The following is a 61,586-nucleotide window of genomic DNA, read 5'->3' on the forward strand; positions in this document are numbered from 1 at the left end:
TAATGAACACTTTACCTAAACTAAGGTGTAATAATTACAACCCTCATTGACACAAGTTTTTGAACTTTTGTCAAAAGAATTCACCCAACACAAAACTAAATCCTAGCACTTTAATATAGACCTACCTGATTTTAATTTTTAACAAAAATGCACTTTAAACCCTCTAAGTTTATGGTTGCTTCTAAATTGGTCTATCAAATTTTAAAATTTGCTATTTACACACTTTGACTAGTACAATAATATTAATGTGCTCATCAAATTTTCGTTGCTAACCTACCTAAAAAACATCATTTATCTATTTTTTTCTATCCAAAACTACATTTTTTTTTTTCATGTTGATGATAAAATTCTAAGTTTCTAACTGATGTTGATGAAAGGAGTACAATGATATTGTTGTAAATACTTGATAGTGTAAACATTATTGGGTTGTGTTAACGGGCACCCGAATACTTGAGAGTGTAAACATTATTGGGTTGTGTTAACGGGCACCGGGTGCCCGTTAACCACAAAATTCTTTTACTTTTTCTGACACAAATTTTGTCCTTTCTTACTATTCATATCATTTTTTTCAGTTTTGTAGTATTATTTAGAATTTTTTTTTTATAACTTTTTCTGACATATTTTTTTTGTTTTTTCTGCCCTTAACCAGCACGGCGGTGCTGGTTAACATTCTCCAACATTAATTTATTCTAACTTTAATTTTTTTACACATTTGGCCTTCATTCTCCTCCCTAGCTAGTTCTTTCTTTTCCAAATCATTTTTACAGCTGGATGCTGGAAATTCTTCATTACTTTAGTCACTAGAGCATCTCTTCACAGTTCTTTTTTCAAATTACCGTACCACCTGTATGGTCTGAAAACTTTTTGTCAGTCTAGTGTTACAGTAACTCAATAGACCATCCTTTTAATTTTCGCTACATGTATGGTGTACCATACTATGAGAGACAAATAACATGAATAGTAGAGGAACCAGGACTAAAGAATTGGGAGGGCTAGCTAATTTACAAAAATTAGAGAACAAAATTTTTAATAATTAAAGATTATTGGGCTATATGAGTAATAGATAAATTTATGAGGAGAGGCCATCCATATATATGTTTTCTAAAATTGTCCTTAAACTTACCAATTTATGAGGGGAATCTATGGCACGTTCACCCTTGAAAATGAATAATAATATAATTACCAAGTTGTATATATATTCTGCATTTTTACTGAATTTAGCTAGCGAGCTCCTTGGTTCTTGCGATAACTAGAGTGATCTGGCTAGGCCATGATAGTCATCCCAAGGTTTTAAAGCCAGTGAGACATACACTATTGAAAGAACAAGAGAGCACAACAATCTGTATAGTGGAAAACACAAAAAGCTTGAGCACAAACAAAATTTCATTTTATTTATTTCACCAAAACTATTTTGATTCCCACAATCGACTAAAAGCAACACTCAAGAATATATAAGATTATATTACAGTATTAAGAAACAGTAAAAGTAGACACATCTCTTGATATATCTCAACTTCTCAAGCCTTTGGAGCTGCAGGATAAAGAGTGAAAATTTGGCATTGGATCATGATGCCCTGATATTTCTTTCGCGGAACTGGTTAATGTAATCTGTAGCTTTAGTGTCAACTTTGCGGTCTGCTACAAGACCATGGCTCCTGTCATAATCACTTGGATATATCCTTTTTGGGTGCACTGTATCATCAAATGAATCGTCCCCTCCTAGAGGCCTCTTAGATTTGAAGATGTTAAAGCAGGAGAAAAATGAAGATCTTCTCTGCCTGTTGTTGCCCATGACTCTAGGTTAGGCTAATGGCACAGCTAAGCTAAGCTTAGCTTTGATTCAAGTGAGAAGAAACTGTATTGAATGCGTACACTTGGGTTTCTATGCAGGGAGGCTTGGTGTTTTTATAAGCTAGGAGAAGGTACACTTCATTTTGTTATGTTGATCCAATGGTAGGTACATTGGGGAATCTTGAAAATTCAATAATGCAAACCTAATTTTGTATGGCTAAGATGAGATGGAGTTTGGTATTGTATGAAAAGGAAACCTTAGGCAGTAGAATTCAAACTCAAGAAGAGCATATTTTTTCAGTGGTCCATATTATTTCAAAGTTAACAGCCTTTGTTGGGGGGGTTTTTCGTTGTCCCACTATAAGTCTTTTCTTCACCTTTGAATGCAAAAACTTTGCTTCACTGCCACTTTATCTTTTCGAACCCTTTTGGTTGGACCTACCTGATTATAATTTTTCATTACTTCATGTTTTTAACTTTTTAAACACATCATAATTCTTTCTTTTCCAAATTATTATATCAAAGTGATTCTTTCTGGGAATCATTTTCACTACATTATAGAGTGTGGCATACCACGAGAGACAAATAATATTAATTAACGATAGAAGTGCAAGAAGTTGTTATATGATTTTTACAAATTTACATTAAATTATGGATAATATCTAAGAGTTTTAGCGTTTATTTTACGAAGTGTTTTTAATAAACTAGCAAGATACTGCCTATGATATTGACACTACGAAAACATGTTAAGTCTTTTATAAAACAACCTAGCTACAAGTTGTATTATATATATGATTGGATTCTAACTATATCGTATCTCTATTTAATTATATAATTCACTAAGCAATATACTTATGTTTGTGAGATGAAACATGTTTTTATTGATGATTAACCCTCTCCCTAATAACAATTAAGCTAAACATGTGCTTTTCCCCACCCACAATAATTTTAAAGGAACATAGTTTTTTATACATGGCTGAAAAGAAACAGATAAAGTATTCGTATCTAAACTAAAGGATTGAGAATGTATACAATCATAAAAGAGGCTTATGTTCGGTTGTGGATATTTTTTCGTTCATGCACTGCACTGCACTGGTTGATAAGGTTTAGGGTTTTTTAATAACAAAAGTTGGCTTCCCTTTTCTTCTTGAGAAGCTTCTCTTCAATCACAATAGTTTTAAATAGTTGCCACCATTGAAATATTGCCACTAGAACTTTAGACTTTCAAAAAATTGACTGTCATGCACCCATATCATCAAAGTTTTCAAAATTCTTTATTGGTGTCAAGCACTGATTGTAGCATTTAAAGGTGTTAGAAAATTGTATACAATCCTAGTTTCCATCAATTCAGGCATTGCAAGCAAGTTGTCTACCATTAAGTTATCTTTGAAATCTTATTATTTAAGGGCTAGAATATGCATGCCAAACTTGCAATCTTACGCACGGAACCTTAATCCTATTCCTTCTTGCCCTTAACTAGTTTTATAAGTAACTAAGATAATGTATTTCTTGCTGTTTTCACAATAATCAATTGAAAAGTTTATAATGTTAATATTCTATGAAACGAATATGGTGTGTGACAATTAGAATTGCATAGTCGATTATATGATTGAAGTGTGGGCCTGCAAATTATGTAGTGATTAGTTCTATACACGCATTGGTTAATTCTTTAATTATGCAATCTCCTCCAATCTCCATAACTTGGTATATATCAAAGTGATGAGTCTGATCCGTTAGCGGTATAAAGTTAGGTCGCATATTTATTGTTTAATAAAAGCGTTCTAGAACATTAATTGGTGCTTTAGGCTTCATTGAATATTGTATTTGTGATTTTGTGATATCTAGAATTTGAGTAGTAGATAGATAAGCGACTCGATCTCACCATGGAATAATGATATGCAACAATCAAGCAGATAGTGATTTGCGATCCTATCATAAATAATATGTCTCATATGAGAGATAGACTTGGTGACTACTTGTCCGTTAACATTAAAATTTTCATAAATGAAAAGGAAGAGAAAAGGGTAATGCTCTTTTTAAATAGAATTTTGTTAAAAATAAAAAATAAAAAAAAAAATCTCTTTTTAATTTATATGGAGAGTATTTTTTTCCTATATAAAAGTAGAAAAAGAAAAAGGTAAGATAATGTGATTTTGATCTACTCTAGTCAAACAAATGCAGCCTATTTTTTCAAGTTATTGTTCCATATATTGTTGAATTTTTACAAGTTCTGTCTTTTATTTCTCTGTTTTGTTCACGTGACCAAAACCTCATGCTTAATAAATTAGCCCACCCACATGGAAAACATTCACTTTAGATTTGCAAATCTCTCCACTAACGTTGCATTTAATTAGAATGATGCTAAAAATATCATAAATTCATTAAATTTGTATTAATTATCTACTCCCTTGTAGAGATGGACCTAAGGCAAGACTACGGGAGCCATGGCCCTCCTGATTTTTTTTTTAACAATATAAATATATTATATATTCATTATATTTTCAACTTTAAATCTAAAGCTTGTGATAACTTGCTACATAAGTTATCACAAGCTTTACATTGGACTACCTTTGTATTAGAAACTCTTTCCTTCTTTCTCTCTCATGTGTGTGTTGCTTAATGCTCCTTATTCTACCACTTACGTCTCCTTAGTTAGCCACACACATCCTTTAGATTCTCCAAATAGTTTTTAGCATGATCATGACATATAACACTTATTTAGAGAGAAAAAAAAAAAAAAAACCCTACTGTCATTAACATAACAGAGAATAAGGGGATGGGGGTGAGTTGGCAACAACCATGAGTTTGATTAACAAGTATCAAAGTGCATTTTTAAAAGATAAAATAAAAGTATAAAACATAAACTACTTGGTTAAGGTTATATTTTTCTTTTTAAAAAAATTATTTATTGAAATCAATCATTTTAATTTTTTTGAGTCACACAGCATTTAATTAAAATGGTATTTATTTATTTACTTTTATTACTTCGCAATACAAGTGAGAGTTTTTCTATTCATCGTTAAGAGTGTATTGAATAAAACCATTTAGCAAGACATTATGAATGTCCTATTTCTCTGTAAAGAAGAAGAAAAAATTTCCAAGCCCAACACTGATCAAGTCGTATCAGCCCAAAACATCTTCTCAGAAAAGAAAAAGTTTAGCCCAAAATATTTCAAAATGGACCCATTAAATAATTGGGCCAGTCTGTCCAGCCCAAAGTCTCCATCATTCTCTATATGAAGACGAAGTAGATCTTCTCACACCCGAAAAAAACAGAGCAAGGTTGAGATCGGAAAGCAGAGTCGTTTTGATTTCTGAAAACACTTTTAGGTGAGTTTCTTAATCTATGATTTTTTTCCTGTATGCTTAATTTAATCTCTAATTAAGTAAAAAATCTCAATTTACTCTCACTTTACTAGTTAATCATACCCTTTTTAGACCTTAATCTAGGGTTTACTTTTTGGTCTACGATTAACTTTGTCATTCTTATGAATTAGGTGTAGATGTATTATTATTATTGTATTGGGTTTTGGCTTAATTTCATTGAAATTATATTAGTTTTTGGATTGGTTTTTTGTTTCAGATAGTTTTTAGGTTGTTTATGTTGGTAAAGGTGAAGAATTTGTATCATGTTTATGTATAGAAGCTCTTTCCCAGTTGGAAATCTGATTTTTGTTGAGACCCATTTCTCAATTTGGCCAAAAACATTGGAAATTTAGTGACTTTGAATTGAATAAATTTGTTTAGTATTCTTTGTGTGTGTGTGTGTGTGTGTGTGTAAGCTCTAAGCTGGGTTTACATGTAGCAGTAAGGGTCTTTGGTTAGGCGTTTTTAGGAGCTTAAAAGAGCGTTTTTAAAACCCTGAACTCTGTTTTACAACCACAACTCGTCATAGCTTTTTTTACATACGCTCATTTGAAACTCAAAACATTGTTTTCTAACAGTTTATACAAACGCACCCTAAATCATCTCCTAGATGAGAAATTTGGTTTTCTTGAAAACACCCATTTTCTGAATAGATTAGAAACTGTTGAAAGTGATTGTAAAGGTCCCACCTTGTTGATATTTTTGGGTGCACTCTGGGAAGATGGTGACTTAGTGAATATATTTTAAGATTTAAGAAATGTAGTTTTGTTATCCTGAGTCTTGAGTGTGAAAAAGAATGTGCATGTAGTGAGCCTAGTAATTCTATATTTTTTTTTTCCCTTCACATTGATGATTTTTCTTTCTGAACTTTGTCATAAAAATCTCTTTTGGAATATTGAACCTTGTTTTTTGCACTTATCATATTGGCGATTTAAAATTGACTTTAATGCCTGACAGGAAATGAGTGCTCGAGATAAACAGCACCATGAAAAGGAGCAGGTATGCAATCTGTAAAACTGTCAGATTTGTTGCCCAAGCGAAATATTTATTTTTTAAGGAAATTATTTCAAAATATGTACTTTGTGACGTCAGAATCATTTGTTAAACTATTTTCAAGATTTGTCTCAATTTATGCTAAATCTTGTTTATGCTAAATCTTGTTTGCAATAAATATTTAATTACTTCTTTGACAAGACTATGAAAATATAAGAAACTTGTGATCACCAATTTTGTTGAGGTTTGTTATCTGCATTTTGTGCTATAGGCTTATCGGGACTCCCTTATTGAAGATTTGGCAGATGATTTTCGTTTGCCAATCAATCACAGGCTTACAGAAAATGTAGATCTGGATAATGTGGAACAAGCTTCATTGGACACGCAGTTGACATCATCTAATATTGGTTTTAGGCTTCTTCAAAAAATGGGATGGAAGGGGAAAGGTCTTGGGAAGGATGAGCAAGGTGTGGTTCCAGTGAAATGCTCTTAATCATACTATAGTTAATTCTTGTAGTATGTAATTTTATTTTATTCCTTGATCATTGACTCTCGAATCTTTTATCCTTTTTCTGCAACTAACATCTCTTTAAAGTTCCTGCAATGCTAAAATTGAGCCATAAACTCACTCATATTATTATTTTAATCTATGTTGCACATGCTTTTAAGTTTGAATTTTCGACTACTTCCCATCATTGCTAATATTTTTTTTTCATTGCCTGATGACTGGTTTACAATTTTACATAATATTTGCTGCCTATAAGCTTAGGAATCAGTGTTTTTTGTTTTATTTTTCTCCATTTTTTGCAAATATCTAACTCATCCATTCATTAATTAGTATGATTGATAAAATTTGTACATTCCTTCGTTGCAGGAATAATTGAGCCAATAAGATCTGGGATCAGAGATCCAAAATTAGGTGTTGGAAAACAAGAGCAAGATGATTTTTTTACTGCAGAAGAAAATATCCAGCGGAGAAAGCTCGATGTTGAGGTGGAGGAGACTGAAGAACATGCAAAGAAGAGGGAGGTATGCCTTTTAAATTGTAGTTGCCCATAAAAAAAAAAACTCGTAGTTGCTCCAAAATGTTCAATTATTAGTTAGTATTGTGGTTGATACTTTACTTCTTCTGAAACCCAAATCAAATAGCAGAAGGCTGCATATAGCATATATGTATGTCTTTTGACGGGAATGGTATATCATAGGGGACCATCAACTTTGGAAGGTCTTGAGAATTTCCTGCAGTTTTTATTACCTGGTGGCTTCTACTGCCTGCTTCGTGCACATTATGAAAATCCAGGTGTTAGCAGAGCGTGAGCAGAAAATTCAAATTGAGGTGAAAGAAATACGCAAGGTGTTCTATTGTGATCTATGCAACAAGCAATACAAATTGGCTATGGAATTCGAGGCTCACCTTAGCTCATATGATCACAATCACAGAAAGGTAAGTGTTTTACTTTGACCTTTACATTGACTTTTGACACTTAATTTTGATGTTTATGATAACTTTGTCTAAATTGCTACACCCTTGGATGAGATTTTCAGCGTTTTAAAGAAATGAGAGAAATGCATGGTACAAGCAGTCGGGATGATAGGCAAAAACGAGAACAGCAACGTCAGGAGAGAGAAATGGCTAAGTTTGCTCAGATGTATTTATTCCTTCACCCAAGCTATGCCTTGCCTTTTTTCTTTTTTTGTGGGGGGGGGGGGGGGGGGTTTAGGTGTTGTATAGGGGGAGTTGGGGGTTCACATGTCATTCTAGAGCCTAATCCTCTCTGTTTTTTTTTGGCCAATTAGAGAGAATGCTCGTAAGCAGCAGCAGCTGCAACAGCAACAGGAAGATTCTGGGTCTGCTCCAGTTCCCACTGAAGTGAAAGTTGCTACTGCACTTACAGATCAGGAACCGCGGAAGGTGTTGAAGTTTGGTTTTTCTTCTAAAGGTGGTACCTCCAAGGTGTGCCCAATCTCTCTCTCTCTCTCTCCTCTCTGATATCCAATCTAATTTTAGGACCTTGAATTTGCAATGCTGTATCCTTTTAGTTTTGGAGTCCTTGATGCCATGGAGTATGGTTAAAAAGGATGACGTCCCATGCAACTGTACATACATAATATTCATGCATGAAGTTATACATACAACTGTAATCAGGTGCCAGATTATTTAATTCTTCAATGTCTGGTTAATGCTGCAATGTCTGGGACACATCTTGTCAGTTGTGTCTCACAGCCTTCCTTTTAGACCAATATCAACTTACTTTAGAGTGTATAATATGGGGAGGATATCCACTTGTCAATTGTCACAATCATGACTTCTGCCCAACTTTTATCTGTACTTTTTTTGAGAGTTTCAACTTTTGATATCTGCTCCTGATGATAACTTATTATCATCAGACCAAGACACCAATAAGTTTTTGGTGTAGGCGGAGATTGAACCTCAAATCTCTTATACAATCATCAAAGATTTTTCCAGTTGAGCTAATTGGAACCCACCAACTTTTATTTATACTATATATAAAAGGATTCTCCTCTTTCAACTAGACTTTTATGTGGTTCAAAAGTACTCTTAAATATTATGTTTAACAGGGAAAAACTTGGGAACAACCTGGTAAAAATACATCTTCAACTCTACTTAAAATGCTTACAAAATAGAACAATCTCCTACTAATCCATGTCTTCAAAACAAACTTATCCAAAATTAAAAAAAGAAAATTATGACACTAGACCAAAAAAAAAAAGCCTCATTGCTCATTCCAAGTGCGTGTGATGAGGAGGCTAGTTATATGTAATGTGATTTAATGTATGTATGGTGCGGTGAAGGCTCTTTTATTATACATGTGGCATAAGGGAACTGTTTCCACTTGTCACAACCATTGTTTTTAATACCCAACCTTTATTATGTAGCTTGTGAGTTGTGACATACCTCCTGCACCTCTTTGGTTCATTCTAGTTCAATGGAAATTGGAGACTTTGTGTTTGTTAACAATGCAAAAATATTTGAAATTTGGTATAGGGAGTAGTAGCAACTCTGGTTAACAAATATTGTCTTCCTACTAATTCATTGGTTTTTATTTTTAACAGAGCTCATTTGGTAGCGCTGCAAAGAAAAAACCAAAAGTAGCTGTTGCATCAGTTTTTGGCAATGATAGTGACGAAGAAAAGTGAAATGTTATCCTTGCAGCTCAGCATCAGCATTGTACTTTATGTATTGCTAGCACTGCCTTCTGTTTAATGTTTATGTAGTTTATGATGTGACTCATGCCCACAGTTTTTTGCACTTGTATGGTTAGGGGTCAAATAAAACACATTTTTTATGATGAAATTTTAAGAGCATTGATAAGTGCAAATGATTTATTCAGAAAATTTCTATGTTGAATGTAGGACTTTTTACATTTTTTGAAGAGGGGTATATTCTATTATGCACAACTTACACATGAAAATCAGGACTGCAACCACACATGGGTGGCTCCCTCAGTTGTATAGGTACCTTCATATATTAGAATTTTTATTTTTGGCAACAACTGGCGATCCCAACTTTTTGTTCAATATTACAGGGGAGAAGTTGTAGGCGAAGTGATTAGGGTTGGGATAAAATGTACCTGCAAAATCTTGTCACTTCTGAGTTGGGAGTATGAGAGAAGCAATTTTAGGCTGTGAATAGGGTTCGAATGTCATTCTAGAACATGAATTAGCCTCAATTTTGAAGCTGCAATGGTCTTTCCAATTGCATATTGGTTGGACAGTGGAAAATAACAGTTTGGTCCCGTAGGGTGATACTTGTGAGATAACCAGAAAGCTCAGCAGAGTAGAGCATTTCTGTATGTGTTTGGAAGCTTAGGAAATTACCCAACTGCCCCATGGGATATTCTTAAAGTTTAGGGGAATGATGGTAGAAAAATAGAGGCAATAGATTCAAAGACCAAGTTAAGTCTTATGAGGCATATGCTTATGCTATCTTTTTTGTTTCTTTCTTTGAAGTATATGCTGTGGCTCTTCCCTTTGCAGTGCTTAGAATGAAGCTTTGTGTGAGTCGCATAAACATGCATTGCTGATAATGGTGACAAGATTATTCTTGTGTGTAAGTATTCCCAGCCACATATCCGAGGCTATTACTCTTGGGGAACCCTTCTGCCTCGCTGTCCATTGATGTTTGTATATTGGGTTCTCCATAATGGTGACATTCAAGGGCTTAAAATGACATGGAACCAATTGCAATGATATTTGAGTTCAGCAGTAATACAGTGATCTTTTTTTTTTTTTTTTTGGGGGGGGGGGGGGGGGGGCCGTGTGGTTGTGTGGATAAATCATATAGTAATCTTTCATGAATGAAGGATAAAGTGGGAATCAATGCAAGTTCCAAAAAATTACAGTATGCAAGGTAATGGCTTTGGCTGTCTCGGACGTCTTAACAATGTTGAAGAACCTTAGTACTTTTTGAATTAGAGGGAGCTGCGGAACCTGCAGCCATTTTATTTTATTTTGAACTTTACATTATTATGGCAAGAGTATTACATCTCAGGACCTTGTATAGCCTCCTTTCTAGTTTGAATTTGAAAAAAATCTAATGTACATAAATTTCCCCCTTCAAATCTAATTTTCTCCTAGACTTTAAATGCTGCTGAAGAGGATGAAATATATACTGCCCATTTCTTACCTTCAGCATGTACAAATATAGGATAAGTTGTATATCCTTGCAATGTGTATAAATAAGGCACTAGACACGCCCATGATTATTGTCTGTTAACCATCATGAAGTTACGTAGATTACATCGCTCAACCACAAACTACAATACCTATAAATTGCTTATAAATTTGATCACAACATATAAATAACCAGACAGGAGGGTCACTAAGCAGCTTCAGCAAAACCCAGTTGGAGATCACCAAAATCAAACACAGTGTGGTACACCCCCATAAACACATCTCCAAGAATCCTACAAGCATGTAATTTCAGCATGAGACATGAAACTTAAGGAAGATGCACATAAGCATGAATTTTTGAAATGCAATGTTACTATGCATATGTTATCTATGAAAAAGGCTAAAAAAAGATACCACAGAGGACCGCGTGGAGCAGGGACATCTAGAGCCATAAATCCACTGATGCAGATGGTAGAAAGGCCTTCTCCAGTTCTCAGAATATACTGAAAATTGGCCAAGTGGTTACAGAACATGAAGAACTATTAGTAGTACTCCAAAATAATGAAAATAAAGACATGCAAAATGATATTGGTCTGTACTTATGTTTCTTTAAGTTGTTGGTTTAACTACCCAATGCAAACAAGTTATTCTGAATTCTGCAGGTACTGACTTTTCATCCAAATTATCATGTCCTTGCACTTTATTTTGCACTAGTCGCAAATTTTATAAGAGTATTATCAAAGCCTTCTCCAACAACAATACATAGTGATATATATAACATAATTTAATAAAAAGATTTAAATTATATAATTATAATATTGTTATATATAAATAGAAAATATATTATTAAAATGAATATTTTTTAAATATACCATAATCAATTGACTAATTTGAACATTTTCAAGAATATTTAACAAAAAAAAAATATATGCACATCTCCATTCCATGGAACACATGTAACATGTCACATTTAGTTTAAATTATTATATAAGTTTAAAATTGTAACATTTTTCTTTTCTTTTCAAATAAGTTTAGTGCCTATATTATTGAAACTTGAATTTTAATGTAATCTTGTGAATATTTATCATTTATATTGCTTTTTTATGGCCTATATCTCTAATTTTTAATGTCTATTTTGTTTGTATTTTTGAGCCCAAAACTAAAGAGTTTGACCCAAATAAAATAAAAATTTCATATTTTTCAACCCAAAAATTAAGAAGAATTTTTGAACTAGAAGAAGAATCAATTTAAGGTCAATTAATACAAAATGGATTGATGGACCGAAAAGAACCAAATAGACTGAACTGGAGTAAAATGGGCCAAAGTAGACCGAAATAGACCCAATTGGACCAAAATGCGAAGCAAATGTAGCTTAAGAGGAGTATAGCAACAATAAATGTTATGCTTTAACTTTTAGATATTTTATAGATATAGATGACTTGCTGCTATTGACGTTGCCATTCTATTCTAGATTCCCATGTGAAAGGGCAAAACTTAATATTAGTAAGATGAGAGTGTTGAAAGTAGCTTTGGCCTTATAACTTTATTAATTAATATTGAAAAGGTCCTAAATTACACCGGAACTTATGCATTAATGTTAATAACCTCAGTTTAGTCTCTCTAACTTGACTTCTCTGATACTACAAACATATTATGGATATCGATGCAAACGATTCCATTGCATACCAATTATAGACAGACTACATTAGTAAATGTTTCTGAAGCTTATGTTTCAACCCAAAAATGTACGGTAATCTTGTGCAAAACAAGGAAGCAACCCAACTCTACCAATGAATTTAACAAAGACATACAACTATATATCATGAACTTGTAGAACCATTTGCCATATCAAAATCTAACCTGTTCTGGAGTGAGGGTGAAAGGTTTTTCTCCGATGGTGAATGTAATGTCTGGCATGTTTGAAATCTTCTCACATTCTATTACTGCTTCTGCTGATGGACTTGGCAAGCTATCACACAGCTGTTAAAGATCAAAACCAACACTTAATGCTACTGAAAAAATTATAGCCAATTTGAACTTCTAAATGGTGGGCGTGAATATAGTATGTCACCTCATTGACATATTGAAGTACTTTGTCCTTTGTTCCCTTTTGTCTTAGCTGTGTCTGGATCCAAATAACAGACATTTCACAAGCAGTGCACAAAAGATCGTCCCCAGGCAATGATCCATTCATGTTTTCCCTCTCAACCACACTTTGTATTACAGAGCTGCATAAAATTGGGTTTGAAAGTCAGTTTGATATACATTTGCAGGAAGCTCAAATTTTTGTGTTGTGCTTAACCTTCTGAAAGTAACTTTTTATCCTAGTAGTCTCATGATACCAATTTCCATGCATTGTGTACGAATGGTACATCCTACTTGAAATTGCCTTACTATGAATCATTTCCTAAGGATGCAGACAGCTGATATGAAGTTTGTAAAATCAACCATTGAGAATGAATAACCATGAAGTAATAAAAACTCACTCACCGAGCCCTACTAAACAGACATAAACCAATCTGGGAACATACTTTGTTAGGTGTCACCTGCAAATCATGAAGATAGTATGTTGAGATAAAAAACTAGATTTGTACATGGAGATTTAGATGACAAGTAGATTGAAAATATAAAACAACCCACCCCTGATATTAATAGATCCCAAATTAAGTCTCCATACTGAGTTACAACTTGTTTACATTCTGCACTCACAAACCCTTCAGCTCCAATGGCATGGTTTATTTCAGTGATAACAGGCTGGAAATCATGGTCAGTAAGTAAGAATTTGATCCCAAAAGAAAATAAAATGACAGAAAAAGATGAGAAATCAATCCTGAAGGTCCTAATGAAAATAATGTGATTTTCCAATAGATGGAAGCACATACAGTTGGACCAACGAGTAAGGACGTTCCTGAATCCACAATAGCAGCACAACCACCCTCGCAGATACCTGACAGAAATAGTAATAAATTTTCAAAATTAGTTATAAATTTTCAAAATTAGTTTTTGAAGAACTTTAAGACTGTAATAAGGGATGTACACTACAAAAGCAGAGGTCATGAACAAGTACTGGTGTTTTTACATAAAGAGCCAATCTAAGTGTAGCAGATAGATGGTTATTGGAAATTTATATATTCTGTCGTTTCTATTTTCTACACCTTATGACATCTCCTCAAGTACATCTGAATATAAAGATTTTTCAGTGCTCAAAAAACAATAGAATGGACTGCTGCTATGATTAAATTTCTATGAAATCACCTGTTGAATGGTTCCCAATGAGAAAATCTCCCATGTCAAACTGAAGCAAAGAACAGAAAATTTAAAAATCAACCCATCATTTCCAGGGAAGCAAGCACAAGGAAAAGGGACAACTTTTCCGAAAATTTTATTTTTATTTACTTACCTGCCAGTAGCCCTTTTTAGTGACTGGAACATAAGTATGCTTTCCTTTATAGTGCTTTGGATCAACACCACCGAAAACAATTTCACCTCCCACTTGTGCATTTGGATCTCGGTTAAACCAGAATGAGAAAACGTCATCATCTACCAGGTTTTGCCGCAACATATTGTACCTGTGTTCTTATACTAAATCAGGCTAACCAAAGCTCCAAGGATTTTGAAGAGAAAAAAATGTAGTGGTCTTAATTCTGAGGAGAAAAAACTTAAATACAATATTTCACATCTAACTAAACAGAAATTTACCACACTGGCACAGCATCCCCAACTGAAATCTCTTGAAACCCAAGCCCAAGTATTCCATCAAACTTTGCTAACAAAAATGCGAGACTGCCCTCTCGTGTAGCCTCAATGAAAATCTGAATAAGAAAGGAAGAGAATAAAAAAGATTACTTGTTCACCTTTTCTGAATCATTAAGAAAAATCAGTTTCAAGAAAGTCTTTTAAGGGGGAAAAAAAAACCCACTTGATTCTTGACAGCAAGATCCCCAACTTCAACACTGTCTTGACTGAAGAAACCAGAAATTGATCCAGATCCATAATTTATTTCACAAGATTTTCCTGAATTACAATTTAATATGTATAACTTCAATTTTCTATTAGAAACACCTTTATTACTTCTAAATAGTTTGTCTATATACAGTCATGGACAAAAAACTATTAACAACATTAAACTGCGGCAAAATTTTTTAAATAACTACAAAACTCAAACAATATCATTAGTAAGCAAAGGTTTGAAACAAATTTGGTTTCTAACAAATCGAGTCCTGTGGACTCGATTTTACTGTAGCAAATCGAGTTCTAAAGACTCGATTTCCATGAGATGCGTTGCTGATGTGGAGAAAAAAATCCACGTGGAAATCGAGTCTCTAAGACTCGATTTCCCTCAGAAATACCACCACAATCACAACACACGGCCACCGTAAAAACCACCAAGAGAAAAAAAAAAAATCGAAGAACCCACCACGATCACAACACACGCCGATCTCCAACGCTGCACCCACGCCGTGAGTCCGTGACCACGCCGAATCCAACCCAACTCCGGTGGCATGCTTTGAACGAGAGAGGGAGAGATGTGAGAACCCACCACGAGGAACCACAAAGACACCAAAACTGGGTTACAAACCCACCACGCCACCGACTCCACACGCCCACTCGCCGATCTCCACACGCTGATCAGCAACCCCAAGCCGCCATCAGAAACCCACGCCACCGATTAGACAACCCACGCCGTCGATTAGCACACAACTCGCCGATCTCGCCACAAAAAATACCCAGAAAAACGCCATAACCGCCGGGAAAGAGGGACTGATCTCGCCGATCTCCAACGCTGCACCCACGCCGTGAGTCCGTGACCACGCCGAATCCAACCCAACTCCGGTGGCATGCTTTGAACGAGAGAGGGAGAGATGTGAGAGAGGGAGTGCGAACTGACGAGGATGAAAGATAGGGAGAACCAGTTTTCTGCGTTGGGTTTGTTTTGAGGGAAATCGAGTCTTAGAGACTCGATTTCCACGTGGATTTTTTTCTCCACATCAGCAACGCATCTCATGGAAATCGAGTCTTTAGAACTCGATTTGCTACAGTAAAATCGAGTCCACAGGACTCGATTTGTTAGAAACCAAATTTGTTTCAAACCTTTGCTTACTAATGATATTGTTTGAGTTTTGTAGTTATTTAAAAAATTTTGCCTTAAACTGCTAGTTGCTAAGTTTACCAATCTTGCTATATGAAGTGGACTTGGTTGACTTGTACTTAGAATGGATATAGCAAGCAATCTGCAAATTAGTGAGTCAATAAATACTTGTATTAGGTGATACTGTAAGGTCACAAAATAAAATCAAGAAAAACTTACAGATAAAAAGCATTTTGACGATGGAACCCATAGATTGGAACTTCCTGTATCAAATATGACAGTGAAATTCTGTGGGGGTGTGCCAACTCCAATCTGCCCATAGTATTGAGCATCCAAATAGTTCTTAAGAGGTACTATCACTTCATCTGAACTACCCAAATAGTTGCTTATGCCCTTCACACTCTCTCCTGACTTTTTTCTTGCCATTTTGGCAGCAGTGATACTTTGAAGATCCAGGGGTCGCTTCTTCAAATTAATCCTCACAAGGCCATTTGAAGAAGCAGGAAGAAGTAAGCATGTTAAAGCCCATAAACAGAATGCCAGAAGGAGATACTTATGCCCCATGTTTACTGAAAACACTGTCAATAAGGCAACAAAAAGTAAGCAGAAAAGCCTTTTCACATGCATAAATCTACAGAAGGCAAGCAATAATGGAACACGAAGAAGAAGAATGTGCCATTCTGGTGCTAATATAACATCAGAAAGAGCCATTTAAGGACGCTTTTTGGAATCCTTAAAATTATATTTAGAGAAAGTAAGCAAGCATAAAAATGGAAATAATTACTAAAAGACTCAGATGCTTTCTAGAAGAAAAAAAAAATCTTTGATCTTGTCACTAGAAGGCATAATAGAAGAACAAAAATATGATTAAGAGAGTGTGAATTTGCTTAGATGGTAAAGTTACGAGTGTTGATATCACAAAAACCATGTCAAAAAACCAGGCTTTACCAAAAAGGCAAAAACATCAATACTAAATAATTAAGGCAATCATATCTTCAAGGGGACAATGGAACATGGATAGACATCAATCTAAGAAGGAAATCAATAAGGTGCAGCACTTGTCTAAATTGAAGAAATTACAGAAAACTATAAGCAACCCTCAAAATATAGGATCATAACTTGTAGACATGCAGATCATAATAAGAGGATCGAAAACCTGTATTCCAACTCACCGATTACTTTTGATGATAAAAGATTGTCAAAGAAACCAATTGAAAAAAAACATAATTAAGATTTCAACTTACTGTGGATACTTTTAAGCCACAATAGTATGAGGCTATGAGCCGTGACAGTGATTAAGGCCTATCAGAATTCAAGAACAGTTTCTAGGTGATTTGCTTCTATCTTAGGATTTACTTTTATACTATGCACATAAAATTCATACCAGCAGAGGAGAAATACACAAAAGGAAGATTATAAAATTATTTCAGAAGGCACTTATGATAGATCACACATTCACACACAAATCAACCAACCCCATATCTAGATTGGGTGGAGTTAGAAAAAATAATAATAAATAAAACCAATAATCATGGCATATTAATCTGATTAGAAGGATAACCTGGGTACAAGAGCAGTCAAAGTTTAACCAAACACAAGCTAGCAAAGTTTTTTCACAAGTGAGCTAAGGGAAATGGAAATTTTTTTAAAACCGAAAGAGAAACTAGCTACTTGCTTAAGCTATGGATTAGAGCATCAGAGCACCCCCCAAAAAACAAAAAAAAACAAAAAGATTTATGATGAAGTTATAAAAAGATCACTGATATTAATGATCAACATATTGTAATGACTACTGTATTGTGCAGCACATGATATGAATAGTGAATACAGAGAGTATAAGTCAAACCTTGCTAAGGTTCAAGTTACGAAGGTGCTGAAGCTGAGATAATATTTCTAGGCTCTAGCCCACATATCCACCTAAATAGGAGAGAAGGAAGATATCTCTAGATTCATTTTTGTCCTCAACCATATAAATTATCTTTATGGCAAACACAGGCCACGTGCCTACCTGTCAAAGGCTTTTCTTACTCGTTAGTAACTTACACAATCATGTGTTCTATGCATGGCATTCAAACACTGAGTTATAGTACTTACTTTGTCTGAAAACTTTAACATTGTTTTTTTTTTTTTTTGGCAGAACACTTTTCCAAAATGGGGTGGAAAAAAATTAACCACCTTTAATAGCAATGTATATAACCATTCGTGTGTGTTTTTAATCCGATGATTTATTTAATAGTTATTTGATTAATTTAAATTTCATAATAAATCATATGATTTGAAATACATATAGGGAACCTCGCCATAATGTTCATTTTTGTTATTATTTTTAGATTAAAATATGTGTATATGGTAATTAAATATATAACCTACAAAGGCCCTAATCTACATAGAAATTTCTCTTGCAAGTCACCTATTGGCTACTAACAATCCAATGAGTAAATATCACGTAGAAAATTGGTAGGACCAACATTTGACAAAAAAAAAAAGTATAATATTAAATTATATGGACATTCACTCATTGGATTATTATATGGGTGACTTGGTAAGGTGAAAAAAATTTCCAATTTGTTTTCACTTCATGATCATTACCCCTTTCTTTATTTTGATGGAAGAAAGCTAGTAGCAAAACAATAAAACTACTGGTGACCTTGTTCATCTAATTTGGGTTTGGTGTGGTCAGGCACTAGCTTCTTTAATCTTGACAACCGAAGGTACCTAGAAGTTTCCACAAGATGTGTACCAAGGCTTGGACAAGTGAAGAGCGGGATGGCATTGTTCCCATACTAGCTATGAAATTGAAAGCAGAGTTCTTTGAGAAAAGCTTCTGGTGCATGATTGTACAATTGTACTCTAGCTAGGAAAGTAGCACATAATATTTTTTTTCCCCTTCTTTGAGGTATAACACAGTTTTCTTGTGGTAGCATAAGAAAATGACATCCAATAGTTGCCTTATTTTTTTTTTTGAAGAATTAAGCGTGGATGGCAGGCAATCATTTTCATTTGCACTGTTTCTTTGGAAAATGGCAGAAAAGGACAATTAGAATGACATAGGTACACAGGAAGCTATATGATTGTTTTCATGCCAATTTGGAAGCATATATGATGGACTCGTGGAAGCAACCTAGTCCAGGAGTTCCAAGTAACTACCAAACCTTACTCTTATGTCAAAAACCTTACTCTTAGTCACTGCTCTTCCTAACATTTTTTACACGCATGTAGGTCAAACATATTTAGGAGAACAAAAAAAAGAGAGGTTAAATAAAATTGCAGCCTATGTATGTTATATATTCAATTACACTGCTTCTTCATTATCAGTTTGCCTCTACAATGAGCGAGTTGTATCCACTCATATCTAAGTAAAGGTATTGAGCTATTGGCACTTTTTTTTTTTTTTTTTTAATTCAATAGTTACAATGAGAAAGATTTGAATTCTATACATTTTCCTTGAAGACACTAATAGGTGTTAATTAAGTTACAAAGCTCTTGGCCAATTGATATAATTTTAAAATTTTTTTTTAAATTTATGGAAAGCTAATATGTATTTAATTCCACAATAAATATATATGTTATGATTCTAGTATCCCACATAAATTAAGTATAAGTTTAACCACTTACTTATAAGTTCTTGAGCATTCTGACCTTCCAAGAATGAGTTCTACTCATAGGTTCCTAACTACTATATTACTGATCAACCTTATAATTATATTTAAGATTATACAGAAATATAATTTAACTTTTTTTTTTTTTTGGAATAAGTGACAGTTGAGGTAAAAAACTTTTGGCATACTTTAAGATTCTCATAACATAAATAACACAATTTTTATCCTACCAGACCAACGTGTGGAGCACTAAGGTCAATTAATTTTTTAAATAAATTATAAATGTGACAATGTTGTGCCACTTAATTCACTTAGCTTTTTAATGAAAACAAAATTTAATTACAATTCCATATATATATCATTATATATTAGGTTTCTTAATTAAATTTAAACTCTTAGTTGTAGTGATTAATGGTTGTAGTGATTAATGAACCACAAATAATATTATCTATTTCAAGTACAATTAAATACAATATAGATTTGAATTTAATTGGCAAACCTAATATACAACTACAACATCTACAAATTACTTCATGAGATAATAAAATGGACTTCCTTCACATTTCAAAACGCAACTTTTTAGGAAAAAAAAAGCTTTTAAAACCTTACCAAACGCACATATAATTTTTTTGGTTTCAAAAAGCGCTTTTCGCTAAAGGAAAGTACAAACAAACGGGCACATAGAGTTTATGAAAAAATGAATTTTTTTGCAAAATTTTATTATTCTAAATTTAAAATATTTAATGAATTTCTCACATCTTTCAACTAGTTGTCCTAAAAAAACACCCTAAGTTATCAAGCACCAATATATGAATTACAGGCCCATTGGCAGACAGACCCAAACTCTCGAAAACAAAAGTTCATTATAGGTAACTGGCCCATAATCATGTCTACGTTGGATAGTACAAGTATTTGATCCGACATCCAAATTCGAACCCGTCCCATTTGGCATTTATTTGGTTACCTAGAAGATTTGAAAAAAAGTTAGCTTATAGCTTATTTTTGTTCTAGATCACATTGCACTGTTAAGCGGATTTCATTGCTTCAAAAGTCAGCCTTTAGCTCTTTTTTTTTCTATATACTTTTAGCAAAATATTTCAGTTTCTGCAAAATAATCTGTTCTCAAACTAACCCATATTAAATCAAGCAATAAATAAGCAGAAAACTTCCAAATACTAAACACTTTTATGTCATTCATTTTGCTTAAGGGTCTGTTTGGTTGGAGGAGTGAAAAAGTGGGAGGATAGAAAAAAAAATTTTAATTTCCTTTTTTTTTTTTTTGTTCGGTTGGGAGTGGAAAAAGTGAGTTTGTATAAATTTACGCATATAATCTTGTTAAAAAAATTATGCCCAAATAAAAGCAAAAAAGTAATAAACAACCAAAAAAAATCAATCACCTAAATTTATTAAAAAATAAAAATCATGTCTAGAAAAAAAAATCACATCTAAACCCAAAAAACTAAACACAAAAGAAAAAGAAAAAAAGAGGAGAAGAAGAAGAATAATATGAGCACTAGACAAGCCTACCCAGTAAAAAGAAAAGGTAGAAGAAGTAATGTCTAGAAGCTGGAAGAGGAAAAAAAAAAAAGTAGAATAAGCAACATCCAATAGGAGGAAGAAAAAAAAAAGTGTGAAGAAGAGCAACGTAGACAAGCCCATGTGCAGTTGTACGTGGCCATTTTTGTCCAAAAATGATGTCCAATTTCTCCCTTAAGTTTTCTCTCCATTTTGGGGAGAAAACTTTTTTAGTGGACCCGGGAAGAAAACACATGGATTCTACTATTTATTTTTCTTCTTTCCCACTCAACCAAATACACTACAAAAAAGTTTTCTTTTCTATTTTCTCTCTAAAGTTTTTCATCCATTCTATTTTGCCTCCAAACAAACACATCCTAAGGGAGAAAAGATAAAGAAGATTTGTTGAGATAAAAAATCAAATGACACGTTGAAGTTGCCATGATGAATGACTAGACATGGCAAAACGAAACAAAATTTTTTGACCCGACTAGACCCGAAAAATACCCGACTCGAACACGATTTTTTTGACCCGAAGCAAAAATGGGTTGACCTACAACTCGACCCGAACTCGAACCATTTTTTAACACTTTTTTTTTGGTAAAAAAATTAGTAAAATTAAGACAATATTGGTTTAATTATTTGTTGTGAGTTTTAAGGAAACAATTGATATATTTACATAACTGCATGCAAATTAATTGAAAGATAAATGGTTGAGCATTCTGTAATGAGTAAAGATTTTTAAATATCAAATAACAAAGTACATGCCAAGATAATCTGGTTACAGTAGAGTTAAAAACATAAATTAAAATTGTAGACATGTATGAGAAACATTCATTCACAAGTGTAAAAATAGTGAAGCCAAAGTATTAAATTAGCATAAATTATAAATGCTTAGATCTATTTTTTAACAATTTATGTCCAAAATAAATGGTTTTTCAAAATAAATTATGATATTTTCTAAAGTATGTGTTGCTTAACAATGATATAATATTTATAACAACAAATGTCATTGTAATAGTGTTATTGCAATGACAAAAAAGTTGAGGCAAGCCATTGTAATAAACTCGGAGGCAATAGGTTTATGCAACACTAGATTTTCGTTGCAATGATTTATATATTGCAACGATTTACTTTGAAAATATCGTTACAATAGGTTTTTTTATTTATTAAAAAAAGCAATAGGTTTATGCAATACTAGATTTTCATTGCAATAAATTCAATATATTACAACGACTTACTTTGAAAATCTCGTTGAAATAGGTTATTTTTTTATTTATTTTTAAAAAAATTTAAAAAATAAATATATGATATTTTTAAAAATTAATTTTTTTCATTAACCTGTTTTGCAATTCAAAAACCATATCTAGGTACTATACTAACAAATTAAAGATATGCATAAAAGATGAAAAATTTGAAATGCTTCATTTCAATACATATGTCAAAAAACACAAATATATACACAACTTGTTGAATTTACATTCAAACAAATAGTTTCAAAAAGTAAGCAAAAATCAATACAACAAAAAAGTTTTCCTTTCTCTTTTCTCTCCAAAGTTTTCCATCTATTCTATTTCACCTCCAAACAAACATATCATAAGGGGGGAAAAGATGGAGATGATTTGTTGAGATAAAAAAAAAAACAAATGACACATTTAAGTTGTCATGATGAATAACCAATGCATTAGTGTCAACCGCCTTAAGCCTATTGTAGGTTACATATTCTTCTTTAGTCTTATCTCCTTAGAAACCCTCTCTGCAGTATTGGGTAGTAGCTTTGCCTTTAAGCAACCTTTTAGCCTCTTGGAATGGATTCTGTCCAGAGTTTCATTTTCTTACACTACAAGCGACGTCTAAGATGTGCCATATGATCAGCATACCGATTCAATTCTCTAAAACAGTGAACAACATCAAGTTTGAGTCCACTATCCCTTACAATGACCTTAATATCCTCGTTGCAATATGTTATTCTTTTATTAAAAAAAAGCAATAGGTTTATGCAACACTAGATTTTCGTTACAATAAATTCCATATATTGCAACGATTTACTTTGAAAATCTCGTTGCAATAGGTTATTTTTTTATTAAAATTTTTTAAATAATAATTTTTTCATTAACCTGTTTTGCAATTCAAAAACCATATATAGGTACTATACTAACAAATTAAAGATATGCATAAAAGATGAAAAATTTGAAATACTTCATTTCAATACGTATGTCAAAAAACACAAATATATACACAACTTGTTGAATTTACATTCAAACAAATAGTTTCAAAAAGTAAGCAAAAATCAATACAACAAAAAACTTTTCCTTCCCATTTTCTCTCCAAAGTTTTCCATCTATTCTATTTCACCTCCAAACAAATACATCCTAAGGGGTAAAAGATAAAGAAGATTTGTTGAGATAAAAAAAACCAAATGACACATTTAAGTTGCCATGATGAATGACTAATGCATTAATGTCAACCACCTTAAGCCTGTTGTAGGTTACATGTTCTTCTTTAGTCTCATCTCCTTAGAAACCCTCTCTGCAGTATTGGGTAGTAGCTCCACCTCTAAGCAACGCTTTAACCTCTTGGAATGGATTCTGTCTAGAGTTTTATTTTCTTACACTACAAGCGACATCCAAGATGTACCATATGGTCAGCACACTGATTCAATTTTCTAAAGCGGTGAACAACATCAAGTTTGAGTCCACTATCCTTTACAATGACCTTAATATTCTTGTTGCAATAGGTTATTTTTTTATTAAAAAAAACAATAGGTTTATGCAAACTAAATCTTCATTGCAATAAATTCCATATATTGCAACGATTTACTTTGAAAATCTCGTTGCGATAGATTTTTTTTTTATTAAAAATTTGTGTAGGACGCGCATGTAACTGTGTCCAGGCTAAACCCTGCGTCCTAATCGCCTCCAATGATTTTAAATATGGATGAGTCAGTTGCATATGTAGGAGTTTCTAGACGTTTTGTGCAATTTGCTAGGAAAGGTGATTGATTGTATCACTTGTATAGTTTACTTACTTGGGTGTATTTTTTTTTTTATGTTAATAAATCTTCATTAATTATCAAAGAAATATGTGTGCGTGTTTACACCTATTCAGATGCAAGAGTAATGTATAGTATAGTATGGTATACTTCAAGTATAGAATAGTATACTTTTTGTACTATACTATACTATAGTATAGTACACAAGGAGTATACTATACAAGTGTATGCAAAAAAAAGGTCGTTAGTAGGAATGAAGTCAGGATTTTGATTAAGGGTGGCTAACGCTAGAGTTTAAACAAAAATGAAAATCCACTTTTATATTTCATTATGTAATTAATTATTCAATTAAACTAAAAGATAAGACTCACTATTTAGACATTGCTCAGCTTGTCCAGAACCTCTTGCATATACTACTGACCCATCCACATTTAAAATCACTAGATGATTTCCAAAGTCGAAGAGTAAGTGATTGGTTTGTTGGGTAATTGTTGGGATCGTAAAGATTCCATTGATTTTGTGATGAACAAGCGCATAATCCCTGATATACTAAATTCTCAGTTCGAGGATATTAAGGCCATTGTAAAGGATAGTAGACTCAAATTGTTCACCATTTTAGAGAATTGAATCGGTGTGCTGACCATATGTCATGCCTTGGACATCGCTTGCAGTGTAAGTAAATGAAACTCTGTTCTACGTTGTAAAAATACCTAGACACAAGGCTAATATTGTGGGATATAACTCCTTAGCCTTAGGAGGCATGACGAAACCTGCACAAAATAAGTAATTTGTTATTATTAGGATATTTCTTGTTAGGCAGCATGAATATGAATGTATAAAGTGTATAAAGCACAGAAAACACATAGAAAAATCCAAACGAAAACTACACACCCCAAATACAAACAAAAATAGAAAGAGTTGAGGAAAATAAATCTAGATAATTTTATTGAGGGATATACTAATCACTTGAGGAAACCTTGCAATGTGGATGTAGTGCAAATAAATCTCGCAAATATTTATTAGGAATGTAAAATTCAATAGTTTAAACATGATGGACTAATCCAGCCTCATAGATAGTGAGAAAAATATAACAAATCACAGTGTGCATTATCATTCCAGTCAATCAATCAATGTTCCTTAATAGGCATCTCTGGAACATCAAACCTAAACAAGAATTTATCTATTCCTGGAATTTAACGGAGAGACAAAAACTTTTATTTATTTATGTAAGTCTAATGGAAAAAGGAAAACTTTTTTTTTTTTTTTGGGAAAGAAGACCGACCAAGTTTTTTCCTATCAACTAGGAAAATTAGCAAGTACAAAACTAGCAATGTCTGAAGACTAATAAAGGAGAAGAAAACTTTGCTCTCCTAGCTAAAGCATGAGCAACAACATTACCCTAATGGAGAAAGGAAAACTTAAACCAACCAAATCAATTCCATAATTGATTACTGTCTCAATGCACCATTAGAGCAATACATCAACACAAGACAAATGTACTACATCAATTTTCTAGTTTCAATAAATTAGAAGACAAATTATATATGGATCAAACACATTTTGCAGTGTGGCGTGGCAAGCCTACTAGTAGAATGTGAGGAATATACCTTTAAATTTTTTTTTTTTAAATCAAGAGTATTATACTTGTTTCCTAAGTTCAGAAATAGAAAAACCCCAATCACATTATAGTTGCCCACATTCTCTCAGCTCCCAAACAAATTATTAACATATAATTGAAATTTAAAGATAAAAACTAAATAAATTATGTTTATATAGTTAATCAGAAACCTTACCGAACGCAATAAGTGTATATGTTATGATCCTAGTGCCCCACATGAATTAAGTATAAGTTAAACTATGTATTTATAAGTTCTTGGACACTCTCACCTTCCAAGAATGAGTTTTACTCATGGGTTTCTAACTACTATATTACTCTACCTTAGAACTATATTTAAGATTATACTGAAATATAATTTAACTTTTTTTTGGGAATAAGTGACAGTTGAGGTAAAAAACTTTTGGCATACTTTAAGATTCTCATAACATAAATAACACAAACTTTTTATCCTACCAGACCAACGTGTGGAGCACTAAGGTCAATTAATCTTTTAAAGAAATTATAAATGTGACAATGTTGTGCCACTTAATTCACTTAGCTTTTTAATGAAAAAAAAATTAATTACAATTCCTTATATATTATATATTAGGTTTCTTAATTAAATTTAAACTCTTAGTTGTAGTGATTAATGAACTACAAATAATATTATCTGTAAATACAATATAGATTTGAATTTAATTAGCAAACCTAATATACAACTACATCTACAAATTACTTCATGAGATAACAAAGTGGACTTCTTTCACATTTCCAAATGTAGTTTTTTAGAAAAAACAGCTTTTAAAACCTTACCGAACGCATATATTATTTTTTTGGTTTCAAAAAATGCTTTTTGTCAAAAGAAAGTGCAAACAAACGGGCACATAGAGTTTATGAAAAAATAATTTTTTTTGCAAAATTTTATTATTGTAAACTTCAAATATTTAATGAATTTCTCACATCTTTCAACTAGCTGTCCTAAAAAATCACCCTAAGTTATCAAGCACCAATATATGAATTACAGGCCCATTGGCATACAGACCCAAATTCTTGAAAACAAAAGTTCATTATAGGTAACTGGCCTGTAATGATGTCTACGTTGGATAGCACAAGTATTTGATCCAACATCCAAATTCGAACCGTCCCATTTGGCATTTATTTGGTTACCTGGAAGATTTGAAAAAAAAGTTAGCTTATTTTACATTTTAGCTTATTCCCGCTGTGGATCACATTACACTATTAAAAGGGTTTTATTGTTTCAAAAGTCAACCTTTAGCTCTTTTTTTTTTATATATTTTTAATAAAAAATTTTCAATTTCAACTAAATAAACTGTTCTCAAAATAAAAACTCACTCCAATCTTTTTAAAATTTTTTGTTTATTTTAATATAAAAATTTTTTTTTATTATTTTACACCGGCACTTTTAATAAATCCATATATCAAATTATCTATTTTACCCTCTTTTTTATTTAAATAATATTTGTATTTCTTTTATTATTATTATTATTATTATCTCATGTATTTGTCTCTCTTCTCAACACACCCTCGCACTCTGTTTGTAGTTTGTACTCCACGTCTCTCCTCCCTCCTCAACTCTTTGCTGCCTCTCCAGTCTCCTCCCTAACTCTCTGCCTCTCTCATATCCCAAACCCAGACACAAACACACGGAGGCAAGGTGATATCAGCAGCAGCAACATCGGCTCAACAACACAGGTCGTCTGCTCGAGGCCATCTATAATCTATAGAATCAATCAAAGCTCAACAAGGTACAACTTTTAACTCTGTATTAGCTTGTTTCTACCTGGGTAGTTCTTACATTTCCTTCATTGCTTAAAATTATTTGAAATTTATAGTTGAAATGACGCTTTAAGGCCATTTTAGAGCTCGCCTTCTAAATGTTTGACATAATGCCTCACTGAGCTATGATTTAAAAGCACAGAATATATTTTTACCCAAAACTAATATAAAAAAATTGTTTCTTTCCAGTGGTTCGTATTATTAAACCATGCTTGTAGACATGGGATATAAGTGGGTTTTCCAAATGTTTGATGTTTATGTGTGTATGAATAAGTAGAGGAATCAATAACAAGAAACATTTTGAAGTTGTTATTTTATATGTAATTGAGTATAAGATGGCCCTTTAGTTGTACTCTCATCTGGGTTAGTGTCAGTTTTTCTGTTTCCCTGGTGAAAGATTTCAAAATTTGAAGTTTGGGCATGTTTGTTGTTATGTGATTTAAAGGCTTTGGATTGCATCAGGGAAGTGCTAGATGGCATTGAGGCGGTTCCTTGGGTTTTCTGATGGTGAGTTGATGAGGTCGGATTCAAAACCTTGTTCCAGACTAATGAGGCAGACGGCTGGAATTTTTACCGTTGGAGGAGGATTAGGATTTTGGATTCTTTGTAGATTGCACTATGGTATGTCTTATGTTTTCCATTGCTTTTGTTATTTATGTTTTGTTTGTCTCTGGTAAATGACTAATTAGTATGATCCTTAATTTTACCTTGGAGGAAGATGTGAGTGGTATTATATTTGTTGTATTTTATGCTAATATTGCTCTTTCTCAAATTTTGATGTCTTCTCTAAGTTTGATATTTTGAAAAGTGATTGGTCTTCAATCGGCAATCTACATGCTAAAGTTTGGTATTGATTCTCTATCCTTTCCAGGGAAATTTGACCATTAGGACCCAGCTATTTATTTTCATTGTCACAAGTATTTGTTTATACTTTATAAAATTCAAAGGCTGTTTGATGCTGAATACTTCATGGTATAAGAAATATCAAATTGTGTGAATGTGTTATCTTGTTTATGGGGATGTTTCTAACTAAAGGACTGTTTATGATTGCATCATAAGGCAATGAATCTGAACTACTGTTTTTATTTCTTGCCATCTAACATGATTGATCTAGTAATAACTACAATAAATTTCAAGATCAAATGCAGGCACTTGAAAGGGATCTTATGCTTTCAGTTCTTCCATCTCCCACTTGTGACTGTATTTTACTTATTTACTATATCTGTGGTAACAAGAAATACGATTCCTCTGCTCATGCAGGTCCAAGAATTACAGTGCCTAGGAGCCTTCGGTGGGCAGCTTGTGGAGCAGTATCTGTTAGCTCTACGACTGCTTTACTGGTTCGCTTATTTAGTCCTGAATGTGAACCACAGAACATAGCTGCTTATGACAAGGGAAGTTAGTTTTAAGTACTAGTTTGGTTTGGTTTTTGTTTCTCTGTCTGTAGGTTTGAAGCTTGTCTTGGATCTATAATCTCATCAATAATGCAAGACTAATGTTATTACTCATTCCTAACATGGACTACCATGATCTAAACTTGTGGCATGCTAACTCACTGTCATCTACATGACGAACAGGAATCTGAAATGTTGGTCTCGCAAGAGAAAAAAAGTTGTCTTTAATTTAGTGTAAGCATACAATTTCTTTATGCATATTTTTTGTTGGCAACCATCACTAAAAATTAATAGAACAAAGTTTTCCTCCAAATTGAGTTGGATGAATCTCTTCCAACACTATGTGATGGTTTGTAAGACTATCTAAGTTCATTAAATCATTTAAATAAGTCACTTGACTAATTAAATCATGTGACTAAAAAGTACAGGTAGATGGTCAAATGGCCACGTAGTCTTCAACAAAATTAAACTTGTAATTTATATACTTGAAATTCTAACAAAGGTTTGTGAGAAGTTTGAACCACCATGTAATTTGTCCACCGTGTGGGTGGCGATATTTGTTTCTTTTAGCTAAAACCCTTACCCTGTATGCTATTTATTCGTTTATAATGGGCTTAACGGATGAAATGGGCTTTGTAACACAAGTTTGGCATGTTAACATATTAGAACTTGCTATAGCCCAATGGACAAAGAATATTGCTTCCTTGTCTATTTGAAAACTGTGAATCCCAATTCTTGCCCAATCTAAGACTTAGAAATTTTTCCTTAAAAGATAAAAATCATTTGAGCTATAATCAGGGCCCTCAACGTCACCATCCAAAATTTCGTTCATGAATTAATAGCTGGGGCCAAGGAGCAACCTAGACGCAACCTATTGCCTATCCACTTTGTCATGTGGATCTTCACAAATGCCAAATGATATTTGCCAAAGACGAATGTGACTAGTACAATGGGAAAAATTAGATTAGCTTAGCTTTATGTCATTGTAATGTCAGCTGCATAATGCAAGCCAAAATTAAAGCCGATGAGGTCGACATCAAAAAAGGCCCAACAAAAAGAAACACACACAGTCCATTATTAAGTTTCAACTTAAAATAATGGATATGGTTGCCTTGTATTATGTTTGATTAGGCTGCCACATATTTTCTAATCTCTTCCTTGAAACCAAAGGTAAATATTGATTAGGCTGAATAGAGGTTTATTAGTGGAGTAAAGTATAAACCTCTTTTAAGCAAATTTAAAAAGGTAAAAAAAATGTCATCATGAGAATATGAATTCTTGTAGTATGAAATGAACATCATCCTGTGTTATTTATAAAGGATGATTTGAGTGTCAACTGTCAAACACTATCCATCACAATTTATTTTTATTATAATAACATATTCCCCACAATACACATAATTGACCCGTTAAAGAAGCCATTATAGTTGTGCATATCGCATTAGATTTTAGATTCATTTTGTTTATTGTTCTGAAGCCACTAAACAAAGCATGAAAAAAAAAACAGTGCATCCCTATGATTCATCTCTATAAAAGGCAAGTTTAGCTTTCATTAATTTTGTTAATAAACTTTCTTGGAGTGACAATACAAAACACCATCACCAATTCATTATGTACATAAACAAAACACATTTCTAACTCGTTAATCCGTTCAAACCCACAGAAAATAAACAAATAATTGAGATCTTTTGACCCAAAAAAAAATGGACAAACATAAAAACAAGTCATAATCCAACTTGGAGAACACAATGAACCAATGATTTTACACAAAACAACACTTCCAAGTTCCAACTCAGTGAAACAAACGTGTCTATAATAATAATAAATCAAGCAATTTGTAATCATTTAACACAAACGTGTCTAGGTACATATCATGAGAGAAATAGAAGTGGCAACAAGTATGAGAGGAAAGATGCATAAGATAATATAGCAAAAAATAAAAGGATATAAGATTTTTTTTCTTAATAAATTAATAGTTGCAATAAAGTAAAGGTGATTTAGGGCCCGTTTGGTAGAGTAGTTTGAGTAAAATTGTTTAAGTGTTTTTGCTATACGTGTGAGTGAAAAGTATGTGTAATGTTGTTTAAAATGTGAAAACAAGTTATAATCCAACTTGGAGAACACAATGAACCAATGATTTTACACAAAACAACACTTCCAAGTTCCAACTCATTGAAACAATGTGTCTATAATAATAATAAATCAAGCAATTTGTAATCATTTAACGCAAACGTGTCTAGGTACATATCATGGGAGAAATAAAAGTGGCAACAAGTATGAGAAAAAATATGCATAAGATAATTTAGCAAAAAATAAAAGGATATAAGATTTTTTTTCTTAATAAATTAATAGTTGCAATAGAGTAAGGGTGATTTAGGGTCCGTTTGATAAAGGAGTTTGAGTAAAGTTGTTTAAGTGTTTTTGCTATACGTATAAGTGAAAAAGTGTGTGATGTTGTTTAAAATGTAAAAATGTGTGTTAGAACTAAACTACCAAAGAGGGCCTTAAATTCTGAAATTTTCTATTAAAAATATTAAAACATATCCATAGAACTATAAATTTCTTTCACAAATAATGAATATTAAGGTTTATTCTTTTTCTTTCTCACAATAATGCGAGAACTATAGTGGGATACCGATAATCTTTATCACACGTGAGTAACACACATAAAAAAGAGTAGCAGAGAGGGAGAGAGAGAGCAGGAGACAAGAAGAGTGGAGGGTATGATATGTCAGAATCTGATTAGTTTATTCAGTTAATGGATGGTGGAACCGCCCATGACACCCACCTGTGTAACTGGTTCTTGTTTTTTTCTACTCAGTTTCTGACCCTTTCAACCTCTTCAAACTCAATCTCAAATTCAACCTCTTCAAACTCCAAACCCTACAAACTCTACACCACCACCGCCACCACCCAAAACTCCATCACACCATGGGCTCCCAATCTCACCCTCACCCTCATCTCAATGGTGACTCCAATACCCACATCCCAAAAAAGCCAAAGCTTTCATCTTTACCCTCTTCTTTATTCACTGAAGCCGAAATCCAAAATGAATTCAACCACCATGACCCCACCGTAGCTCGCATCAACAATGGTTCCTTTGGCTGTTGCCCTCTCTCCATTATCCAGTCCCAGCAACAACTGCAACTCGAATTCCTTCGTCAACCTGATCATTTCTACTTTTCCGAACTCAAACCAGGCATTCTCAAGTCCCGCAGCCTCATCCAACGCCTCATCAATGCCCACCACCTCGACGAAATCTCCATAGTCGATAACGCCACCACTGCAGCCGCCATCGTCCTCCAAAACATCGCCTGGTCTTTCGCTGAAGGCAAATTCAATCATGGCGATGTTGCCATCATGCTTCACTATGCTTATGGTGCTGTGAAGAAGTCCATTGAGGCCTATGTCACCCGTGCCGGCGGGCATGTTATCGAGGTACATTTGCCCTTCCCTGTGAATTCTAAAGATGAGATTGTGTTTGAGTTTAGGAAGGCTTTAGAGAGAGGGAAAGAGAACGGTAAGAAAGTGAGGTTAGCTGTGATTGATCATATAACTTCAATGCCTAGTGTGGTTATACCTGTTAAGGAATTGGTTAGGATTTGTAGGGAGGAAGGTGTGGATCAAGTTTTTGTGGATGCAGCTCATGGAATTGGGTGTACTGATGTTGATATGCAAGACATTGGTGCTGATTTTTACACTAGTAATTTGCATAAGTGGTTCTTTTGCCCGCCTTCCATTGCGTTTTTGTATTGTAGGAAGTCGCCTGGGTGCATAGACTTGCACCATCCGGTTGTGTCTCACGAGTATGGAAATGGGTTGGCTGTGGAAAGTGCTTGGATTGGAACTAGGGACTATAGTGCTCAGTTGGTGGTTCCTAAGGTGTTTGATTTTGTCAATAGGTTTGAGGGTGGTATTGAGGGGATCAAGAAGAGGAATCACGAGAATGTTGTGGAGATGGGGCAGATGTTGGCAAAAGCGTGGGAGACAAATCTTGGATGCCCTCCGGAGATGTGTGCTAGCATGATCATGGTTGGGTTGCCGGCTTGTTTGGGGATTTCAAGTGATTCGGATACTTTGAAGTTGAGGACACATTTGAGGGAGAAGTTTGGTGTGGAAGTGCCTATTTATTACAGGGCACCAAAAGATGGGGAGGTTGATGTGGTAACTGGGTATGCAAGGATTTCTTATCAAGTCTACAACAAAGTTGAGGATTATCACAAGTTCCGGGACGCAATTAACCAGCTTGTTGGTGATGGGTTCACTTGTGCTCTTCTTTATAATTGAAGAGGTGTGTTTTCCTTTTATCTACTTTTTAATGGTTTATAGGTTATTTGTCGGTCATACAAGGTACAATTTCATTTCCTTGTGTCTGGTACTCTAGTTGACCTGCTCTTTTGTGAAGTAGTAGTTAGTATTCTGTTGAATGAGTGTGATTTCAGATTTTGTATATTTTAAGCCTGAAAGTATCACTCCTCACTCTTCAGGTATGTGCCATAACTTATTGAAGTATTCTACCCCCGAGCAAGAGGATGCATTCGTACTTTTCTCTTAGAAACAGTAGTTTAGTGTCTTTAAAAAGTGATAACATTGAAATCTGCTGCATTTCATTATGTTGTTTAAATTGGAAGAAGTTTAGTGATTTGTAATATATATTTTTCTTTTCTGGCAAAAACCATATAAGTTTTTTTTTTTAATTTTTTTTTTTTAAATTTTTATAAATGCATAAGAAAAAAAACAAAAGGGTTATTCCTTGAGATTCAAATGATTATGTAGCTTATGCAGCTGACCTGTTAGCATTTATTTTCATTTCAGGCAACTCAAGATTTATTATTCATCACTTTATTCATAACTTGCATCTTTTCCTACTCCTTATTTTTTAAAATCTTTCATCAACTTTTTCTAATTTGCAGACCTTCCACTTGTTTTATACCATCTCTCCTACCAATGAGATTTATACCTTGTCACAACTCACTTCTTACCACAGAAAAGCAAAGCCCCTTTCCGAAAAGGAGACACATCAAGTACAAATAGTTATTAAAACCTATAGAATACACTTTTTCTATGAGATTCACAAAAATTTGTGTAATCACCTTAACCACAAGGGTAAGCATTGATGTGGCAACATCTTTGTGCGTCATTCTCATTAGTTGCAACTAGACATTAGTTTGTAATCAGAGTGGTAAGGACGCTGTGTTTCAGATTGCTTGGAGTGTTATTACTTGATCTTTGTTGGCTTGTCTGTCTCAAATAGAATTTCAATGTTTCACTTTCTGAAAATTCTGTGGATTAATTGTTGCTGAAAAATGAAGGAAAACATTATTAGAACGAATGATTATTTAAAGTCCAGATTGGTTGAGCAGGATTCCTTTCCCTTCCCCTGCCCTGTAAATTCCATTATGTGTGTAATTTGGAAATCTTTTCAAGCAACATGAGCAGATTGTCTCCCTTCACCCCTTTCTTCCCTCCTTTTGAGATTAAGCACTACTGATATCTTTCCAATTTGCTGTTAGATTTTGGTCTCACCAATTTTTGTAAGTCTGAAAACTCATAGCCTACTACTCCTTCTTTATTAATCTTATTTTGGTTGTTAGTTTTTAATTTCTTAATTTAAAAAGCTAAAATCAGTTTTTTGGTTCAATATAATGAATCTTGTTTTGTCATTCCTGCCAACTGAAATTAAAACTTATTTTCAATGTTGTGATGAAAACTAATAAAAGCTCAATATTGTTGTCAGCAGCTCAACTAAGAACATTAATTTTTCATGTGTAGTAGTTAAAGTGTTTGTATGATATTTCTGACTTGGAATATTTCATGTGTGTGTGTATCTTTGAACAGAAGTAGTTTTGTTAGCACCTATTATTATTCATGGGTATGAAACCAGTGAATCATAGAACTCTTGTTAGCCACATCAAACATGAGGCATAGTAGTGATTTATTAATGCCTTTATGAGATAAGTGGTTTTCCCTAGAAATGCCTTGTGTTGTGATGAGATGAAAGGAGGAAGCCTTCTTTTGGTTCTTCAATCCCTCTTGTAAACATAAATAGGTGAGCACTATGTTTATCAGACTCTTGGTTAATTTCGAATAGCTATTGCAAATTTGTGCAATAACTTGAGAATCTGAAAGTCATTGCTATTCTTTTTTTTTTTGATGTGTTGTAGATTTATCTTACTTCAATAAGTCACTAAATACGTTTTTTTTATTTAAATAACAGCTGTGTCTTGTGTGCTCGGCTACTCTTCATGGTTTCGCTACCATGAACTCCCAAAATCAGAGGAGAAACAAACTGCAGAGATGCAAGTAGCGGGGCAGAACAATTAGCTTTCGTAATTTGAGAAGAGATGTTTATCTATCTGTTGGGCTCCATGAGAGCTATTCTCCTGACTATTTCACATGTGTATGCTTTTAACTTTTAGCTGCGAATTGAATTGAGTTTACATTAGTTGCTTGTGCTATCCTCTCTGTGTGATGATGTAAATTACTTTGCTGATTTTACTCTTTAATAAAGGCTAATGGAAGGGGGCATGGCTCTCATCCAAATCCTTCGAAAGGTTTGCAACGTGTAAGTAGATAGTACATATATAGCTGATGATATCAGAGATTTGACTATATGCCAATAAACTTGGACTACCAAAACATTGGAATTTATGCTAATACTCAACAGGGCACAGTTACTGTTTGATCCCTTCAATGTCACTTGTCAATGTTGACTTCCCAAAATCCTTTCACCAAAAAGGGGAAGGATACGAATAAAACATTGCTATCACTTGCGATTTGAGATGTGGACTTTTAATGCACAAGTACTTATCACATATAGAGGGTGTTTGGTAGATGAGCTCTAACACATTTCACACATTTTAAACAATATTATACACATTTTCATCCACACGAATATCAAAAAACTCAAACTCCTCTTTCAAACACCCCTTATTCTCCATATTATGGCACATTTCGTATTTTACAAGGGCAGTTTTATTTATTTTTCTTGCCTACCTTACCTCACAATTATAGATAAATTGACTGTCCCAAGGCAGCAGATGGAAGGTAAAGAACAGTAGAAGATTCTCCCTCCCATCCTCCCCTTTATTTATACATTGGGCTAATCTCTTGACACTTTTCATAAAATATGAGAGGTACTAAATGACCACAAAAATGGAAGATAAATACTCATTTAATTGAGGTGTAGTTAATAAAGAAGGTACGATTGATAGGTCTGCAAGGCAAGGCTATGAAGTTGTAGATGTGCTCTCCAATTACGCATAGTATGGGTGGGCTAATAACCTAATCTACATCCATAAAGGGTTTTTTGTTTTGGGTTTATTTGAGTGAGTTCTTCATAAAATATGAGAGGTACTAAATGACCACAAAGATGGAGGATAAATACTCTTGTAATTGAGGTGTAGTTAATAAAGAAGGTACGATTGATAGGTCTGCAAGGCAAGGCTATAAAGTTGTAATGTGCATTCCAATTACGCATAGTATGGGTGGGCTAATAACCTAATCTACATCCATAAAGGGTTTTTGTTTTGGGTTTATTTGAGTGAGTTCTTCAAGCATGTGAGGTATGTGTAGGCCCCCTCCCACATTTACCACGTAAATACAAGAAGGATTTCTTGGAGGTGGCTCCAAAATATTAGTTAGAAGTTTTGAACTTAGAATATTGTGAATTTCATGAGGCTTTAGAAACCAATACATTAACCCTCAAAAAATATATATATATATGGAGAGAAGAAGGGTTATATGTAATTGCAAGAGGTGCCAACTTGATTCATAAATTATTTGAAAAAAAAAAATTGAAAAATAAAAGAAAGTATTGGGTTAATTTGATAATTTTAATTTTTAGCATGTATTTTGTAAAGGTGTTACTAGTTAATAACACCCCAATCCAAAAAGAAAAAAGAAGAAGAGAGAAAATAGAATAAACTGGTGAATCATCCAATAGAGAAGAGATTTCATCTATTCAAACTTTACCCAGTCTTGGTTATGGACCAAAGCATAATATTAGCAACTTTTTGTGACCCTCACAACTCATGAGTGTAATCAAATTTCTTTCCAATTTGATTTAAAATAATCTCACTTAACTCATTGCTTAAATGACTTACATTTGGTTATAATTCTAAAAAAAGGGGGGGGGGGGGGGTTATTGATCACGGTAGAGTTTATCATGCTTAGTTCTTGAAAAATCAATTTTATCACAAGTATTAGAAAATGACAATTAGTAATCTTTGTGATACTCACATGTCTAACCAAAATCATATTGGACAAATTTTTTTCCTAATAAACAAATTTGTAAGAATTCTCTCCAAATTATTACTCTATATAATGATGGTTCTACAAGAGTTTGGAATGAACCATCCTCTAACCCAAATTTGGTGGACTATATAAAACACCACTTCTTGTTGATCTAGTTCTTACTTGAGCGGGTGGGTTTGAATAGATCCTTGGGTCTAATAGGGTTAGGCCACCCTTTTTAGGCCTTCAATTAAAAAAAAAAAAAAAAAACCAACTTCATATTACTTGGTTCGCTAGAGTTGGTTTGGAAGGCAAACATTTCTTATTCTTGACATCTAGACCCATCCATCAGTCAAAATTGTTGACAATCCTTTAGGTGGAGCTAGCTCAATTGGGTTGTTCGATTTAGAAGCTATCACATACTTATAGGGCTCAATAACATTTAAAAAAAAGAAGAAGATAAAAAGTGAAATAAAAAGAGTAATACTTAGACCATAATTTTGTGTCATAATTTGCTAAGTGACGAGTTGTAATATAAAATTATGCGTAAAGTTGTGTCTTGGTTATTACTAAAAAAATAAAATAGAAAAAAAGTGAAAAAAAACAAGAGTGACAGAAGAATAAACAAACAAGAGAAGAGAAACATATCTAGAAGTCAATTTTTGCATTAGTACTAATACTAAAACTAGGAGTACTAGTGGTAGAAGTAACGTTTGATTTTTAAGACTTCGGTTTTTTTTTCTTTTTTTGTTGTGTTACTACCGACATAACTTTTCAACCTCCCCCAAATTTAACCCTGAACAATCTCTGTCTGTCTCTGTCTCTCTCTGACTCTCTCTCTGTTTTTGTGTTTTGGACGTATTTTACGTAGATGTAAGCAAATTGTGGCGAATTTGTGGGCGAGAGAGCCCAATTTCAATTTGGATTCTGCACCCAACACCTCTCTTTCGCTTTCTTGCCTCCTCTCAGGTAACAATTTTCTATCTTCACATATGTATTTTTTTTTGAATTTTCAATTCTGTATAATCTTAGGGTTTACCAATCACCCTCTAATGCAATTTGGGGTTTTTGTTCAATGGCTTCTATCACTGAAAATTTTGAATTTTTTGTTCTCTAGGGCGCATTGGGTGTTTATTTATTTATTTTTTGTTTATTTATGCTTTCTGGGTTAGGCATGGGGATGATGTATTTCAATTTATTGTGCTTGAATTATGAGGGTAAAGTTTTGAAAATTTTGTTATTTGGGGCTATTGGTGAGGTTTCTGTGCAATTTTTGCTTCTGGGTTTTTCTTTGCTGACCTTTTGGATGCACCTTTGCTGTTTCTGAGGTCCCTTCTGTGTTTGGCTGCTGAGAAAATCTCAAAATTATGAATAAAATAAAAATGGGGTTAAAATTATTAGAGTTCAAATCAGTTGCCTAACACGTGCATCTAATGCAATTGGAATTTTCTTTTACGTGTCAATTGGTTATATAAGTATGCATCAATTAGTGGAAGTAGTAAAAACAGGCCTCGTTTAGGAGGTAGGAGAGAGTATGATTTTGGATAAAATAGAATGATTAGAAAAGAATACACGTGGGCAAGTTCATAGATAACCCAAAATTTTGGTACTAAGGCTTGGTTCTTGTTGTTGTAATTGGTTATATAAGGAGTTCGTTTTCTTTAATTTATCATGTTGAATTAGCTTTGTTGAGGGCCTGAGGCCGTGCATGTTGATACTTTAATTATTTTTAGTTGTACCTTCAACTTGTTTCCAACATTTTCACAAAAATCAAAATGGTTTTGGGGATGTTAATTTTATGGCTTCCTTTTTATTTTCTTTTTTTGAGAAAATTTTTTATGGCTTACTTGAGTGGAGAGGGTTTATGATAATAGTGATTTTGTATGCAATGTGTCAAATTTCAATGGCTTCATTCTTTTTGAAAGTTTTTTAGTGTCTGAAATTGATAAGTTTGTTTGTTATCCTTTTGAATGATTTGAAATAAGAGTGTACTTTTTGACTGAGGCAGGTCATGGCGGGGAAGAGAATTATAGCGATATGTCAGTTAGGAGGAGAATTTGAGACAAATAGTGATGGTTCATTGTCGTACAGAGGTGGTGATGCTCATGCTATAGACATTGATGACCAAATGAAGTTTAATGAGTTTAAGATGGAAGTGGCAGAAATGTTTAATTGTAGCATTGATACCATGTATATTAAATACTTCCTTCCTGGCAATAATAAGACTCTCATTACGATTTCCAATGACAAAGATCTAAAGCGCATGATAAAGTTCCATGGAGACTCTGTCACTGCTGATGTTTATGTCATTATGGAAGAAATTGTTGCTCTTGATGTATCAAATTTGCCTGCCAGTAGGTAGTCTTCTTGATGTCTAAACTAAAGTTTATTTGTTACTTTTGGATCTTTTGGCTTAAATTTGTAAAGCCTTGGATTTTGTAGGTCAAGCAGAACAACTTTGTCAGAAACTGTTCTTCCAGTTGATGCCCCTCTTGACATTGTAGATGGTATTGTGGATGATACCACCCAGCCTGAAGTCACACTTGATGCCGCTCTTGATATTGTAGATGATACCAATCATGTTGACACCCATATGATCATACCTGCTGAAATTTCTCCCATTTTCTCTATAGTTAGTTCCAATGAGGAGAAGCATGCTAAAGGTGCACAGCAGTGGCAGAATACCATTACAGGTGTGGGGCAAAGGTTCAACAGTGTTCATGAATTTCGTGAGTCTCTGCGTAAATATGCAATTGCACATCAGTTTGCATTCAGGTACAAGAAGAATGATAGTCATCGTGTGACTGTCAAATGCAAAGCAGAAGGCTGTCCTTGGAGAATACATGCCTCAAGGTTGTCAACCACTCAATTAATATGCATTAAAAAGATGAATCCAACGCATACATGTGAAGGGGCTGTTGCAACAACAGGGCATCAGGCAACTAGGAGCTGGGTGGCTAGTATTATTAAGGAGAAGTTGAAAGTTTTCCCAAATTATAAGCCCAAGGATATTGTCAATGACATCAAACAGGAATATGGAATACAATTGAACTACTTCCAGGCATGGCGTGGGAAAGAAATTGCAAAGGAGCAGCTTCAGGGTTCATACAAAGAAGCTTATAATCAGTTACCTTTTTTCTGTGAGAGGATAATGGAGACCAATCCAGGAAGTCTGGCTACATTCACCACTAAGGAAGACTCAAGTTTCCATCGTCTCTTTGTCTCGTTCCATGCCTCGTTATACGGTTTCCAACAAGGTTGTCGGCCTCTTCTTTTTCTTGATAGCATACCCTTAAAGTCAAAATATCAAGGCACGCTGTTAGCTGCGACAGCAGCAGATGGAGATGATTGTGTATTTCCTGTTGCTTTTGCTGTAGTCGATGCAGAATCTGACGATAATTGGCATTGGTTCTTGTTACAATTGAAATCTGCCATCTCAACATCTTGTCCAATAACATTTGTGGCAGACAGACAAAAGGGGTTAAGGGAGTCCATTGCTGATATATTTACAGGCTCGTACCATGCATACTGCCTACGTTACTTGACTGAGCAATTTATTAGAGACTTAAAAGGGCAGTTTTCTCATGAGGTGAAGCGACTCATGATTGAGGATTTTTATGCTGCTGCTTATGCACCTACGCCTGAAAGCTTCCAAAGATCTATTGAAAGCATTAAAAGTATTTCTCTAGAAGCTTACAATTGGATTGTACAAAGTGAACCCCTGAACTGGGCAAATTCATATTTTCATGGTGCCAGATATAACCATATGACATCAAACTTTGGGGAGCTATTCTATAGTTGGGCTTCAGATGCACATGAATTACCAATAACACAGATGGTTGATGTGATAAGGGGCAAGATTATGGAGTTGATTTACACACGGCGAGCAGATTCCATCCAGTGGTTGACTAGACTAACTCCATCCATGGAGGAAAAACTCAAAAAGGAAAACCATAAAGTTCCTCCCCTTCAAGTGCTACTGTCAGCTGGTAGCACATTTGAGGTTCGTGGTGACACCATTGAAATGGTTGATATTGATCATTGGGATTGTAGTTGCAAAGGGTGGCAGTTAACTGGTTTACCATGCTGCCATGCAATTGCTGTTCTTGGTTGCATGGGTCGGAGCCCATATGATTATTGTTCCAGGTACTTCACAACAGAGAGCTACAGATTAACTTATTCAGAGTCTGTAAATCCTATTCCAAATGCGGACGTGCCTGTGCTAAAAGATTCTTCTCAACTCACTGTAACTGTAACCCCACCTCCCACCCGCCGTCCACCGGGCCGGCCCACTACGAAGCGGTATGGATCACAAGAGGTTGTGAAACGTCAACTCCAGTGCAGCAGATGCAAGGGTCATGGACACAACAAGTCCACTTGCAAAGAGTTCATTTAGAGTTTTAGACATTGTAAGCATCGGCTTCTTGTATATAATGCATCTTTGTACCCATTTCATGTAATTGTATGATGCTTGTTTTTATCACCTCTTCTGTGGATTGTCTATCTTCACTGATTATGCTCACAAGCATATGTTCTAGCTCAAATGATACTTTCCTCATTTCCATAATAATGGATCGGAGGGTGAGGTTTTGGGTTCATGATCAATTGAGTGTGCATGTGTAACTTCCTAATCAAAGAAAAAGAAAAGTGCAAACCCAGTTCATACGTATTTATTTGCATCTGTAGATATGGTTACCTTTGCATTACTCTGTTGTCCATAGGAGCTTGTCTGTTTATGCTCTATCACACGTATATAATCTTCAATGGTTTAGCTGTGCTTATCTTATGGATGTGTTATCTGTTGTAAAAACTAAGGTGCACCTATTGGTATGGCCTCCCTTTCTTTGCTTTCTTGTTCGTTTAAACATGCACATATAAATTACCTTTTGACCTCTTAATTTGTAAACAGGATGATCATTTCAACTTTTGCACTGCCAGTCCAGTTGGTGGCTCTTTTTTAATATATGCATGTGCTGATGCATACCTAATTTGGCGGACAGTGTTGATTTCTGTTGATGACATGGTTGTATGTTAGCACTGAGTTTTTAGATGACCCAACAGGGTTCCCTAGGAGTCAATGAGCCTGCAGGATTTTTTTTCCCCCTGTTTTAACAAATTTTGTTGACTATTAACTAATAGAACCTGTTTTGTTTTCTGCTAATAGGATTGCACCAAAGGACAGTGCGCATCACAATCTTGTACATCTAACAACTCTTTTGGAGTGGATGAAAAATAGACCTGTAATTTAGTTTAAAATAACCAAGCCATGGGACCTGATGTATGTGATGGAAGTCTTAGAGAAGGTAGTTTCTCTTGTTATTCTGTCTTACTAACTTCAGTTTTTGTTAGTATAAGTGACATTTAGCAACTGTGACATAATAGTATATAAAGATTTTCGTACTGCTGTTTGAAAGTTCTATGGAAGATGCAGTCATTATGCTGATCTAAACATGAAATATTTTCGTTATTTTAGTTTTACCACCCATAAGATTTAAGAGCAACCATATATAATTATGAGTTTACTGGAATGTGTTTTAAAAAGCACATCACAAATATTGGTTGTTGAGTATTACGAGCTCAATAACTCTAGAGCAAAAATAATAATAATATTTATTTTTTTGGCAACTGTCGAGGCAATAAGTTATTAACGATGAATGATAAAATGATACTAGTAGTGGGTCTAAATGAGAACCAATAAAAATTTGTCAAATCAATTATTGTGATGGGTTGAATACATTTGAGTGTGGCATCTACTTTGAACATTTAGACTGGGGCCTTGATGACTTCGATGGCCACAGGAAATCACTAATCAGCTTCAAAATTCCCAAAATGAGCCTTGCAATTGTGCTGCTGATTTGAACTAATCGTATGGGTATTATCTGGCATGTGGCATAAGCATAAAACCGTAGAATGCAACTTTGATATTGTTTGAGTCCTTATGGTAGGGTCACAACAAAAATTCATAATAGTATTACAACAGTCCTTAATTTTCTTACCACCCAGATGGCTGAGACGGGTCATAAAAAAAAGATGTAAATTATGGTGGGCTCAAGTGTGAGGTGGTAGGCAAATTGGAGGTGTTAAGATTTTTGTTGTGGCCCTAACTTGATTGTATTGTTTCCAAGTGCTTGATGTAAATAGAATTTATAAATTTGACTCGAGAGTTCTTCTGGACATCAGGAGCTAAAAATTTTGGCGTGAAAATTTCCAAGAGTATTGATGAATCAAATTTATGGCTTCGGATTGTCTATTTGACTGGAAAAAGAAAGTTAGCAATAGCTTAACAAAAAGAGAAAAGAAAAAGAAACTCTATTTTCCAATCATATTAGTCATCATGGCATGGAACAATCTCTACAACATGCTTCATGGTGGGTCTTTCATCCTTCTGTTCTGCCGCACATTGCAAAGCCACTCTAACCAATAAGCAATTGAGTTTTGCTAAGAAAAGAAAAAAAGAAAAAGAAAAAGGAAGAAGACAACAAAATGCATGTATCATTGAATTTTCTATTAGATAAATCATAAGTTTTGAAAATTTAAACCTAAAAAATCAATATTTTTTAGATAACAAATAAAACACCTTATATTATCATTTCAACTTTCCAACCATGACTACCATCTAAAACTCAAAATACATGAAGAAAATTTTTGGGATGTTAAATTTTAGTAGGAGTATTTTAGACATTACACAAAAAAATATTTTAAAAATTATAAGCTTTCATTAGGGTTTAACTGAGAGAATCATAATATGACATATTTGCTTTTTTCCAAAATATTAAGGGAAAAATTACTTAATTTTAAACTTAAAGGATGAATTGTAAACTACCTCAAACATAAAGGATGAAAAGTGTTTTTATCTTAAGTTTTTTTTTTTTTTTTTTTTTGTGTGTGTGTGCGCGTGTAAAACTGTGTGTTTTTACTTAACATGGTGCATAAAGAAAACAAAATACAAAAAGTCAACCCAATAAAATTATATGTGAAACAGTGAATTTTGGCTCAACAATGTTGATTAAACTAGTAAATTTTTTTTAGAAATATAATAAAATGGCACAACATTTTCATAATACCTTTATAATTTTGTTATATTTTATTTTGACTTGCAAAAAATTGATAACTCAGCAGTTTTGAAAATATTTTGATGACAAAAAAATATCTTAACATTTACACAAAAGAAATGTTATATCCACTATATTTTCATAACAAATTATAAGTAATAGGTTGTTACAAGTTGTTATTGATGGGCAAAAAAGTTATTTCATTAGCTTGTTTAAATTAGAATTAATAACAATTTACCACCTATGGTTTGTTATGAAAGTGTTGTGAAAATTGTTGTAGATGTAGCACTTGGTTTGCACAATAACTTTATTTTTAGTTGTAGTTGGTTCCAAGGTGATATTTTATTATTTTATTTTGACCTATAAGAAATTAACACCTTAACAATTATGAAAATATTGTGCCAATTTGTTGTGATAATATTTTATTATTTTGTGAAACATTGCGAATTGAACAAACCAAAAATAATCTAGCAAAACTACTGTAACTTTAAGCATTAAAAAAAATGCGGCTGGTGAAACAGTGCAAGTTGAACAAACCAAAAATACCGTAGCTTCAAGGCATTTGCTCTTTTTATATATAGATAATATAATATAAAAAAAAAACAAAAACAAATTGGTGTACATGAGAAGAAAAAAAATCCATCTCACCAGATTGACTAAATGCCTTGGATAAGTATTGAATTTTATTTAGTTGCATTAGAATGAGTCCAAAAACTTGACTAAACCAAAACACTATTCCTAAGCCTATTGAAAATAATTTTGTGAAACATTGTGAATTGAACAAACAAAAAATAATGTAGCAAAACTATTGTAACTTTACACATTAAAAAAAATGCGGCCGGTGAAACAATGCAAGTTGAATAAACTAAAAATACTGTAGCTTCAAGGCATTTGCTCTTTTTATATATAAATAATATAATATAAAACAAGACAAAAACAAATTGGTGTACATGAGAAGAAAAAAAAATCCATCTCCCCAAATTGGTCAAATGCCTTGGATAAGTATGAAAGGTTTTTCAATAGCATTAGAATGAGTCCAAAAACTTGACTAAACTAAAACACTATTCCTAAGCCTATTGAAAATAATTTTGTGCAACATTACGAATTGAACAAACCAAAAATAATGTAGCAAAACTACTGTAACTTTACGCATTAAAAAAAATGCGGCCAGTGAAATAGTGCAAGTTGAACAAACCAAAAATACTGTAGCTTCAAGACATTTGCTCTTTTTATATATAGATAATATAATATAAAATAAAACAAAAACAAATTGGTGTACATGAGAAGAAAAAAAATCCATCTCACCAAATTGACTAAATGCCTTAAATAAGTATTGAAGGTTATTTAGTTGCATTAGAATGAGTCCAAAAACTTGACTAAACCAAAACACTTCCTAAGCCTATTGAAAATAATTTTGTGAAACATTAAGAATGAACAAACCAAAAATAACGTAGTAAAACTGTTGTAGTTTTACACATTAAAAAAAAAGTGGTTGGTGAAATAGTGCAAGTTGAAAAAAAAAAAAATATTGTAACTTCACTCTTTTTATATGTAGATAATCTAATATAAAACAAAACAAAAACAAATTGGTGTACATAAGAAGAAAAAAAATCCATCTCACTAGATAGGCCAAATGCCTTAAATAAATGGTTTTTTTAGTAGCATTAGAATAAGTCTAAAAACTTGACTAAACCAAAACACTATTTCTAAGCCTATTGACTTTTTTTATATAGTTAATAGATTAAATTGTTTACTTATATGAGACTATTTGTAAATGAACTAATTAGATATTATCATAATCTTTGAGATGCATTGTATATGATTTAGTTATAGAAGATATAAATTACAAGTTTCTTGTAAAGTCAAAATATAGTTCATAGTTGGTGATGAATTTTGGTGTTTTACTTGTGAAGACTATGACATATCAACTAAGATGATTTGTCTTGAACATGGAAATGGAGACCTCTAGTTGATGTGTCTTAAGTAAGACATGTTGAACTTGACCATTATAAAATTAATTATTCAATTAACAACTGTCACCTAAATAATAAATCTCACGATTTCTAATTTCATAGACTCTCAATCCTGAGAGGATAGTGAACCCGATCATGAAATGTAGGTTACTTTAATATATCAGGAGTGAGATCTAATTTAACGGTCAAAACCTTAGTATGTTGGGTAACCGCATGTAGTGTTAAGGGAACACATATTCTCAAGATGGAATCTATAATCTCTTTTTTATAGAAACACGAAATATCCCATTGAGATAAATTTAATGGGAACTGGTTATTTAGGGCCGGTCACTTTAGTAAAGAGTTACTAAAGTTTATATTTAATGAAATTAGATTTCATTAATATGAATAACTAAAAGATTAAACTAGAAACTCGAGGAATAAAATAGTTGTTTATAAAGTGATAGTTTATTATGACTTTATTCACTATGGATATTTCATAGAGGGGTCAATTGATATCATATTAGAGTCTTGAGATATAAATTATTAATAAGACCAAGGGTGTAATTATATTTTCATAGTGGTATTTATTATATAATTAATGATAACTCTGGGTTTGTCAAGAATTGACAGATAAGCCTGAGGCTCATTAAAACTAGAGCCTTATTTGTCTATTTGGTCTCATCTCAAGCCACACATTAAAACCTAATTCGGCTAGCCCAAAAAGCTAATCTAATTAGATAATCAATTTTTATTTAATAAGAGTTATTAAATAAAGTAACTGTCCAGGCAGTTAAAAGTATGCATGATTAAAAAGAAGGAAGAAAAAAAAAAAAAACAGTTTTATCTGCTAGATATTTTGAATGCATTTTTCTTTTGGAAAATCAACGTACTTAAGAATTGATTGAGAAATCACTCATCTTGGGCATTATGTGGAATTTGGATGAAAATTGAAGGTTTTCTCAAGTCTTGCTTTTGAATTTTATTGCATCAAGATACGCTTTCTCTTCTTTATTTTAGAATTCAAGGTTATATGTTATCTTTCATGATTAAAGTAGATACTTGTGTTGCTTCTACTGCGTGTTTTGTATGAAATATAAAACTAGTTTTTCCAACAATATTATGGTTTGTTTTGATCTGTATTGGTATTTAAATTGATACAGTTTATTATTAAGAGAAATAAAATACAAAAATGGTCTACAAAATCTCAATATATTATCAAAGAAACCAAATGGTATTACAAAAATACCTAAGGATTGCATACTAAGCCAAAATTCGAATTAGACACTAGCATGGTTGATGTTGATATGGTGGATGGAACAATTGTACAGAGCATTGGCATCAAGTGTGTTAAATCCTAAATTTTTAGCAGTTAACACACCAAACATAAAAAACAATACCTTATGTGCCAAATTCTAAATTTCACATTTGACAAGTAAATGTGGCGTGTTGACATGGTAACTGATGCGGTAAGTAAGACGTGGTAGATGGAGGTGCATGTAGGAGTTTGACTTGAAGCTGGTGGCATGTGGCTTGGTTGGCAGATTGTTGGGGGTGGCGCGTGAGGGTGCTGACAAGTTCATTGGGCCATATTCAAATTCTTCTAGCAATATTTTTTAGATGGTCAAGAGCTGAATGGTATGCTTAGGACTTGAAATTTGAAAAGGAGCTAGGCTTGAAGGGCATAGAGCCATAGACATGAGAGAAACAATGCACTAGTGATATGAGAACATGGGCATTTTTTTTAATACTTAAATACCGCTTAAATAATATTTAAAATTATTTGCCCCCCACCCCCTTTTTGTCCACGTTTAGTGCTCCTTCCAAACATGCTTTTCATCTTTAAATATTTTTCCTCATTTATTATTACTCTTTACTGTTGAAATACCTTCACATGTCAGACCATTGGCTGATTAGAATTTACTTTTTCAATTGCCAAGCTTTAATATATTATTTTGATCTGGAGTGAGCTGCTATTGCTTTTTATTGTTATTATATTGCTCTATGTTATAACTTGATATTGTTGTTCGCATCTGTTGCTACTTGCTAGTAAATGTTGCTCTCTGTTATTGAATATACTTCTTGTTGTTTTTTCTGCTTTATTTTGTTGTGGCCATTCTTTTGGCTTTGTGATCTTTCTTTTTTTAAGATCTTGAGAAGTACTAGAGTATTCTTCTCCTTTTTTTATTTTTTATTAAACCAATTGATAAGCTCTATTCAAAATTTCATTTTTTGGCTTCTATTCTACTCAAACAACCAAATGTGAAAGTCATCTTGTATTTTTATATATAATTTCATATTGGCTTATAAGGATTTTGTTATTTTTAATTCTAAAATTTTTATATTTTCTTGTAGATGTAGTTGTTATATTTATATTTAATTTCTTGAATGGTTTGAACTTATGGTTGTTAAAAGGACTAAGAGAAACTTAGAAGGGAAAATGAACTTAAGATACTTAATTGGTCATTTAGTTTTTTTAAGTGCTAATAAGAATTACATTGATTAAACCAATGCACAAAAACATATGAGATAGTTTAATCTCAGACCCTTTAACCAAAATTTCTAGCTCTGCCCCTGAATGCATCAATTTTCGGGCTTTCTTAATGGAGGAAAAATGCATAACTCATATATATATATATATATATATATATATATATATATAAAATTAAAAAAATCACTTTCTTTGCAACATAAAAAAGTTTCTGAAAAAAGGACAAAGTTTAGCTATAAAATTGGTTGTAACCTAATGTTACAACTTTATTCAATATCTTTTTATTAGAGGTAATTTTGACAAATTCACCATTGGATTACATCTTCTTATATCCTCTATGCTTACAAAATTTTTAGAAAATTAATGATCTATAGCTATATCATCAATAATTGTTTAAATTATAAGTTTTTATAGTTTAAAATCAATATATATATAAAAGCAGAGACCTCATTGTGTGAGGGTCTAAGCTTTTGCCAAGTGGCACATCTTATGAAGACCTCATTATGAAGTTTCTCCCATTAATTGACTGAGTTTACACCACAACTCTCTCTCTTCTTCATGTCTTTTAGTATACCAAATGTTTTAGTTTTTTTTTTCTTAACAAAAAGGGATACTAATAACTAATGAAATCGAGATAGATAATCTTCTAGCATTTCTGTTGCCTAAATTACACAAATCCATATCTTTTATTTACTATAATCATTATTATTTTATTTTATTCTATGAGAATCCTTATTATTTTATGGTGATGAATTTACATATAAACATCCCATAAACAAAGTCTCCCTCCTCTATTACTCTTTTTTTTTTTTTGGGTATGGCAAGTTTTTATGTTAGTTATATAAAAAGTTTCTGCATTTATGATTGTGTAAATGCATTAATCACAGCTTGCCTCCAAAATGACATTTTGGTTTTTGCCTTTTTGTCTTCACATTATGTACATTATCAATACTCTGCTATAATGATTAATGTAGGATTTTCTAAACCTTTGACTCCCCAACCTCTCTCTCTTGCTTTGCATTCCCCTCTCAACTTTGACCATATGCCTCCATTCTCTTTCTTTCTCTCTTAAAAAAACTTTCTTTCTCTTTAAAAAAAAAAACCTTTAATAGTTAAATTTCCTAAACTACTGCTACACTCAAATTTTGTTTGCATACTCACAATTTTTTAAAACACTAGGCCAATGGAAGAAACCTATTACTCTTGTGATCTTTTGTTGTTACCAGTGGCTATCCATTGCACATTAAGTGGCCTTGACATATATGAGTTCAAGCTATGTTTTGTTACTTTCAAAAATTCATTTCTTCACTTACAATCGGTAGGGTTAAGATTGTGAGATTCTGTATTTTGCTATTTTCTTTTATAGGTTGTGTTATTGTGTATATCGATTTCCAAAAGATGCTTGAAGTCTAGAACTGAGAAGTCGATAATTGTTTATTTAATGTAAAAGTCTCATTGTCATTGTCCTTTCAAGATTGTTTAATCTTAGCATATAACTTGAATAGACTGGCCTTTTCAAAATAAACAAAAGCTAAACATGTTGTAAATCATAAATTGGATTACAGGGATCAAGCAGTTATCATCTAGGGTGGAGGGTTTTTTTTTAATTTTTTTTATACAAAATAGAAATTCTACTTTTGCTAAATCTAAGTGTATACGTGTGTGAAACTTTCTCTTGAAGACTTGAACTCCCGCCCTTACCCCTCATACCCCACAAGCACTTATACTTGTGGAGTGACCATCACGCCAAGGGTGTGCGGTGGTAGGGTGGAGGGAATTTAGTTAATGGCAATTGAATTTGCAAAGTAAAAACAACACGATTATTCAATCTGCATTCTTTAGACTCCAAAGCTTCTTTCTTGAGTAAGTCTCTTGATATTTCAATAAAGAAATACATATTGACTTTTTTCCTACAATAAATTGAGTTTTGGGTTAATGGTTTTTTTTTTTTTTTTGAGTTTTGGTTTAATGATGATTGTATAATGATCTATATGTTGTGTGTGCTTTCTTTTCTATGAATTTCAATAATGTATGAATCGAGGATTTTAACATTTGGTTCATTAAGGTTTTTTTTTTAAAAAAAAAAAATTCTAAATTTCATTTTTATTTCATTATTTTGTTTAGCTTTTGTTACTTCTTATAATAAATTCATTATTAACAAAGTTCTATGACAATTATGGTATAATATATATATACAACATTCTCCAAACTTATTTTACATAAAACATTACAAGATTATCCGTGCATCGCACGGGTAACTTGCTAGTTATGTATAAAATATAAGCTTATAGATCATATAGTAAATAATATTCAATTGACACAAAATTTGACATGTGTATTAAGAGCATAAAGAACATACAATTCAACGGTTAGATTTTCATAACATATAATAATATTAATTTTATTGAGTAAGGTTGTAGCCTTAGATTGACTGCCATATTTGGAGACTTCTCTCTACTAGAGAGTCTTAGGTCATGGCCTAAGTGGTATAAGCCTAGAGAGGCTGTGGAAGAGACATTAGGAGGGGATGGTTGTAAGAACATTGGGCTTGATAGAATAGGGAATGCTATTTATTTATTTATTTTTTTGAGTAAGTTTTAACCTATGGCGTCCGCTTTTGATGATAGTTCTTTATCATCAGACTAAGACACCAATTAGTTTTTGGTATAGGCGGGGATTGAACGCAGATCTCTTATACAACCATCAGAAACTTTACCAGTTGAGCTAACTGGAACCCACTTTTATATATATATATATATATAGTAAAAAATGAAAATAAACAAGTACACAGAGAACCTATATATAGAGAAGCCAAATAATCTAGTGATACTACAAGAGGTAAATGCAATACAAAGAAGTCGGTGCAGTGGTCCAAGAGATACAGCAACGTACAGAGAAAATAACTAGAGTCTGAAGTGGAGGTTGATATCTATGTCGTTTGGTAGTCTACGCTGTGGAGGGAACTTGGGGAGGAGACTGGCAATGTACCTAGCCGTTTCCAAATATGCTGTAAACTTATTTACGGATCCAGTTTGTTTGGCCATCACATTCACATTCTCACATTTTTTTGAATTGTGATGCTTTAAGTTTACTGTATCTGTATCTGTATCTGTATGCATAGCACTGGCCAGGGGCAATACGTGAACGTTGCACTTGTTTTCCTTGCTAAGTAGTTCCTTAGCTGCCTTTCTCTTCAATGACCAACTACCACTTCTTAAGTTGAAGTTATATAAAGGAAGGAACCGTTGCCCATAAATAGCTAAAAATTCCACTGCTGCTAAAATAAACTCAAATTCCTCATGGGACATGTAGTAGGGAAAGCTGACCCTAGTCCATCCTGGTTTTACTCCAACATAGCCCTATAAAAATACAACAAAATTTTAGCCCCAAAATCTACCTCATAGATTTCAAGAAAATATAAATACTCTTTGTTTTTACTTCGACTTTTATAATCTATTTTATACTTTATCAATTATTATATTTTTTATTTTATTTTAAACTTTGATTATTTTATAAAAAAAAAAAAAGTAAAACACATATAGGTGGCAGCAATTTAGGGAGCGTTTACCTTTTGAATGAGATCTCTCAGGGCGAGTGAATGGACCTCATCCACATTAAGTAAATCGTGACCATAGGGTCCGGCGCAAGCGCATCCACCTCGAGCCTGGATGCCAAACAGGTCATTGAGGAGTGCTGCAACAAATGGTCCATGAAGAGGTTTATCTTTATTTGTCCCTATCTCTCCCCACAAGTAAAACTCTTTCACCTTTCCCTCTCTGCAGCCATCTGTATTGTTAAACGGGTCATTACTCCCATTTTTGAGACCAGCCAATGAGGAATTGTTAGTGCTATAAATGAGGAAAGACAATATAGCTTGGCGCTTGGCACTTGTATTTCCTAAAATGCATATGTTCTGATTTAGGAGAAGCCTCTGAAGAGCTTTCTCTATGTAGGTGTGCTCCTGTTTTTCTATCACTTGGTAACCAATGTATTCCTTCACCCACAAAGCCAATGCTGCTCTAACTGTCTGGATTATTTGAGGAGTCCCACCATTTTCCCTTTCTTCTATGTCCTCCACATATAATGTGTCCTGCAATATTCAATGATAGAAGATTACGGAAGTGTATGTGGGTTGGTTAAGGCCTTAGGGGGCACCATTTTATTTAGGACTTGATTTTACTAGGAAAAGACTCAAGAGTGACAGACCTGCATACTCAATCATCAATCCCATAACAGGGTCAAGTGCCATATATACCAATTAGAATCAGATATGGGATGGGTCCATTACCAGTAGACAAGGCAATGACATTATCCATATAAGAGGTTCAATTACCTTTTCATCGAAGCCATTGACATAATTAACAGTTCCACCTCCACAAGTTGATGGTGGAGAAGATTCCAGTCGATAGAGGACCTTTCTCATCAAAAGTATGCCAGGTGATCCGGGCCCACCAAGGAACTTATGTGGACTAAGGAAAATGGCATCATAGCCATCAATCTCCCCAGATCTCATGTCAATCTCCACATAAGGGCCACTGAACACATACAAATTTTCATGTCAAAAACTATATGTACATACCAAAAACTAAAAGAAGGTAAAGAATGAACTTTTCACAAATTGTACATACCTTGCTGCGAAATCAAAGCATGCAAAACCTCCATATTGATGAATTAATTTAGCAATTGCACGCGTATCCGAATAAATTCCGGTCACGTTGCTACAAGCCGAAAAGGAACCCAAAATTGGACGGTTGGCATATTTATAAGTCTCAAGTTGTAGTTTTAGAGCCTCCATGTCTATCAAACCATTGTCATCTAAACCAATCTCTATTACTTCAGCCAAGCTTTGCCGCCATGAGAGAAGGTTGGAGTGGTGCTCATAAGGACCAACAAAAACCACCCACCTTTCTTCACTACAAAGGCATTTAAGTACCCGATCTTTCAAAATGGATGGTACTGCAATTCCCATTACTTCTTGAAGCCTTTTGATAGCAGCAGTTGTGCCCGAGCCACAGAATAAGAGTGCATCTTCTTGTCCACCACCTAAGCTTTTCTTGATGTAACTGGCGGCTTCATGCACCATTTTTGTTGTCCAGTGCCCCACGTGACTGTCACAAGTGTGAGTGTTCCCTGCACGCAAATTGGGTTCTCAAAAGTTAAACCAAAAAAATCATAATGCTTAAAACACTACTCCCTTTTAAGTTTAGAGAAATGATACTCTACTCAGTTTAACAAAGTTTGGTCATGTTAATGGAGGAAAACGTTTTTTTCCTTTAAATTTAGAATGAAGTGTCATTCCCTTAAATCTAAAAAAAAAAGGAGTGTAATTACCCATTAAATAATTGTAAAGAAAGTGTGCAGCATATTATAAAACGGCAAATCAAAAACCGGTTGAGATCAGAAGACAATCTCCGGTCATGTTGGACAAATGAGATGAGAAAATCGTGCATATATTTGAGACAGGTCATAGTGTGTATTGTTTGGTTGATTGAGAGGCAAGATTGTAATTTGGAATCATAGCCTGTCGTGGTTGCTTAGGTGTATGGTTTGATTGTATCAGCCATGTTGTCGGTAGCTCATTTAGTATCAATTAATTTTCAGCAGTATAGTTGTTGAGGTGCGTGCTTCTATCTATGACTATGTATACTGTTTTTGACATTTTCATTATGATAAAGCTTATTTATTCATCATCAATAAGTTAAAGATTCTAATTAAAGAACATAACAGATAATAATAGAAAGGAAGAAATGCTTAATTACCATAAAAAGGAAGAACATTGTCATTGATGAAAGTTTCGATATATTGAAGAGACCGACCAGAGGCTGTGTGATCAGCATAGGTGAGTCTTCTTTTTCCAGAGAGAGAATCGATTTCTGCATCACCACCAATGATTTGAGATCGCAGCCAAGGTAGTTTTTCCTCGGTCGAGTTGGTCCTTGGAACACCCATTTCTAGCGTCCTAAAGGATTCAGAACGATGGCAAAGATCATCAGAAGGTTGAGAACTACTTGCTGTTTCATGTGACTTGATGATCCTATTACCATTCTTTTGCTTGCTTTTTTGATGAGCTCTAGGAGCTTCTCTTAATATGGGTTTCTCCAGTTCCATGCTTCAAGAAGATAAATAAGAGAAACAAAAATTTTGATGGATGAAATAGTTGAAGAAGAGGATAACGAAGAAGAATATGATGACTTGGAGAAAAGATATGCATGGTATATTTAAAGAGAAAAGTGATTGATTACGTACCAATGGGTTTAAAACTAAGAGCTTGCTTAAATCGACAGCACCCACAAAAATCTGGCACCACTTTAAAATATTGTATATCCAATTCAAGTGAAATCGCCCTCGGATCCTGTTCCCACTTTGAAATGGTAAGACTTGCGTGCAAAAAGACGTGGTATTTGAACTTTTTCCTCTTCCTATATTAAGTTTGGTTGTATGTCGTTTTGACCTTGGATAATATTACAAAAGAAAAATGAGGGTATATGATGCCAGATCCATAAGTTGATTATGAATTTGCTTAAAAGTAAAAGGCATGATGTGTAATCAGTCTAGGGGTTCTCACCCACATTAACTTGAGTAGCAAGTGGTATCCTAGCTAATAGTATAAGAACAAAATGGAAGTCAGTTTTTAAAAGATCCGTAAATTAGTTTAGCCCACCACATGATGTCATTTCCACTTTCTCTTTGTATATATATTACTTGATATAAAAAGCAATACATATATTTTAATAATATTTTACTGTAATAAGACCATAATAATAGCATACTCACTATATTTTGTTTATTATCAAAAAAGAACATTTAGTCTCATAAAAAAGAAAAAAGAAAAAAAGAAAAAGGAACATTTAGTATGAATCTGTCTTTTATTTTTTTTTCAAAGTAAAATTATCACTTATAAATGAAATTGTTTTTAATAGTTAAATAGGCACTAAGTATAACTTAGTTAATAAATATATGTTCTTATGAAATTATCTCAAAAAATAAAATTACAGAAATACTAATGATAATCTTCAATAAGAGTTCATCCTTAATCTTAATTATAAATTTAGTTACTCATGAATAATATATATTAAACTAGATACATTAAATAGGGAAAAAGTTAGAGTGCTAGCGGCTAGCATAGAGAAAGGCACAGAGAAAGCTGCATGGGCTCCTCTTTTTTTTTTTTCTTCTGCTTTATAGGTTAAAAGTGATCGTAATAGCCTCTATTTTTTCTATATTCTTACAAACTGACCAAAGCCTTTTTATACAAGAAAAATCGCCTCACATATACTGTTAGGTTCTAAGTACTTAGGAACTAATGTATTAAAACTTTAATATGTATTGTTGGCAAACCATGATCAAAACAGGTGTCTAGTTATGTTTTAGACTTGCTCAAAGTATGTGCTTTATGTAAAGTTATAATTGAGTTAACTGCAAAAGTTATTGTGCATTTCTGCCTGACTCGATCGATCGAGAATTAGACTCGACCGATCGAAAGTCGTGCAGATTGTTTTTTCTGTAGAATTTCTAACTCAGCCCTAAGCCCATATGACGTGTAGGGTTTTATGTTTTGTCCTAGGTATAAAAGGCAAACCCTAGTCACGTTTTTGAGGTTGCTCATATTGCTGTTTGTGTGAATCTCTTATGAGATTGGAGAGGTGCTTGCCTTCACACAAGTTTAGAATTATCAAGAAGGAGATTACTTCAAGAACTTAATGATCGTTTAATTGTTGCCATAAGAGCTTAAAGATACACAAGCGAGGGTGCTTGTATTTGCTGAAGAATCCAAGAAAGAAGAAGTCCGTGGTCTTGGAGCTTGCACGTGGTCGTGTCAGTAAGTTCTACTGGTGGGTAGCAATAGGATGTTAGTGGTCTAAGTCGCTATTGTACAACTTCGATTCTTTCATAGTGGATTCAAGTTTACCTTGAGGATAGCTAGGTTAAATCCTTCCTAGGTTTTTTATCGGTTTGGTTTTTCTGGGTCATCATATTTTTGTGTCTTTATATTCCGCACTTTGCATTGATATGTTTATTTGATTGTGTTAACCTATATCTAGAATTTGGACTAAGTAATAACTTGGCTTGTTAACTAGGTTAATCCAATTGTGATTTAAGGGGTCTAAATAAACTCTACATATACATACTCCTATTTAGGGGTGTTTGCGGTGCGGTGCGATTTTGGGCCATTTTTAGCACTGCACTTTGCAGTGCGGTTTAGCTAAAACCATAACTGCACTGCATCTTATTTTTGTGGTCACATATGCGGTGCGGTGCGGTGTAGTTTAAAATTTAGCCAAAATCATAACCGCACTGCACCTCATTCTACCTAGCCCAAAACTAATTTTTTCCTTTGTTTTGGTCCAAGTTTTAAACCATTGAGCTGGTTTTTCTTTATTTTGGGATGGTTTTCCTAATCAACACTTGCTAGGGTTATCAAACTTTTTTTTTGAAAACTAGGGTTATTAAACTATTAATAATATATTTAATATTAAAAATAATTAAATATATTAATATATAGAGAGGGTGCGGTGCGGTGCAGTTTGTGCGGTTTTCTTATTGTAAAATCGCAAACCGCACTGCACCATGCGGTGTGGTGCGGTGCAGTGCACTATTATTTGCGGTGCGATGTAGTTATACCATTTTGCGGGCAGTTTTGGTGTGATTTTTACGGTTTGGTGAACACCCCTACTCTTATTACAATTCGGAAAAGGAATTTTTATTGTTTTACGCTCCTTCCAGTTTTACCCACCTAGCATTCAACTTAGGAATTGTTCAGCATGTCCACATTATAACAAAGACAATTAATAATCTGTCACAAAAATATAGTATAAAAGTAAAGTTCAATATACATATGTGAGAGTACTTTATTGTTTATACAAGTATTATTTCCGTATGATGTATGGCATGATGAAATTTCACATATGTTAGCTAATTTTTTTTAAAATAATTAAACCTAAATTATTAAATAAATAGTAATAAAAATTATAAAAAATTATTTTAAGTTCTAATTTTTTAGAGTTTAAACTTTAAATTTTATCCGTGTCTATCTATTTTTATATTTTAAAATTATTTTTGTGCTTTGTGTTAATTTCTTACTATGAAATGTGGTACGAGTTTGATCATTCCTATTTGAGTAATTTTTACTATATACTTTAGTCAGCACAAACCATAATAAACAAAATAGTTCCTCAATACCAATTTTTTCCTAGTGATGGTCTAATTAAAAATTTCAACACACTCACAAATTAAATACAATAACCAAAACCCAAAATCGAAACATACACAAAAGAGTTCAAAAATTGAGAATATATAAAAAACAAATTAAAAAATTACATAAGAGTACCAAGAACTTAAATGAGTGTCCACTGTTTTGCTTCTTTATAGTAAATTTCCTCTGGCATAATATCATGCATGTAAATTCAAAAGTCAAGAACAATAAGTAGGATGAATTTATTATATTAAAACATAAGCATAAGTTGCATATTGGGGAAAAAAAAGTGAGTTGTGTGAGATTTAAGTCTAGAAAAAATTTTGATGATAGAATTTTAGTTTTATTTAAATTAAAAAAATTATTAAATGTTATCCCTTAATTTGAGGAAATATATCATAACAAATAATATAAAATTAATTTACTAATTATTTTTTCTTAAAATGTTGATAATAGACTTTAAGTTGGAGTAGAAGTCAAAAAATTAATTCAAATTTTTTTTAATTAATAGAAAAATAAATTACTTAATTTTTATTAAAAAATATTTGATTAATAAAAAATATATAATGTAAATGTAAGATATAATTTGAGCCTTTTTTGAGCTTGGTTTCAATTTATTTTTTTGAACTTAATAGTAGAGTTATTATAATCATTGATAATACTTGTAAGTTAATTTATTTATTTTTATTTTTATTTTAAGTATTCAAACGATTTTTTTGAAATATCTTATATTTATATTAATCTTTTAACTTTCCCCTTTATATTTATATTAATCAAGGAACTCAAGTGTGTGTACATATAATTATTATGATGCATTTTCTCAAAAAAAAAAAATTATTATGATGCATGAGATAGATGTGGCAGCGGTATAGTTGTGAAAATTAACCAAATGCTTGAGAGTAATGTTGGGATTTTAGTAGTAATCATCAATTCTATCACTTGATGTGGTTAGAGTCATGACACTTGTTAACTATCAACTATATACACATTTCAATCTAATTTCCACTGTTCTCTGGAGACTGGATCTAATTCAATTAAAGTTGCAGACGCTTGCAAGCCATGTTATTTTAAAACCAATTAAGATCAATTAATGTGTGGCTGTCCTATACTTAAATGTTTAATGTATCGTCCACTTGGGAAACATTTTCTGTACATGAAGCCAATAACTGTGCAGAGATGGACTGACGAAAAACAGTCGTGTACAAAAACGTAATGCGGAGGACTATATGATATGTACGGGACTTATTAATGCAACTAGCTGTTGAGTTCCAAATAATATTATCAACAATATTGGTAATTCAAAATAACAATTACACACAAGAACACAAATATTTATGTGAAAAATCTTTTCTTTTTTAAGGGAAAAACCACGGGACAAATTCTAAATAATTTCATTATTATCAAATCAATTATAATAATTTTTGTGTATGTTTCACGGTTAAAGAAAAAAAATCTCTGTTATTTTCTTTGCTCTCTCACACACACACACACACTAATTGTCTTTCTCAAAGGCGGCAAAATTTTGCTCTTTTCTTTTTATTTTCTTCTCCACGCACAGCTCTCTTTTTTGGCAGTCTTTTTTCTCTAAGTGGCTTTCTCTTAGCGGCTCTCTCTTAGGGGGTGTTTGGAAGAGTAATTTGAGTGTTTTTGATATACATGTAGGTGAAAAAGTGTGTAAAAATATGTATGATATTTAAAATATGTAAAAATGTGTTTAAACTTACTTGTCAAACACCCCCTTAGCTGCTCTTTTTTTTCCCCTCTTGTGCGGCACCTTTTTCTTTTTTCTTCACAATAATATGCGGCACACAAAACCCAATAAACCTTATTTAGAGCATCCACAGCAGTGGAGCTAAAATTTTAGCAATTTAGCTCCACAAAAAGTTACTTTATTTATTTTACCTATTCACTTTACAAAACATGCTACAGCAGTGGATCTATTTTAGCTTTCAACACAATAAAATAACATAAACATCACAATAAAATAATATTTCTACTACAATAAAATAATACATCTCCCCAAACAAAAAAAACACCACAACCGATCCACCACCACTGCCAACCAACCAAGATCAACCGCACACAACCGTCCAACAAAAACTAACAAGCCAACAACCACCCACAACCACTGCCAAAAATCCAAATTAGCCAAAAATCACTACACAAATTACAAAGAAACCCACACCAACAAACTCACACAAATCACAGAGAAAAACCACCACACCAACACAGCCACAGAGAAACCCACGAACAGGTCGGCGGTGAGACGGACTGGGCGAGATGGGTCGGCGGCGTGGGACAGTGACGTGGGCGATGAGAATGAGGATCGGCGGCGAAATGGAGGACGGGGCGAGATGGGTCGGCGATGAAGGTCGACGATCCAGAACTTATCGGCGGCGAGGCTCAACGATCCAGAACTTATCGGCGGCGAGGCTCGACGATCCAGACCTTATCGGCGGTGAGGCTCGACGATCCAGACCTTATCGGCGGCGAAGCTCGACGATTCAGCAAGAATCGGCGGCGAAGCTCGACGATTCAGCAAGAATCGGCGGCGAAGCTCGACGATTCAGCAAGAATCGGCGGCGAAGCTCGACGATTCAGCAAGAATCGGCGGCGAAGCTCGACGATTCAGCAAGAATCGGCGGCGAAGCTCGACGATTCAACAAGAATCGGCGGCGAAGCAGAGAGTAGACGAGGGAGAGAAAAAAAAAAAAAAAGAGAAGGAAAAACGATGAAAGAAGAGAAGCCAGAGAACGAAAAAGAAAGAAGAAAAAATATTTTTTAAAGGATAGAAGAGAGAGAAATTTAATAAAATAATATATTTATTTTTACCTTTGAGCTACAGTACACATCTATCTTTAGATGTGTACTGTAGCTGGAAGCAAAAAAAATTTTGCTATAGCTCCACTGCTGGAGCACACTTTTTATGGTTGAGAAGCTAAAATATAGCAATATAGCAATATGCCACCACTGCTGTGAATGCTCTTATATAATATTCTGCCGCCTCACACTTCTAGGAATATATGGATTCCTAAATCAACTCATAAAAAAGACTTCTCATAGAAATAGAATTCTATTCATGTCCAACAAGCTCATTACTTGGGCTATTATAAAATTTGTGGGCTGGATTTAATTGGTGTCATGCACCTAATAATCTCCCCCTCTAGCCCATCGATGGGAGGAGATTTTCAATCTATTTCTTCAATTCAATTCCATGTTGGTCAAGCTGACTCCAAGCTTGACATTCTTCATTATCTTCATCAACACTGAGAACACCTCATCAACGTCAATCCCTTTCATTCTCAAATAATTAATCTCATTTTGGATATCCTTAATCCAATCCCTTGGCCCCCCCTCATCAGAAGCCCAATTATTCTTAAAGCTAACAGTTCGATGTTCTCTAGCAATCCTTTTCTCTTGAGGTTCAACAATCTCTAGTGGAGGATATTGCTCCTCTTGCTTAAGACCTCCAAGATCTTTCACTTCATCATCATCCAATGTAGCCTTAGCATCTTCATATTCTTCATCACCTATCACTTCCTCTTCTAAAGCACTATTAGGCAATGAGAATTTCACACTCTTGACATCATCACCAATCTTAACTCTCAACTGTGGAGTCTCCTCAAAATCTTTAATCTCATTGAACTTCTTCTTATAGGTCTTCACATGAGTCATGTACATACTGTAACATGCATGTCCTCTTGCAACAACTAATAGCCCCTTAGTACGTTTCCATCTTCCATTACTAAGGCAGTTACAATAACCAGCTTGATCCATAGCCAACGTAGAAAACACATTCATCCTTAAATCTGGAACATGTCACACATCCTTCAATATCACAATGCTACCAGCATTTGTTTTGATGCATATATCACCAATTCCCACAATTTTTGAG

General features: G+C 33.5%; 6 protein-coding genes across 9 annotated transcripts; 4 read left to right on the forward strand and 2 right to left on the reverse strand.

Moving 5' to 3' along the window:
- The first annotated feature begins 5,056 nt into the window (after positions 1 to 5,056).
- Positions 5,057 to 9,507, forward strand: LOC142629817 (uncharacterized). The gene is made up of 8 exons (XM_075803852.1): positions 5,057 to 5,121; positions 6,115 to 6,156; positions 6,422 to 6,617; positions 7,025 to 7,179; positions 7,451 to 7,594; positions 7,696 to 7,799; positions 7,948 to 8,104; positions 9,226 to 9,507. Exons 2-8 carry the CDS (start codon positions 6,118 to 6,120, stop codon positions 9,307 to 9,309), a joined length of 879 nt encoding a protein of 292 aa, XP_075659967.1. The 5' UTR covers positions 5,057 to 5,121; positions 6,115 to 6,117; the 3' UTR covers positions 9,310 to 9,507.
- Positions 9,508 to 10,763: 1,256 nt separating this feature from the next.
- On the reverse strand, positions 10,764 to 17,979 carry LOC142628207 (aspartic proteinase-like). 2 transcript variants are annotated; one of them, XM_075802262.1, is made up of 14 exons: positions 17,721 to 17,979; positions 16,094 to 16,452; positions 15,956 to 16,016; positions 14,705 to 14,799; positions 14,485 to 14,597; positions 14,186 to 14,354; positions 14,041 to 14,080; positions 13,668 to 13,732; positions 13,426 to 13,539; positions 13,276 to 13,331; positions 12,857 to 13,013; positions 12,646 to 12,765; positions 11,200 to 11,288; positions 10,764 to 11,078 (listed from the first exon to the last, which is right to left on the reverse strand). In XM_075802262.1, exons 2-14 carry the CDS (start codon positions 16,436 to 16,438, stop codon positions 10,994 to 10,996), a joined length of 1,509 nt encoding a protein of 502 aa, XP_075658377.1. In that variant the 5' UTR covers positions 16,439 to 16,452; positions 17,721 to 17,979; the 3' UTR covers positions 10,764 to 10,993. The 2 variants fall into 2 exon arrangements, with proteins under 2 accessions (XP_075658377.1, XP_075658378.1); XM_075802263.1 differs by lacking the exon at positions 17,721 to 17,979 and adding an exon at positions 17,436 to 17,615.
- Positions 17,980 to 27,092: 9,113 nt separating this feature from the next.
- LOC142627524 (uncharacterized) lies at positions 27,093 to 28,889 on the forward strand. 2 transcript variants are annotated; one of them, XM_075801401.1, is made up of 3 exons: positions 27,093 to 27,343; positions 27,820 to 27,995; positions 28,635 to 28,889. In XM_075801401.1, the coding sequence occupies exons 2-3, from the start codon at positions 27,848 to 27,850 to the stop codon at positions 28,775 to 28,777; spliced, it is 291 nt and encodes a 96-aa protein (XP_075657516.1). In that variant the 5' UTR covers positions 27,093 to 27,343; positions 27,820 to 27,847; the 3' UTR covers positions 28,778 to 28,889. The 2 variants fall into 2 exon arrangements, with proteins under 2 accessions (XP_075657516.1, XP_075657515.1); XM_075801400.1 differs by having other exon boundaries at positions 27,097 to 27,343; positions 27,837 to 27,995.
- Positions 28,890 to 31,469: 2,580 nt separating this feature from the next.
- On the forward strand, positions 31,470 to 35,321 carry LOC142628190 (putative L-cysteine desulfhydrase, chloroplastic). The gene is made up of 2 exons (XM_075802229.1): positions 31,470 to 33,059; positions 34,986 to 35,321. Exon 1 carries the CDS (start codon positions 31,700 to 31,702, stop codon positions 33,053 to 33,055), a length of 1,356 nt encoding a protein of 451 aa, XP_075658344.1. The 5' UTR covers positions 31,470 to 31,699; the 3' UTR covers positions 33,056 to 33,059; positions 34,986 to 35,321.
- Positions 35,322 to 37,739: 2,418 nt separating this feature from the next.
- On the forward strand, positions 37,740 to 42,366 carry LOC142629283 (uncharacterized). Of its 2 annotated transcripts, XM_075803235.1 has the most exons (4): positions 37,740 to 37,972; positions 39,012 to 39,361; positions 39,446 to 41,412; positions 42,168 to 42,366. In XM_075803235.1, the coding sequence occupies exons 2-3, from the start codon at positions 39,015 to 39,017 to the stop codon at positions 41,397 to 41,399; spliced, it is 2,301 nt and encodes a 766-aa protein (XP_075659350.1). In that variant the 5' UTR covers positions 37,740 to 37,972; positions 39,012 to 39,014; the 3' UTR covers positions 41,400 to 41,412; positions 42,168 to 42,366. The 2 variants fall into 2 exon arrangements, with proteins under 2 accessions (XP_075659350.1, XP_075659349.1); XM_075803234.1 differs by lacking the exon at positions 42,168 to 42,366 and having other exon boundaries at positions 37,741 to 37,972; positions 39,446 to 41,676.
- Positions 42,367 to 51,246: 8,880 nt separating this feature from the next.
- On the reverse strand, positions 51,247 to 54,669 carry LOC142627158 (uncharacterized). Its single transcript, XM_075800960.1, has 5 exons — positions 54,258 to 54,669; positions 53,127 to 53,628; positions 52,832 to 53,033; positions 52,067 to 52,588; positions 51,247 to 51,857 (listed from the first exon to the last, which is right to left on the reverse strand). Exons 1-5 carry the CDS (start codon positions 54,604 to 54,606, stop codon positions 51,402 to 51,404), a joined length of 2,031 nt encoding a protein of 676 aa, XP_075657075.1. The 5' UTR covers positions 54,607 to 54,669; the 3' UTR covers positions 51,247 to 51,401.
- Between the last annotated feature and the right edge of the window lie 6,917 nt (positions 54,670 to 61,586).

The sequence above is a fragment of the Castanea sativa genome, chromosome 3 (assembly GCF_040712315.1).
Source record: "Castanea sativa cultivar Marrone di Chiusa Pesio chromosome 3, ASM4071231v1".
In the NCBI taxonomy this organism is placed as follows: Eukaryota; Viridiplantae; Streptophyta; class Magnoliopsida; order Fagales; family Fagaceae; genus Castanea; species Castanea sativa.

Bases quoted from the DNA above. Each gene is read 5' to 3' on its own strand.
- LOC142629817 (XM_075803852.1), top strand. From the start codon at position 6,118: ATGAGTGCTCGAGATAAACAGCACCATGAAAAGGAGCAG. The intron at 7,180-7,450 runs GTATGCCTTTTA...ATGAAAATCCAG, and splicing joins AACATGCAAAGAAGAGGGAG to GTGTTAGCAGAGCGTGAGCA. The intron at 7,800-7,947 runs GTATTTATTCCT...TTGGCCAATTAG, and splicing joins ATGGCTAAGTTTGCTCAGAT to AGAGAATGCTCGTAAGCAGC.
- LOC142628207 (XM_075802262.1), bottom strand. From the start codon at position 16,438: ATGGGGCATAAGTATCTCCTTCTGGCATTCTGTTTATGGGCTTTAACA. The intron at 14,355-14,484 runs GTAAATTTCTGT...ATAAGAACACAG, and splicing joins GGGGATGCTGTGCCAGTGTG to GTACAATATGTTGCGGCAAA. The intron at 14,081-14,185 runs GTAAGTAAATAA...TCTTTGCTTCAG, and splicing joins CTAAAAAGGGCTACTGGCAG to TTTGACATGGGAGATTTTCT.
- LOC142627524 (XM_075801401.1), top strand. From the start codon at position 27,848: ATGGCATTGAGGCGGTTCCTTGGGTTTTCTGATGGTGAGTTGATGAGG. The intron at 27,996-28,634 runs GTATGTCTTATG...CTGCTCATGCAG, and splicing joins TCTTTGTAGATTGCACTATG to GTCCAAGAATTACAGTGCCT.
- LOC142628190 (XM_075802229.1), top strand. From the start codon at position 31,700: ATGGGCTCCCAATCTCACCCTCACCCTCATCTCAATGGTGACTCCAAT.
- LOC142629283 (XM_075803235.1), top strand. From the start codon at position 39,015: ATGGCGGGGAAGAGAATTATAGCGATATGTCAGTTAGGAGGAGAATTT. The intron at 39,362-39,445 runs GTAGTCTTCTTG...TGGATTTTGTAG, and splicing joins TCAAATTTGCCTGCCAGTAG to GTCAAGCAGAACAACTTTGT.
- LOC142627158 (XM_075800960.1), bottom strand. From the start codon at position 54,606: ATGGAACTGGAGAAACCCATATTAAGAGAAGCTCCTAGAGCTCATCAA. The intron at 52,589-52,831 runs GTAATTGAACCT...TGAATATTGCAG, and splicing joins TCAATGGCTTCGATGAAAAG to GACACATTATATGTGGAGGA. The intron at 51,858-52,066 runs GTAAACGCTCCC...GTATTTTTATAG, and splicing joins TGAGAGATCTCATTCAAAAG to GGCTATGTTGGAGTAAAACC.